Genomic DNA, 72,089 nt, shown 5'->3' with positions numbered 1-72,089 from the left:
GCTCAAGTTCAGAAGAATGAGAAGAGATCTTACAGAAACATATAGGATTTTGAAGGGTATGGATAGGATAGATGTAGGAAGGTTTTTTGAGCTGGCCGGGGAAACTAAAACGAGAGGACACAGTCTCAAGATTTGGGGGAGTAGATTTAGGACAGAGATGAGGAAAAATAGTTTTTCCCAGAGAGTAGTGAATGTTTGGAATTCTCTAACCAGGGAAGTGGTTGAGGCTGCCTCATTAAACATATTTAAAATTTGTTTAGATAACTTTTTACATGATAGAGGAATTAGGGGATATGGGGAGAAGGCAGGTAGGTGGAGTTAGGTAATAAATTAGATCAGCCTTGATCGTATTGAATGGCGGAGCAGGCTCGATGGGCCATTTTTGGCCGACTCCTGTTCCTACTTCCTATGTTCCTATGTTCCTATGTGACTTCCTTTCTAATTATTTCTGTCTGTGTCTTTCAGGGGGCTTAACTGGAGTTAGAATCAAAATTTATTGTCATGAACTCATCACAAAATTTGTTGTTTTGTGCAGACATTTATACCTTACCAAATAAATAAAAATAGTGCAAGAAATAGAAAAAGACAAAGTATTGTAATGTCTATGTTTCATTGTACATTCAGTAATCTGATGGCGGAGGGGAAGCATCTCCTTGTGCCACTGCGTGCTCATCTTCAGGCTCCTGTACCTTTTTCCCAATAGTAGCAGAGTGAAGATGAAATGGCTTGGGTGGGGCAGGTCCTTAAGGATAGAGGCTGCTTTCTTAAGACTCCGCCTCTTGCAGATGTCCTCAATGGAGTGAAGTCTGGTGCCCGTGATATCGCAGGACAAGTTGAAAAAAACCCTCAGGAGATTTTTCTTATCTTAACCATGAGCCCGACAGTGATGCAACCATCCAGAATAATCCCCACAGTACACCTGTAGAAGTTTCCAAGCATCTTTGTTGACATACTGAATCTCCTCAAACTCCTTCATATCACGAAATCGTGATATGTTTATGACAATAAATTCTGATTCTGGAGGTGTTATTTCCATGTGCCTGTTGGTGGTAGAACTGACAGGTTTGGGAGGCGCTTTCAGAGTTGCATGTACGAGTGACTACATGTACTCTCTGAGGTTACGGTGTGTCAGTGACAGAGGGAGTGAATCTTTAGGGTGACTGAGTTACAGTCAGGAAGTAGAGTGTCTGTCTTGTATTGTAAACAAGAAAGTGCCGGAAAAATCCCTGCTGAGTTTCTCCAGCAACTTCTTGTACGTTGTTGAGATTTTAGAGGGTTATTGGAGCAGCATTCAGAAAGGTAAATGAAGAGGGTTCCATCGCTCTTGAGCTTGTAGAATGGTACAAGGACTCTGGGCTATCAGGAGATCCATTACTCATACTAAAATACTCCTTCTCTGACCTGCAACTTTACTCCACATGAGGTTCTTGTTGATTTTGATCTCCAGGAAGTTGGTGTTTGGGTATTTGGCTACATAATGTTATTGAATGTAAAGAGTAGAGGGATAGATTCCCTTTTGTTCAAGATGGTCATTGCCTGGATCTCCTCCCTGATGTTGTATTCTTTGAGAGAAGTTGCTGGATAAGCTCAGTTGCAAACTCAGTTGCAAAACTGCACCATGCAGGGGATTCTGCTAATGGTTATCATTGAGGAGAATATTCACAGGCCCAGCCACAACCCTGAAGATTAATATGGGGACAGACCACACCCACGAGCATTGTCAAGTTGTCAAGATACTAAAACTGTTTCTGAATGCTTCAGTAATACTCAAAAACTTTTCAGAAACATAAAATAATTAAGCTAAGCGCTCAATGTCACCAAAACCAAGGAGCTGATTGTTGTCTTCAGAAGGTGAAAACTAGTGGGGTATGATCAAATGATCATTGAGGGATCAGAGGTGGAGAGGGTGAGCAAATTTTAGTTCATGGGAGTCACTATCTTGGAGAAGCTTTCCTTGCCCCAACACACTATTGGTATCATGAAGAAAGCACGTCAGTGCCTCTACTTCCTGGGGAGTTTGCAGAGGTTTGGTATGACATCAGAAACCCAGGCAAATTTCTACAGATGTGTATGATTTAAAGTGTGCTGACCAGCTGCATCATGGTCTGGAATGGGATCACTAATGCCCCTAAGCAGAAACCCCTGCAAAAGGTAGTGGACATACCCCAGGACATCACAGGCAAAACCCTCCCCACCATTGAGAACATCTACAGGGACCACTGCCGTCAGAGAGCAGCAGCGATCATGAGGGATCCACAACATCCCACACATGCTCTGTTCTCGCTGATACCGTCAGGAAAGAGGTGTAGGTGCCACAAGACTCGCACCACCAGGTTCAGGAACAGCTGCAAACCCTCCACCATTATTACTTTTGCACTTTATTGATTTTTTTTCTCTGCACAGTCAGTTTGTTTACATTTGTTATCAGTTTACATGCGTAGGTTGAGTACAATTTTTTTGTCCTGCCAATAAGTAATCATCCTTTCTGTCTTGTCTGTACTCTGCCAATAAATCTGAGATCTAAATCTAAATGAAAATACTTAAAACATATAAGGAGCATTTAAGAGTTTTAATCAGATCATAAAACAAGGCCTACCTCAATCCCTTGTACTAATTAAACAAATGAGAAGTCATTGAGCTGAGTCTCATCTGGAATAAATGCGTTTGGAAGGATTCCCAGTGTAGGTGCTGGGGATGCATGAAAACTCCAGTGGTGGGACACATTTGTGAAAATACTGATGAAAAGTTACTCGAAAGCTTGGGATTACTGCCTTTGTACTGGAATACTGAATTTAATTTTTTTTTAAAGTGCACTGAAATTCTAATAGTTCCATGTGGAATTGTACGCACCTCCCCAAAAAAGACTTGCTTTGATTTTTTAAACTCAAATCAGAGTGAAACATGGAAGACTGCAGACGATGTAATTGTAATAAAAGCACACCAAAGTGCTGTAGGATCTCAGCTGGTCTTTTCAGCGTCCATAGGAGACAAAGACATCGTACTGATGTTTTGGACCTGAGCCCTTCTTCAAGGAATAAGCAGAAAGTCTCAGAATTCAGGCAATGATGGCTAGCAGAGATATCTAGATCAACAAAAGGTGTTAATTGGATAAAAGGACAGAGTAAGAATTTTTCATGTTTGTTCAAAAGGAGAAGGAAGGGAGAGACAGAGCTGGGGGAGAAACAGAGCACCCCCCCCCCCTCACTTCTTCCTCAGTTGCCTTCTCCTAGCTCTGTCTTCCCATTCCGCCTCCTTTCGCACAAACGTCATCCCTTCTCATATACAATTAACATCTTTTGTTGGCCTGGATTTCTCCGCCAGCCAGCATTGTCTGATTTCTGAGATCTTCAGAGATTTCCTCCTCCATCTTTCTGGTGATATGACCACCAGCCTACCGCAGGGGGCGATCTTTGTACCTGCAGGAAGACCACCTAAGGGGCTGACTCCACCTGACTGGCTGTCAATCAGCTGACCTGAATAGACCCCATAGGGGGCTGACTCCACCTGGCCAGTTGTCAATCAGCCGACCTGAATATAGACCTGAGCCAGCCACACTGTAGCCACCAAGGCATGAACTGGTGTTCAGACTCTTACTGGAATAAAGCCTGTTGTATAGTCTTTTGAGTTTTGTGTTTGCTCTCTGCTATCTCAGTGCACCACAGGGTTATTCCTTGAAGAAGGGCTTAGGCCTGGAAAGTCGGCTGAAAAGACCAGCCGAGTGCCTGCATCATTTCAATGTGTCTTTCCTTTAAACTCTTGTTGAAATTTTTATGGGCGGCATGCCATCTGTAAGGAGTTTGTACATTCTCTGAGTGGGCTTTTTTCCTGGGACTCTGGTTTCCTCCCACCATACAAAACATACCGGGTGGGGTGTAGGTTAATTAGGTGTAAATTGGGTGGCACAGACTCATGGGCCAAAATGGCCTGTAACCGTGCTGTTTGTCCAAATTATTTTTAATTTTAAAAATTCAAATCTACTGTCTGAATAGTGGATCTTCTCAGTTCCTTTAGTGCATTTTGGTTTACATTCTTGTTTAGCTTCCCATGTTGACATTAACTAAATTAAATCAGTAGACGTGAAAACTTTACATAAGCATGTTGCCTCAGTTAATGAAGTTTGGAAATCACATCTACTTGCAATTGCTTATATTGACCTCAAGGTGGCAGGAAATGCATGTTTACAGACGCTACCTCCAACAAAATGGTTTGTAGTGTTCCCAATACTTTTGGGACCATGCCTTCCAGAACAACCTGGAGAGAGATTAAGAATATGCAATCACCCAAAAAAATTATTTTTTCAACTCAGGTTAATGTGTGACATGGAAAGGAAAGAACAGATGGTGGAGTTTTTCATTGTCGTTCTTAGTGATGGAGGTTGGAGGCGCTTTTGAAATAGGCAATACGGTGCCTTAATGCACCCTACAGCTACTGTGTTCTGGTGGTAGTGGGGGAGCGAACACTTTGAGTGGTGAATTGGATGGCAATCAGACTGCTTTGACCTTCAATGAAGCTGAACCACATAAGTGCTGTTCGTACTGTACTCATTCAACATTAAAGCACAGAAGCAGGCCCTTTGTCCCCACTGACCATCAATCACCCATCTGCCAATCCGACATTAATCCCATTTATTATTTTACCCACATTATCATCAACTCCCCTAAGACCTTAGGACTCACCTACACTTATGAGACAATTGGCAGTGGCCAATTTGCCTACCATTCACCACATCCTTGAGGTGTGAAGGGAAACTAGAGCACCTGGAGGAAACCCCCCCATGGTCACGGAGAAAATATGCAAACTTCCTAGCTGACCTCACCCATGGTCAGGATTGAAAATGAGTCACTCAGACTGCTAGCGAGAAGTTCGGCTTGTTGTACCACTGTGTCACCCTAATGCATTCCTGACATGCTTTGTGCAAGGTGGAAATACATGGGTGAATCACCGCAACACAGAGTTGCAGTTAAAGGTATGGTATTTACATGACTGGACAAATTATTTTCTGGTCCAAGGTGACTTCCTGCCTATTAGCGGGGAACTCATTAATAGAGCAGGCACTGAATGCCAAGGGAGATGGTCCTAATGCATTCCTGACATGCTTTGTGCAAGGTGGAAATACATGGGTGAATCACCGCAACACAGAGTTGTAGTTAAAGGCATGGTATTTACATGACTGGACAAATTAATTTCTGGTCCAAGGTGACTTCCTGCCTATTAGCGGGGAACTCATTAATAGAGCAGGCACTGAATGCCAAGGGAGATGGTCCTAATGCATTCCTGACATGCTTTGTGCAAGGTGGAAATACATGGGTGAATCACCGCAACACAGAGTTGTAGTTAAAGGCATGGTATTTACATGACTGGACAAATTAATTTCTGGTCCAAGGTGACTTCCTGCCTATTAGCAGGGAACTCATTAATAGTGCAGGCACTGAATGCCAAGGGAGATGGTCCTGCAGTGTTGAAGGTGATGAATGCATGCACATTTGGAATGAAAATTACATGTCACTTCCTAGTTCCTGCGCAAGTGTTGCCCAGACCTTGTGGCCACCAGATATTGAGCACATTGTGCTATCAGCAAATATAAGTGTGGTGGTACAACACCAGCCTACTGCAGGGGGCAACCTCTATACCTGCAGGTGTGTAAGGGGACAGGACAACACCTGGCTGTCTGCCAATCAGTCAGCCTGAATGGATCAAGCCCCACCCAGTCGGGTGTCAATCACCCTCCAGGATATTAGCTTGTGCCGGCCTCTCATGGCCTCACACTGAGTTGCTGGAGCCACAGCCAGCCTGGATCTGTGGAGGTTTCTGTTATTCAGTCTTTACCTTGTGCGTGTCTGATTCTGTCTAACAGCGCATCACAGTAAGGTTTCTCAATGTAAAGGAAATAACACTAACCAACCAAAGGGTCCACTGCATTGTGATATGAATGGAAATATACAGCAACTGCATCATTTGTGTTCCTGCACACAGCCACAGGAGAAAGAGTGAGCCAAAGCCTCACCAATGTGCCACCCAACAGATCAATTTCACATTCATGTGGTCAGTGTGTGCCCACAAATAAGGCATGTCCCTGTTTTGCAGTACTATCCAGAGGTATCTTTGATCACCTGAAGATCTGTGAGTTGGGAACTGAATCGCCACTGAGAGACAAGAAAATGGGTTTTTTTTGCCTTTTTGTGCGTGCCAAAAAGGCAGGTTGTGGCATGATTAGTGAGGGGAAAAAAAGAAAGCGTTGAGACAAAACAGTTTCATAAACTCAGATCATTTTAATCTCCAATCAAAAAATTTTAATATTTAGTAAATGCCGTTGCCACTTTGTGTCCATCAAGGCCTTTGGATGATAGGGTGATAAAAAACAGCTCATCGTATTTTTGGTGATGTTAATTGAGTGGTTCATTTGGGTCATGAAAACAAAGTTCCCTAAACTTCTTGGGAAAGAGTGATTCATTTATATCCGTTCAGAAAACTTTCTTCTCTCACAGGGACAGGGTCCATCAGCTTCTCCTTCGTCAGAGTACAGAGGTACATGAGGTTAAACACAGTCCGCTGGAGGAACTCAAGGGGGTCACACAGCATCAGTGGGGGGGGGATAGTTGGCATTTCAAGCCAGAATTCTTCATTAGGCCTGAGCTCAGTCCAGATGAAAAGATTCAGCTGGAAAAGTTGACTATTCTGTTTCTTCCATCGATGCTGAGTTCTTCCAGCAGATAGGCTTTTCTTGGCTCCAGGTGCCAGCATCTGCAATCCTCTGTGTATCTACAAAAAAATATGTGACCTAGTTATGTGGTTGTAATGAAATTCATAATGTACTAGTACATCGTGCTTTTCTGCCTGGAGAAGAATGGATGTGGCCAAGTGACCTAGATAGCATAGAATGTACATTCATTAGCTCAAATGGTTACTGCCAATGTTTAATCTCCACAAAACTCTATTTCAATTCACCCTTTCAGTATAACCTTCTGGACATTGATAATGCTGATCAAAAAAGGGGAAACAGTTGGGATTTTAATTGCAGCTGCTGAATCTAATGGTTTTATCGAGGCAGTCTTTCTGATGCATTGAAGAATCTGTTGCCCATTTGGTAGCACCTTGATTACCTCCTGATAATGGAAATAATGTTGACAATGCCCGCAAAAGGATTATGGTTCTTGAATTCTGAGGGTCATTGATTAACTTAAAAGAGGATATAGTTGCGGCTTGCAGGTCAGCACAGCAAACAGCCGTTGAACAAGACGATCGGGTGGACAGTGCGCGGGATAAGACACCCGCTCCCATAGGCTGCAGTCGGCCAATCACAGCCAGTGGGGTCCAATCCGGGCCCAAGCATCCGGGACAGCCAATCAGCAGCCAGCCTCGCTCAAGCCATGCCCCAGTGGTGACATGGCCGGCTGTCTATAAAAAGCAGAGCTGCAGCTGAATAAAGCCAGTGTCCACTACACTCACTTGGTGCACGAGTCTTCTTTCAACCTCAAGCTACAACCATAGCGAGGAGTCACGTGATGGAGTAGTGGCCGGACGGTGAACTCCAGCCCTCTCCAGAAAAGTCAGGAAAAACAAAGGAAAACACAAAGGCACAGAAATAAAAGTTACAGAAAAGTGAGTATAAAGGTGGAAAGAAGATGGCGACAAAAAAAGAAAAATCAAAATCAACGGTAAGAAGAGAGGAAGAGAAGACAACGGAGGAAAAAGGTGAAGGCCTTACCTGTCCGAAGAGGCCCGCTGCGGAAAGAGAAACCCGCTCCCTCAGGTCGGTAAATAATGGACTACAAAAATGGCTCGCAGAGCCGAGTAAAAGTGCGCAACCGCGCATGCGCATGCAAAAAAAACACACCGACGGGAGGGGTGACCAGCTGGGGAGTCGATCTCCACGGCCGGCAACGACAGCTGCAGAACACCTGCAGCAAGAGGAGAACATAGAAGACAACGAAAACAAGAAAGAAGAGAAGAAAAGGGCAACAAAGAAACAACAGATGGCCAACCCAGAGGAAGAAGAAGAGGAAGAGGAAGAGTACAGTGAAATAGAAGAAGAAAAGAAAGGCAAGATAAAGGATATACTTGCTCTTATTAAAGGATACATGGAGTCATTTAAAGAATGGCAAACACAGGAATTTAAGGATTTAAGAAAAAGAATAAACAACACAGAAGAGAAAATAAATAAAATGGAGATGGCCTTAACAGAAATGGGAAAGAAAATGGACAAGATGGAAGAGCGGGCAGTAGCAGCAGAAATGGAGGTAGAAGACTTAAAAAAGAAATTGGAGAAATCTAATAAAAAAACTAAAGAGACACAAGAACTACTAGCTCAAAAAATAGATACAATGGAAAACCATAACAGAAGAAATAACATAAAGATAGTGGGCCTTAAGGAAGATGAAGAAGGCAAGAATATGAGGGAGTTTATAAAAGAGTGGATCCCTAAGACCCTAGGATGTCCAGAACTACAGCAAGAAATGGAAATAGAAAGGGCACATAGAGTATTGGCCTCTAAACCACAACCACAACAAAAACCAAGATCTATTGTAGTAAAATTTCTAAGATATACTACAAGAGAAAAGGTACTGGAGAAGACAATGGAAAAAGTAAGAGAGGGCAACAAACCACTGGAGTATAAAGGGCAAAAAATCTTCATTTATCCAGATATAAGTTTTGAACTCCTAAAGAAGAGAAAAGAGTTCAATACAGCAAAGGCGATTTTATGGAAGAAAGGGTATAAATTTATACTAAAGCATCCAGCGGTATTGAAAATATTTATTCCAGGACAACAAAACAGACTATTCTCGGATCCAGAAGAAGCACGAAAATTTGCAGAACAATTACAAAAATAGACTGAGGGAGGAAGACGGGTAATGAGAGTTAAAATGATCACGATTGATATGGATGTGGGTAAAGACAAAAATAGACTGAGGGATGAAGACGGGTAATGAGAGTAAAAATGATCACGATTGATATGTATGCGGGTAAAGAGGTATAAGAGTGAATAGAGACAATGTGCATACGTGAATGTATCTGTACTTAGAGGAAAATATAGATAGTATAGACAAGAATTAATAAGGGAAGGTAATGGAATAGAGAGAATAAGGAGGGAATTAAAAGAGCGACCTTTGTGACATATGAAAAGTGAAATCTTTTCTGTGGGGGGCTGGGTGGGGGGAAATAGCGGTCACTGCAAAATCAGTTGACGCTTGCGAGTGGATTCGCAAATCCAAATGGAGAGGGGAGATGTGGTTGTCCGACAAGGGATAAAGGACAACTCAGGAGGGGAAGGGGAGATTGGGGATAAAGAAGATAGAAATAGGAGAATAAGGAAAATGTTGGATGTTGTAGGAATGTTGTCTTATAAAGAGTTGAAAATAAGAAAACAGAAATGGAAAAGGAGGAAAGGTAATGATGGAAAAACGGAAAGAGAAGATAAACAAAATATAAAAGGGCTACGCTGAACTATATGACTTTAAATATTAATGGAATACATAACCAAATTAAAAGGAAGAAACTACTAAATTTAAATGAATAAATGTATTCCATTAGAAAAAATAACCTAAAGGTTAAGAAATAATATTGAAATATTCGAACAAGTATGGGAGCCTTACATTAAATACAATAGCGAAAACCTACCGGGGACAAACATTACCTAAGTTGATGGAAGGAGAAGGAAAGAAAAGAATGGACTCAGTAGAATTTCTGGTGTATTTTTGTTGAATGACAACATTGTCTGACTGGCTTAATGCAACCTAGATTGTATACCTAAAATGGATGAGAGGGGGGGTGGGGGGGTGGCTTGGGAGGAGGGAGGGGGGGGAGAGAAAAAGTCACTGTATATGTGTGAAAAAGAAAAAGTGTATATCATGGCTAATGTGATTTATGGTGTGAAAAATAAAAAATTTTTTAAAAAAAAGCTACAACCATAGCGACCCTGCCACAATATAATATTTTTAAAGTTTGCAGCCAATATGGATGATATTCAGGCAAAAGTGGATGATGAAATTATCCACAAGGGCTGAAATGCCTTGTTACTGTTCTGTTTGTCAAAATGTAGAATTTATATCACACAAGTAAACGCCACCATAAGCTTCAGTCAAAAGGTATCTAGCCTCCTCTCCCTGACATCCCGTGGCTTTATTGTCACCAAAGTCCTCTCGCATCAGCATCTTAGACCAATGATATCTAGCTGGTCAAAGAAGAATACTGTGGAACACTGTAGCAAGTCTCTTAGTTACTGATGGCCAAAGCCTCTCTATGAAGTCACAAGCCTTTGGGATAGAAAGTTGTGGTAGATGAATGCGTGGCTGAAGGAGGCAGGGGCTCAGATTTGTGGATCATTGGGATCTCTTCTGGATAAGGTCTGACCTGCTCAAAATTGATGGGCTGGACCTGAACAGGGAGGGGGAATAATATCCTGACAGGCACTTTCCCAGAGCTATTGGGGTGGGTTTAAACTAGCTTGTCATGGGTGTGGGATGATGTTGAGATTAATGAAGGAAAAGTGTTGGATCTTTTCAAAAACATTAAGATTGCTAAGTCCCTGGTGCTGGATGCAATATACCCCAGGTTGCAGAAGGTGAAAAGCATGATGCAATGTGTTGTGAGTTTGTAAGGAAGGATAAGCAGGGAAGACAGCATAAATGTAGTCAGTTAGAAGGTTTGAAATGTGTCTATTTCAATGCAAAGTTTATTAGGGATAAAGGAAATGAACTTAGACCATGGACATGGACATGGAATTATGATGTTCTGGCTGTTATAATGATTTGGCTGAGGAAGGACAGGACTGACTGATGCATTACCAGAATTTAGGTGCTTTAAAAGGAATAGGGTGGGAAGTCAGAGAGAGGTGGTTGGGGGAGTAGCATTACTGGCCATGGGTGTAGAGGGAGTGTCTACTGAGTCAGGGTGTGTGGAAGTCAGAAATGGGAATGGAGCAATGACTGTACTGGGAGTAGTCTATAGGCCCCCAAAATAGGCCTCAAGACACCGAGGAACAGATAAATAGGCAGATTTTGGAATGGTGCAGAAATTACAAGGTTGTTATCATGAGATACTTCAACTTTCCTAATGTTGACTGGCACCTCCTGACTGCAAGAGGGATAGATGGGGCAGAACTAGTCAGCTGTGTCCAAGAAGAATTCCTGAAACAGTATATTGAACAGCCAACTAGAGCAGGGGTCATACAAAAGTAATATGGAGGATGTAAAGGGACCACCTGCACCAGATTCAGGATAGGAATTGTCTCACTGAGACAGGGAAAAAGATAGTAGCAAAAGGGAACCATGTTGGACCAAACAGGTGAGGCAGCTGGTTAAGAGGGAGAAAGAAGCAGACATTAGATTTAAGAACCAGGAATCAAGAAGGGCTCATAAGAATTACATGGTAGCAGGAAGGAACGCAAAGAAAGGACTTAGGAGAGCTTGAAGTGGGCATGAGAAGACCTTGACAAGTAGGATTAAGGAAACTCCAAGGTGTTCTATGCATATGTGAAGAACTAAAGAATATTGAGAATTAAGATGGGGGGCATTAAGGACAAAGGAGACAACGTGTGCCTGGAGGCAGAGGACATTGCGGAGGTCCTAAATGAATACTTTGCTTCAGTATTCACCAGAGTAAAGGACCTTGATCAGGGTGAGTCAGAATAGAACAAGGTTGTGTGTTGGATGATGTTGAGATTAATGAAGGATAAGTGTTGGATCTTTTCAAAAACATTAAGATTGCTAAATCCCCTGTGCTGGATGCAATATACCCCAGGTTGCTGTGGGCTGGGGGGAGTGGGGGGAGGTGGGGAGAGAGGTAGCTTGGGTATTGGCTATAATCTTTGAGTCCTCCTTGGCACTTGGGATGTGCTAGAGGATTGGAGAATAGAAAATGTGGTCTCCTTGTTTAAAAAAAGATAATAGGGAGAATCTGGTAATTATAGAACAATGTGTCTTATATCAGTGTGAGCAAACTATTGGAGAGGATTCTTAAGAATAGGATTCATGAGCATTTGGTGAAGTACACTCTACTCAGGGATGGTCAGCATGGCTTTGAGAAGGGAAGGTCATGCCTCTCAAAATTAAATGAGTTTTTTGAGGTGGTAACACAAGAAATTGATGAAGTTCAGGTGATAGACATAGTCTCTATGGATTTTAGTAAGGCATTTGACAAGGTCCCCCATGAGAGATTCGCTCAGAAAAAGTCTTGAGGCAAAGGATACATGGTATTTTGGCTGTGTGGATTTTTTTTTTTAATTAGCTTGTATGTAGAAACCAGAGAGTAGTAGTGGACAGAAAGTATTCTCCCTGGAGGTCAGTGACCAGTGGAGATCCGCAGGAATCTGGCCTTGAACCCCCACTCTTTGTGATTTTTATAATTGGCCTAGATGAAGAAGCAGAAGGATGGGTCAGTAAGTTTATGGATGATACCAAGGTTGGAGGAGTTCTGGTTAGTACTGAATGTTGTGGAAGGTCACAAAAGGATATAGACATGAAGCAGAGTTGGGTAGAAAGTGGCAGCGGGAGTTCAATAAGTATGAGGAGATGTATTTTGGAGGTCAGATCAGAAGGCTGAGTACAGGAATAATGATTGGATATTTAAGAATATGGAGGGACTTTGGGGTCCAAATCCATACATCTCTCAAGATTGCCATGTAGGTTGATAGGCTAGTTAAGAAGGCATAGGGGATGCTGAGCTTAACTAATAGAGGATTGTATTCAAAAGTTGAGAGCCCATGTCGCAAATTCACAAGTCTCTGTTGAGACCACATTTAGAGCTTTGTGTTCAGTTCTGGTCACCTCATTAGAGGAAGGATGTGGAAGCTACGGAGAGGGTGAAGGGGAGATTTACCAGGATTTTTCTTGGATTGGAAAATAAGTCTTTTGAGGCAAGGTTGGCAGAGTTGGGACTCTTTGGAGTGAAGAAGGAAGAGAGGAGATTCTAAAAGGAAGGTGGACAGCCAGTGCCTTTTTCCTGGGGCAGGAATAGCAAGCACCTAGGAAAATCTCTACAAAGTGAAGGGGCGAATTATAGTTATCAATAGAGCCTTTTAGTATGGATTTACTAGGCTAAAACAATCGACACATACAATTTCAGCAATTCCGGCTTATGTGGAAGGATAAACAAAGAAAGGCAACACTTGTAAAATAATGGGAGTAAGTTGGTAGTCAAATGTCACAGCGTGACAGCTTGGCATGTGCTCGTAATCATTTCAATGAATGCAACCCATTCTGCAAGCAATAAGGGAACCACCCTGCCTGTTTGAGCTTCAAGAAGTGAAGGAAGAAATAAATCTTCTTTTTGCTCTGAACATTATTTGCAAGAAAGTCTTAAACAGGGTCCCAAGTTGGGAATTAGCCTGCATGACACAGATTAATTGTTGAACAAATAACAATAGTATCACCAATCTCCAGAAAGCAGAAGCTCGCTCTAACATCAATATCAACGTCGCACGTACAACACCCTAACATCAATATCAATATCGCACGTACACCACCCTAACATCAATATCAACATCGCACGAACACCACCCTAACATCAATATCAACATCGCACGTACACCACCCTAACATCAATATCAACATCGCACGTACACCACCCTAACATCAATATCAATATCACACGTACAACACCCTAACATCAATATCAATATCGCACGTACACCACACTAACATCAATATCAATATCGCACGTACACCACCCTAACTTCAATATCAATATCACACGTACAACACCCTAACATCAATATCAACATCACACGTACACCACCCTAACATCAATATCAACATCGCACGTACAACACCCTAACATCAATATCCATATCGCACGTACACCACACTAACATCAATATCAATATCGCACGTACACCACCCTAACTTCAATATCAACATCGCACGTACACCACGCTAACTTCAATATCAACATCACACGTACAACACAGAAACAGGCCAATTTGGCACTTCTAGTCCGCACTGATCCAAATACCCACCTCTAATCCCACTTACCAGCACTCTTCCCATATCCCTCCATCCCCCTCCCATCCATATATTTATCCAGTTGGTGATTTGTGGTTGTTTTATGGCTTTCCCTTTAAGAAAGATGCTTGTTTTGTAGAGTTTCCATAGTTACTATGATGTCATATGTCGTAATATCCGAGCGTACAAGGATCTCATTCTTGAAAGAGTTGTGAGCTCTCAAGAAACTTTCCTTTCATCTCATAATTAATCATTTATTATCATTTTAATTTGTTTGAAGTTGAGTATGGTTATCAGTTACAACATGCTTTGATTTACTCATTGTTAAGAAGTGCGAAGCTATGAAAAGGTTTATTCGTTTTTATCAATGAAAATTTTAAGCTATTTACAGCTGCATTTATGAAGTTTGATTTATTTGGATGAATAAGATAGAATTTGGAATATCAAAGCTTATGTTTCTTGAGAATGGGAATTATTAGAAGCTGGGAAGTGTCATCTACAGGTATCACATGCGAGTTAAGTCATCAGCCACCAAAAAGATAGAATCCCTGCAACATGACTGCTGTGAACTGCAAGAACCAGTCTAGATTGCCCAAGGGTAAGTGACCAACTTAGAAATTAAAATCATGAAGGCAGCTTCCAAGCTGATTGAAACACACCAGCCTCAAGCAGCTCACGGGTCTGCCTCCCAGCCTGACTCAGGAAAAGTCCGAGCCATTGTCCAGTGCAGGGAGGGGATCGACACGTGTTTGGGGGATGGGTATGTGTGGATGGATGGTAATAACCATGAGGAAACTGAGTCCCATGACACACTACCTCCTCCCTGTGCACCCAAGCATTTACAAGCCCAACCAGTGACCACGCAGTACCAGGTCTGCCACGAGGGCACCCTGCCAACCTCCAAAAGGGGAAGGTAGCCAAAAATAGGGGGACCTCCGGTGGGCGCACATGTGGTCTCAGTGAGATAATGGAATCCTGGAACTACTCTGCTAAGAAGCTAACCGGGCAAGGGGACCAATACCACCAGCGGCCAGGCGAACACGAAGCCATTCCACTGCTTCAGTTGGGAGACAAGGGGGTCCCCAATTCCCTTCACTTTCATTGGGAAGCAAGCACTCTAGGCAGTCTGTCTGCCTAACAGATGACCTGCAATGCCTTGCAGACACCATCAGAAGGGGCCGATGATAGCACCACCCTTTGGGAACATGTGGTGACTGCGGTCCAGTCCAGGATCCCTGTGCTCCTAGAATGGGGCCAGCACGGACAGCTGCAGTGGCACACTGCTGGCATTGGTACATGGGTGGCTAGAGAATGGGCACTGATCATGGGCATCTACTCAGGTGCCCACGAGCACCACTTCACAGGGTGCACAAATGTCCCTGAAGCCTTGGTGGGTTATTTAGTCACTGCTGCATGCCTCGGCCTTGGAGGAGTGTTCACACCCCTCATGAGACTGGCAGCTGGGATGGTGGTCCAGGAAACCATTACTCTCCTGGAGGGATCATAGTACATGGAGCAGAGAGCTTCCGCTCGAGTTTTCAGAGCTGAGGGGGGAGTTTGGGGACATTACCCTGCTGGAGTCTCACAGAGACATGCATGCTGTCTGGAGTGAGCATGGCGGGGGAAGCCCCATGGGGGGGAGCTTCCCATACAGGGCCTATTCTGACCTGGTCCTCCCCCAACAGAGGTGGCTGCGGACTAATCCATCTTTTTCGTTTTTGAATATTTTATTTAAAATGCTTCCATCCATGGATTTCTGGGAGATAGGATATATAGATATTGGTCTGTTATCAGCTTATTAAGGACCGTCAGCATTGATTTATGCATGGTAAGTCATGTCAAATCTCGTAGAGAAGTTTTGAGGAAGTTACCAGGATGGTTGATGAGGGAAAGGCTGAGGATATTATCTACATGGACTTTAGTAAGGCTTTTGACAAGGTTCCACGTGAGAGGTTGACTCAGAAGGTGAGGACACTCGGTATACATAGAGATTGGCTTGGTGGAAGAAAACAGAGAGTGGTGATGGATGGTTGCTTCTCAGACTGGAGGTCTGTGTTGAGTAGTGTGCCTCAGGGATCTGTGTTGGGACCAATATTTTTTGTTATCTATTTAAATGATCTATATGCTAACGTGGAGAATTGGATCAGCAAATTTGCTGATGACACAAAGGTAGGAGGCGTCGTGAACTCTGAGGAAGATTTTCGAAGCATGCTGAGGGATCTGTACCAGCTGGAAAATTGGACCAGTAAATGGCTGATGGAATTTTATTTTATTTTATTTTTTTTTCTTTTTCTTTTTTTTTCGCTTTTTCTTTTTTTTTCTTTTTTTTCGCGCCCAACGCCTTCCCCCGCCCTCCCGCAGGGCGCGCCTGATGGAATTTAATGCCGATAAATGTGAGGTGTTGCACTTTGGAAGACCGAATCAAGGTAGGATGTACAGAGTAAATGGTAGGCCATTGAGGAGTGCGGAGGAGCAAAGATCTGAGAATACAGATACATGGGATCCCAGAAGGTGGTGATGCAGGTGGATAGGGTTGTAAAGAAAAAGTGTGACATCTTAGCCTTTATAAATCAAAGTATTGAGTATAGAAGTTGGGACGTTATGGTGAGGCCACACTTAGAATATTGTGTCCAGTTCTGGTTGCCCAGCATCAGGAAAGATATCAATAAGATTGAAAGAGTGCAAAGATTTACTAAGATGTTTCAATGTCTTCAGGAGTTGAGTTACCGGGAAAGATTAAACCAATTAGGACTATACTCCATGGAACGAAGAAGAACGAGGGGAGACTTGATAGAGGTTTATAAGATTATGAAGGGTACAGACAGAGTAGATGTGAGTAGAATGCTTCCACTTAAATTTGGAGGGATAAATATGAGAGGTCATAGATTTAGGATGAAAGGAGAGAGGTACAAGGGGAACATTAGGGGACGTTCTTCACTCAGAGAGAGGTGGAGGTATGGAATGAGCTGCCATCTGATGTAGTGAATGCAAATTCAGTCTTGAGTTTAAAAATAAATTGGATAAATTCATGGATAGGAGATATCTGGAGGGTTATGTAATGAGAGCAGGTCAGTGGGACTAGCTAGTTTTATTCACCACGTGTGTGTGTGTGTGTGTGTGTGTGTGTGTGTGTGTGTGTGTGTGTGTGTGTGTGTGTGTGTGTGTGTGTGTGTGTGTGTGTGTGTGTGTGTGTGTGTTCTTTCCACACTTCATGGTAGCGAGCAGCTACACTGGTGACCCCATCAGGTCCATCTGGTGGTTGGACCCGAAGATGATGAAGCAAGCTGCTCTTCACATGGTATAATTGAAGCGGCCAACTTTCTGGACGTCGCAGCTACATGTGTGGTTCGAACAGTCCGAGGTCCAGTTCTACCTTTGACAGATCAACGCCAACGACACATGTTACTACTACGTGGTGAGTTCACTCGACCTGGAGATGGCAGCAAGGATCATCGATTTCCTGTGGCAGCCTCCAGAGCAAGGCAAATATGATGCCCTCAAGGAGCTATTAACCCACACCTGTGGGCTCTCAGGCATGAGCCCAAACCCAATTGCTGGATAATCCCATTTTATTCTCCCAATTTCCACCACTCACCTACATACTAAGGACAAATTACAATAGACAGTTAGCCAAACAACCTGAAGATCTTTGGAATGCGGTAAGAAGCAGGAGGAACATGAGGAAATCCATGTGGTCACACGGAGAACATGCATACTCCACAGAGACAGCACAAGGGATTGGGGTTTAACCTGGATCTCTGGTGGTATGTGCAGCTGATCATACCGGTATGCTGTCCTCTAGGACCTGAGAGTCATAGAATTGTCATGGTACAGTTACAATCCATTCATCTTATTGAGTCATTGTCAATTTCTAATGGAGCATACAGGCAATCTCATTTCTCCATTTGCTCTATCGTCCCATGAATAACTTTGCCTTGAGTTTCTGTTTTCTATTCAGTTTCTTGATGGAAGTCTCAAATTGGTTCCATTTCTATCATCCTTATAAGACCAGATCAAGTTTAATTTCAAGTCAAGTTAAACTTTATTGCGAAGTATATCCATGAGATTCTTTTGCCTGTGGGCAAGGCAGATCATCAGGACCCAATGTGTGAAAGAATGTTTTCCTTGCAGCCTCCTTATATATTTTTTTGTCCAAAACTTTAAACTTGAGACCCCAGTGTTTTAAACATCCGATTTTTTTTTCCTAGTTAATCAAACATGAACTTGCACAGCTAAGTTAAATCTCCTTTGAGCTAGCTTCTTTAGTATGGTGACAGTCAAGTCAATTTTTCTGCAGGCTCTCCAGAATGTTTACAACCTTTGTGAAGTGTAGTGACTAATACTGAATGCAATATTGCAGTCGCAACTGACTGATTAGTGATTTGTTGAATTCAGTATCACCTCCTTGTCCTTGTGTTCCACCTAAAAACAAAAGTAGTTCAATTGCAATGTCCATGAAAGAGTTCACCTGATGTTTTATTTTACAGGAATATGGTAAATCAATGCTTAAATTGCCAGACTAGAATTCTCTGAACTGAATGATTGATGAGGAGAAATAAGTTCAAACCTCATTCTTGTAGCTGGGCAATTTAATCACAAATAAGCCTGGAATAAAATGCTAACATCAGACATGGTGACCATCACAAATCTTACCCGGCTCACCATTGTATCCCAAGGGAAAGAATCTGGACTAGATTGCCTGTTTTGAGACCATAAATTGAGGAGAATGAGGGGAATCCCACTGAAACATTTTGAATGTTGAAAGGCATGGACAGAGTAGATGTAGACTGGTTATTTCCCCTGGTGGGAGAGTTCAGGACGAGGACAGAGCTTCAGGATTGAAGGGCGTCCAATTAGAATCGAGATGCGGAGAAATTTCTTCAGACAGATTACTAGCAGTCATGAAAGTTTGACTTGCATTCTTATGCGCTTGTTTCTTTCTATTTCTACAAGCAGCTTACTCATAACATTTCTCAAGCCCAACATCAAATGTGCATTGCATAACAATTTGTGGCATTATTGTAACCAACAGCATGAAAATGTGCTACTCAAGGTCACACTATAAACAAGCCAAAATGTCCTCGCAAACTCAGAACCATTCACATCCTGCTTTCAACCTTCTTATCTATTTTCTGCATTAATTTTCTGACCCCCCCCACCCCCAACAAACTAGTTTAAATCCTCCCCATCAGCTCTAGCAAACCTGGCCACCAAGATATTGGTCCCTTTCCAATTCAGGTGCAGCCATCATTTTTGTATAGGTCAGGCTTTCCCCAGAAGAGATCCCAATGATCCACAAATCTGAATCCCTGCCCCAAATTTTCAGCCACGCATTTATCTGCCACAACTTCCCATTCCTACCCTCTCTGGTACATGGCACAGGCACCAGTACCGAGGTTACCACCTTTGAGGTGAGGTCCTGCTTTTTAATATATTTCTTAACTCCTCTTCAGGACTTCAATCGCTAATCTATTGCATTGGTCCCCACGAGGACCATGATGTCTGGCTGCTCACCCGTCCCTTCTAGAATACTGTGAACTCAGAGACATTGCTGACCCTTCACCTGGGAGGCAACATACCATCCTGGATTCTTGATCCCGTTCACAAAGCCTCCTATCTATTCGCCTAACCAACGTCCCCAATCACTATAGCTTTCCTCTTCTCACACCCCCCCTCCCCCCTGAGACAAGGGGCCAGCCTCTCCGCTGTGACCACCATGATTTGTTCTTGGTAGATTGTCCTCCCTAACAGTATGCTTATGGTTGACGGGAATAGTGAGAGGGATGCGCTGTACTGTCTGCCTGTCTTCCTTCCCTAACAGTCACCTAGCTCCCTGACATTTGGGGGTGACTGTCTCCCTGAAATTCTATCACTACCTTGGCTTCCTGAATGATCTGGACTTTATCCAGCTCCATTTCCTTAACTCTGTCTTCCAGGAGCTCCAGGTGTAGTCATCAGGGACTATTGTCCTGTCCCAGATTTCCCACATGCTGCACTTGGAGCCTAGCTTCCCTAGCTGCCGTCTTCATTAAGTCTTCCTAATTTAAATACAAATACCTTACTTGCTCTTACCTTGCTGGAACCAAGCTGGTCCTCAGGCTCTTCTCGCCAATGGCTCCAAGACCCACTCCCAACCTGAGCCATTCACACCTTGGCCACTCCACTTGAGCTATCCCACTTATTTGTCACTGCCCCTTATCCTTATTCCTCCTCCCAACAATCACCATTATGTTTAACCCTTAGCTTGCTCTCAGCTCCCTTTCTAAATGTATTCACCTCAAACTGGTTCCCAAAACTCACAGCTCTCCCGAGTCCCCTGTAGAGGGTAAATATCATCTGGTTTTGTGCCATTAAACATGATGAATAGCTGTGGTCCCAACATTTATACCTCGATCAGCATTTTTGCAATGGATTGGTATGAAACTACAATCCATCATCAAATGCTTTTTATATGCCATGTTCTTATGATGTAGAAAGCAACCCTTTGGCCCATTGATTGTATCTGAGTGATTGAATTGAGGTTGAAAACTGATACACCACCCTAACATCAATATCAATATTGCACGTACACCCCCCTAACATCAATATCAATATTGCACGTACACCACCCTAACATCAATATCAATATCGCACGTACACCACCCTAACATCAATATCAATATTGCACGTACACCACCCTAACATCAATATCAATATCGCACGTACACCACCCTAACATCAATATCAGTATCGCACGTACACCACCCTAACTTCAATATCAACATCGCACGTACACCACCCTAACATCAATATCAATATCGCACGTACACCACCCTAACATCAATATCAATATCGCACGTACACCACCCTAACATCAATATCAACATCGCACGTACATCACCCTAACATCAATATCAATATCGCACGTACACCACCCTAACATCAATATCAACATCGCACGTACACCACCCTAACTTCAATATCAACATCGCACGTACACCACCCTAACATCAATATCCATATCGCACGTATACCACCCTAACTTCAATATCAACATCGCACGTACATCACCCTAACTTCAATATCAACATCGCACGTACACCACGCTAACTTCAATATCAACATCACACGTACAACACAGAAACAGGCCAATTTGGCACTTCTAGTCCGCACTGATCCAAATACCCACCTCTAATCCCACTTACCAGCACTCTTCCCATTTAAGAATCTTAGACACATGAAATAAAGGAAAATATAGGGTTACACGGTAGGGAGGGTTTAGTACATTTTTTTAAGGAATATATGGGTGGGAAAAAACATCAAGGACTAACTGGCCTTTATTGTGCTATTGTGTTCTATGTTCTAAGTTGAGTTACCACCATTATCAAGGCCCATGCAGACCAAGTTGGCTAACTATATTGATGCTTTTTGCCTGCATTTGGTCCATATTCCCTCTCACCCTTTCCTCTCCATGTACCTTTTAAATGCCGTAAATTTGCCAAATCTACCACTTCTTCTGGCAGTTTTTTTTATTACGTTCTGCGCAGAAAAAGTTTCCCCTCAACCGCTTGAAAATTGTCCACCTTCTCTTTAAACCTGTGCCTTCAAGTTTTAGATTCCCCCTCTCCAGGGGAAAGGAGTGTGACTATTCACCTTATCTATGCCCTTAGTGATTTTTTTTTTAACATCTTTAAGGTCATTCCTCAATTTCACCTACTTCAAGCATGTCAGTGAACAAGATTTCCTGTAGTAGGAATCTGAATTTTCTAAATTCTTTCCATTATCCACAAGTAGTATAATAGAATATTCAACAGGTGTCACGGTACACAGAAGAAAGCAGCTTGTTTAATAGACATTTTTCCTCCACCCTAAATATTCACTGCTGTGTCATAAATGCAAGATGTTATCTCAGTGGGTTCAACCTTTTTCTTTCCACTCACATGCCACTTTAAGTAATCCCTGTGCCATCAGTGCTCTGTAAGGGATTGCTTAAGGTGGTTTGTGAGTGGGAAGGGAAGGTTGAGAATCACCGTTCTAGACCCAATTGTTACTGAAATATTTTGCTTGAGAAAAATTGTCATTGGCCCATTTCCTTTGGAGTTCTGAAACCCTGCACATAACGAGTCAATGAGGTACAATTAAAACAGTGGTTTTCAACCTTTTTCTTTGCAATCACATACCACCTTAAGCAATCCCTCACTAATCACATACTTAAAATGGGATGTGAGTGTAAAGAAAAAGGTTGAGAACCACTGTGCAATGACCCTCACCTTGAACCTGACTGAGGATACACTTTCCTTCAATAGCCTTACCCTGAAAAGAAAATTATTAGGACACTTCTAGTGAAGATATAAATATGTTTTGAGACACAAGAGATGGCAGATAGTGGGATCTATAGCCAGAACCTAAGCAATGCTGGTGGAACTGTGTGTGTGTGTGTGTGTCTGTGTGTGTGTGTGTGTGTGTGTGTGTGTGTGTGTGTGTGTGTGTGTGTGTGTGTGTGTGTGTGTGTGTGTGTGTGTGTGTGTGTGTGAGAGAGAGAGAGAGAAAGAGAGAGAGAAAAATGTCAATGTTTCAGGTGTAGATCCTGCATCAGACCTTCATGAAATATTAATATATGTTCCAAGTCAGGCTGGGTTTGTGTCTTGGTTATGATCCCATGTATTTTTCCTCCCTGTCCCATCATCTGATTCATAGAACCATAGAAGACTAGCATCGAACCAGGCCCTTCAGCCCTTCTAATCTCTGCTTAATTATTATTCTAACTGATCTTCACCCATTCCCTCATGCACCTGACCAAATTTTTACTGAATGTCAAAATTGAGACTGCATTTACCAATTCAGCTAGCAGCTTATTCCACGCACCCCCTCCTGCATGAAGGAGTTCCCCCTTGTATTCCCTTTAAACATTTCCCCTTTCACTCTCCACCCTCTTTTTTTAATCTTTCAAAACCTCCATGGAAAAAACTTGCTTGCATTTATTCTATCTATACCAGTGGTTCTTAACCTTTTTCTTTTCACTCACATGCCACTTTAAGTAATCCCTTTGCCATTGGCATTCTGTGATCAGTCAGGGATTGCTTAAGGTGGTAAGTGGGCGGAAAGAAAAAGTTTGAAAACCACTGTTTTAATCGTCCCTAATTGACTCGTTATGTGCACGGTTTCATAACTCCAAAGGAAATGGGCCAATGACAATTTTTTTCAAACAAAATATTTCAGTAACAATTGGGTCTAGAGCAGTGATTCTCAACCTTCCCTTCCCACTCACATATCACCTTAAAGAATCCCTTACTAATCACAGAGCACCGATGGCATTCCTCTGCGCATCAGGGAATAAAGTCCTACCTGTTTAACCTTTCCCTATCATGTTGCTGTTTTGGGAGGTGCCAGTGATGAAACTTTAGTGAATAGTGCCAATATAACTTGTAAACTGATGATAATGATACAACTGGAATATGCCCAAACCTAGAGGTTCATTAGGACTTGGAGAGGAGTGATAGTTAGTTGTTATATGTGGTGTGTTCTTTCAGTTTGTCTGTGATGACACTACTGATTAAAAACTTTGAGGAGCACGATTGTCATAGCAGTTGGCGCAATGCCTTTATAGTGCCAGCGATTGAGTCCGGGGTTTCAAAACCTGCACTGGCTGTGAGGAGTTTGTACATTCTCCCCATGTCTGTGTGGGTTTTCCCTGGGGGCTCCAATTTCCTTTGTAATAGATTTGTGTTAATCTTTAGTTATAAAATATATATTCCTTAGTAAGTTCATTTGTGGGCTGGATACCGGGTAAGACACAGGTCACAGCACATTTCCAGATAGACCATTGCATAAGAAAGTGGTTCATTTTTGGGTCGACATGTCTGGAAAAACATAAAGCTGAAGTAGTTTCTTAATTGAAAACTCAAGTACGATGTGCGGTTCTTGAAAGCATCTTTGTGTGCATTCAGCATTATGCTGGCAGCTGTTTCAAAACTTGAGAACCATTGGAATGATCTGCGTAGACTTTACGGAGTCATATAACCACTTAAACAAAGATGAGGTCAGAAGTTTGTGGATGTAAAGTGACCAGTTGTGTTTTGGACAGAAACGAAACTGAAACAGTGGTGATATGTCACATGATTCCAGAGAAACCTACATGAAGAGAGGGAGATATTTTGAAGCCAGTTGGAAGAAATCGACTCTCCTGTAAAGGACACGGGGTAAAAGAGAAGTCTCTGGAGAGGGGAGGTGCTGTTCTGTTTTGTACAATCAGTGGCCATAAAGAAGAAGGACAGTTTTGGAATGGAAGATACAGTAACCAGAAAAGGAACTGTGTTCCTCCTGCAAAAGGTGATGCAAAACTAAAGGTTGTAAAGTAAGTAAGAGCACTTCGCTCTTAATTAAGGAAAACAGACTCCATAACTTGGGCAAGATAAACGGGAGTTTGTGAAATTGCTCAGAGGAATAAATATCTTTCAAAGACAACTCCTCAAAGACTTGAGTTTAAAGAGATATTAAAAATTGCTTCTGAACTGAGATTTAAAACTCTTCAACCAAAACAAGATGTTTGATGCTAAAGTTTCAGACTCAAGATTAAACTGTAATGGTTTGAATTTTAACACTCACACATCTACGTTTATGCATAGTGGAAATTAAGTTAGAGTTAAGTAATAAATATTATGTTATTTATAGTTTAATAAAGTTTAACGTCGAAGTACTCGAGATGGCAGAGATCGACGGCATCGAGTCCACGCTGCTGAAGATCCAGCTGCGCTGGGTGGGTCACGTCTCCAGAATGGAGGACCATCGCCTTCCCAAGATCGTGTTATATGGCGAGCTCTCCACTGGCCACCGAGACAGAGGTGCACCAAAGAAGAGGTACAAGGACTGCCTAAAGAAATCTCTTGGTGCCTGCCACATTGACCACCGCCAGTGGGCTGATATCGCCTCAAACCGTGCATCTTGGCGCCTCACAGTTTGGCGGGCAGCAACCTCCTTTGAAGAAGACCGCAGAGCCCACCTCATTGACAAAAGGCAAAGGAGGAAAAACCCAACACCCAACCCCAACCCACCAATTTTCCCCTGCAACTGCTGCAACCGTGTCTGCCTGTCCCGCATCGGACTTGTCAGCCACAAACGAGCCTGCAGCTGACGTGGACATTTACCCCCTCCATAAATCTTCGTCCGCGAAGCCAAGCCAAAGAAAGAAAAGACTATTTTGTATTTGCCGTGGGTGAATTTTCCATTGTGGCTTCTTTGTTAGTACAAGTAAGATATTATTAGTTAGTAACACCTCCCACCGTACAAAGTGTACCTACCCCCCGTAGGTTAATTGGGTGTAAATTGGGCAGCATGGATTCTTGGTCTGAAATGGCCTGTCAACATGCAGTATGTCTAATTTTAATTTTTTAAAACTTTAAATTTAAACATTATCACCAGTTGTGTTTGGGTATGGTCTTTGGCTTGGCTTCGCGGACGAAGATTTATGGAGGGGGTATCAGGATGAAACATCAATAAGCCTTCCTGAGGCAAACAATACCAATGAAGTGAAGGTCAAGGTGTCCAGATCTAGGAGAGAGGCTCGGGGATTGGGAAAGAAGGTCTGGGGAGAGAGATGGCCACCTTACAACTGGCAATGAGGTACGGGGGCAGTTAACCAAATGGGTGGTAGCCATTCACAGATCACCAAATGGGAAAGAGGTGGAAGCTAGTATAGGAGTTGGCTCCTGCCTCTGGTTTTGTAGGGTTATAGTGGATTGAAGGGGTTGGTGGGTCTGTCATTGGGTTAGGTAGTCAGAGTTCCAGGTTGAAGGTAAGTGACCAAGGACTAGAGTTCAAGATGCAGGAGGTTGGGGCCCTAAACATTAGAGCCTGGGATCAGGAGATTAGAACCTGGAGTGAAGAGATCTGTTTTGCTTTGTTAATGACATCATGACCTGTGCTTATGACCTAGATCACCTGACATCTATGAAAGGATGTTTAATTACTAAAAGTACCAGGCTGAAGTTCCAGAGTGACTCCCTTTTACCCAAGAGCCATTGGAATTCCATTCCATTCTGTGGGTTTGTTGAGGGGGAGGAGAGGGAAGTGTGTTACTGAAATAAAACATGTGACATGGTTGAAATTTTCAGCCACAACTCCTTCTGCCTCCATTACCATGCCAGTGGGGAGCTACATCTTGAAATTCATCTCAAACTGTCATTGGAAGAAAAATCTGTAATTAAGTAAGGGTTGCTGTAAGAGTGATGGATGGCAAGCACCCAAACTGGTGACATTTGTTCATGGTACAATGGAAGGTGAGACATTTGTCATCAGATCTTGCGTTTACAGTGTGCGAATGGAATTGCTCAACGCTGGTATGCTATACATTTAAACCCCTTCTTTACTGGTCCTTTTCCAGCCCTGATATAATAACCCTGAAAAACCTTCACCCTCAAGTTGAAACCTCAGACAACACACTAATAATCCACCATCTAATTGTTTTGAAATCCCAATCATATCAAAGGATGCTCTTTGACACATTTGGACCCTGGTCCCTGCTCTCCCTTTGGCATCTCTGGGAAAGTTATTGTACTTCTGTATAATATCTAAGCAAAGTGCACTGAACTCACTTTAAAATAATGTCCGGTAGTCTAGAAAGTCTGCCAGTCCAGCAAAGATGTATGGGGTTAATTGGTCACATGGGTGTACTTGGGAGGTCAAGTCTCATGGGTCCTGTAATCATGCAGTATCTCTAAATTAAAATTAAAACCAAAGACCTGAGGGTACAAGATATACAGAGTTTTACAATGTTTGTGTCAACTGCACTAGTTGTTGCTGGCCAATGGGATGGCAAGAAAATAAATTTGTAACCTCTTCCTCAATCTATTACTGATTGCGATACATTCTCGTGGTAGAAAATGTCTTTTGATTCATATGACCTCTGTATACAACAGTTATTGATGCAACAACAGAGGGCGACATTTATGTTTTGATGACATGCATAGATCAACTGCACTGAGCCAATGCTTCAGTCCCATGTTAATGTGTGTGGCAAAAGCATTCTCAGATGCTTTTAGAATGCAGACCTAATAGTGACAGAGCTTTATTTTAAACTGAAGCAAAAGTTCCATTGATCCTAAGACACAAATAGAACATGCCAGAACCACTCAGCTGATTGAGCTGGAAACTAATAACCCAATCACAAACTAAATTCCAGAAGTCAGGTGAGAGTGTCTGCCCTTATGTCAAGGCACCATAGCAAAATGAAGGCAGACATCAAAGGACATGCCAGTCGTGGGATTCATAGCTGACATAAAGCTTTTGGTTGTTGGAAGTCAGTCACCTCATCCAAGGCAATCAGTGCAAGAAGTTCCTCAGGGCAGTCTCCTCATCCACGAACTCCTTCCTTCCATCATACGGTCAGAAATGGGGAGTTTTGTGGATGATTTCAACTCCTTAGCGCATGAACCAACCCACACTGCCAAGCAACGAGATCCAGGCAGAGGCTTCAAAGAGGCAAGTAACATTCCACAAGTACAAACAAAGACCATACTCATCAAGAAAGTGTGATCACCTACTCTTCACATTTAATGTTATGACAATTGTCCCCAAATATTAATATTCTGGATCACCCTTGATCAGGGTGAAGTTGTTCGGCTCCAGGTGTCAGAGGTAGCCCTCTGGTCCAGAGTCCTACCCATTCCTTCAGTTCCCCAATCATCCCCAGACCAGTTCAGGAATGCAGGTAAAAAAATTTCTCCTGGAGCCCTCATTTGCAAACTCACTAATATTAGATCAACAGGGATAAGCAATGGATGTTCCATGTATAGGCCAATATTGAGAAGAATTGCCCATTTAAAACAGGCTACTGCTAAGAAAAAGAAAGTATTTATAAGGTTCTTTTGTGACCTTGGGGTTGCCATGACATATTGCAGTCACTGAATTATTTTTTTTCCATAATTACCACTGCAGTTAGAAACCCAGCAGTTTACAGTAAGCACGGTCTCAGAAGCAGAAATGGGACAGAAATCAAATCATCATTTTCTGAAAACTGCATCAGGGACAAAAATGGGCAGGGCGCTCCAGGAAGAACTATTTTTGTCTTTGCCTGCCCTCCTACCTATTCATTGCTATGTTCCATAAATCATGACCTGCAGCTGTTCATGGTATTATTCTGCAGTTTGTGTTTCATTTCACTTACTTCCTTGTCTTTCTGAGACTCAGGCCTAAGACAGTTCTTGTATGAACTGATCACAAAGTTAGCAACTTGGACCAATGATGGGAAATTAACCTGCTGCAATTTTGAGGGTGCAAATTGAACTCCACCCCATTTGACATTTAAGTGGTTCTAAATTGCTGCTTCCAGGGCTAGAGGTTGTTCAGTTGGCTGGAAATATTTCTGGAGATTATCAGCTGATCTCCCTCTCCAAAGGCCACAAACAGCATGGCTTGGAAATTGCAGATCCATAGCATTTTCATAGCACAGAAGGAGGTCTTTCAGCCCATTGTATTTCTTCCAGAGCAATTTACTCATTCGACTCCCGTTGGCTACCATTCTCTGTCACCATGCAATTTTTTCCTTATCATTTATTTATCCATTTCCCCCAACAGGCCACAATGGCACGTCTCCACCACATCTGCAGACAGTTTCCAATAAATCTTCATTCCCTCCTCTTTACTGGGTCCAAATCCTAAACCCTTTTCAATAATACTGCAGCAGTTCTTTTACCACAGATTCTGAACGGTTCAAGATAATAGCTCACCAACATGTTCTACTTCATTCGGAGTGGCCAAAAGCATTGCCAGTGGTACCCATTTCAAAATAGTGATTTTTTTAAAAAAACAAATCCACCTTTGATCGTACCTTACCTGTTAGCCATCGCTCCTCCACCATTCTCCTCTTCTTTCTCCCACTTCCCCATTTTTTTTTATTCAGGCACCTGCCTGTTTCTTGCTCATACCCTTACAATACAAAGGGCTCAGGTCCAAAACATTGGTTTTCCTTTGACTTCCTATAGATGCTGCATGACCTGCTGAGTTTCCCAGTGCAGTTGTGTATTGTTTCCTATTTTGCTTAGAGTTGAGAAAGTTTGATTTTTATGTAGTACTCAATTTGTACCAAGATGCAGCGATGGAAGTTGTTTTGAAAGCAGTCCAGTTAGACATCTCATACATAGTACAAACAGATACATGGATAAGATGGGTTTAGGGGGATACGGGCGAAACATGCAGGTAGAACAAGTGATGGCGGGATATCTTGGTTAGTGTGGGCAAGTTGGGCCAAAGGATCGGTTTCCACATATGTCTGGAAATATGCTCAATCGAACTCAGAAGAATGAGAGATCATATAGAAACATATAAAATTATGAAAGGGAGAGATAAGATAGAGGCAGGAAAATTGTTTTCACTGGTAGGTGAGACCAGAACGAGGGGACACAGCCTCAAGATTCAGGGGAGTAGATTTATCACAGAGATGAGGAAAAACTGTTTTTTTCCCCAGAGAGTAGTGAATCTGTGGAACTCTCTGCTCAGGTAAGGAGGTGAGGCTACTTCATTAATCATATTCAAAGTTCAGTTAGATAGATTTTTACATAAAAACAAAATTGAGGGGATATGGGGAAAAGGCAGGTGGGTGGAGATCAGATCAGCTACGGTCTTATTGAATGGTGGAGCGGGCTCGACAGGCCGGACGGCCAACTCCTGCTCCTATTTCTTATGTTCTCATGACTCAATAGATAAAGATCAATTGGAACAGAACAAAGGCAGCATGAGATTAATTCGGGATTCCAATATTGGCAAGCAAGGAACTATCATGATCACCCTCTCCAAAGTTATGAATCATTTTCTTAATGGGATGGGATGCATAGAGTGCAGCTGGGATGGAATGAGGTTACAGAGGAAGAGGGTACCGAGTACCTGGAGGTGCATGAGTAGATAGGCCAAAAACAGCATAGTTTCCTTAAAGGAAAATCTTGCCTGACAAAAAACCTACTGCAATTTTTTGAGGCCACCACAAGAAGACCAGACAAAATAGATGCAGTGGATGTTGTATATTTGGACTTTTAAAAGGCCTTTGACATAGAGCTATACAAGAGGCTTCTTTACAAGATGAGAGCCCATGGGTTACCAGTGGTGTTCCACAGGGTCAATATTGGGGCCACTTCTTTTTACAATGTAGAACATAGAACATTACAGAATAGACCCTTCAGCCCTCAAACTTATGCCAACCTGTGTATCCCTAAAAAAATACTAAACCCATCCTACCCTGAAATACTCTATTCTTACTTCATCCATGTGCTTGTCTAAGAGTCTCTTAACTGCCCCTAATGTTTTAGCCTTCACCACCATCGCAGGTATGGCATTCCAGGCACCCACAACTCTCTGTGTAAAAAAATTACCCCTGATGTCTCCCCTAAACGTACTTCTCCTACCTTTGTGCACACATCCTCTGGTGTTTGCTATTCCTGCCCTGGGAAACAGGTACTGGCTGTCCAACCTATCTATGCCTCGCAAATCTTGTAGACCTCTATCGAGTCTCCTCTCATCCTTCTACCCTTCAAAGAGAAAAGTCCCAGCTCTGCTAACCTTGCCTCATAAAACTTGTTTTCCAATTGAGGCAACATCCTGGTAAATCTCCTCTGCACCCTCTCCATAGCTTCCATATCCTTCCTATAATAAAGTGACCAGATCTGAACACAATATTCCAAGTGTAATCTCACCAGAGATTTGGAAAGTTGCAACATGGCCTCTCTATGCCTAAACTCAATCCCCTTATTATTGAAGTCCAGCATTCTATAGGCCTTCTTAACTATCCTATCAACTAGAGCAGCGAACTTGAAGAATGTATGTATTTGAACCCCAAGGTTCCCTCTGTTCATCCACACTCCAAAGTAAATGACCATTTCTGTACTCAGCCTTCTGGTTTGTCCTTCCAAAATGCATAACCTTACACTTATCCATTGGCCAACTCCATTGGCCACATTTCTGCCCAACTCTGCATCCTGTCTATATCCTCTTGTAACTTTCAAAAAACTCCATCCACAACTCCTCTAAACTTCACGTCACCCACAAACTATCATACCCATCCTTCTGCCTCTTCATTCAGGTCATTTATAAAAATCACAAGCATTACTACAGATCATTCTGAGATAAATGACATATTCAGGAAAAGTTATTCCTGACACTATACTTTGGCATTCATAATGATAGCAGTTGGATGGAAAGTTTCCTGGAGCACTTAAATATTCCTACACTTTGGATGACCAAATGAGACTAGATGAGTCTATATCACAAAAGAAAATTGCTACTGCCATTTCTTCACTACATTCTGGTAGAGCTCCGGGCCCCAACAGGTTTCCTGTGGAGTTTTTCATATCTTTTTTCATCTGCTTTCACCCCAATTCAGTTCACTGCTATCGAATTCATTTAGGCAGGGTAATCTACTGGCAACATTCAACGAGGCATGTATATCACTCATTATAAAGAAAGTTAAAGATCCAATTGAGTTATCCTCCTACAAGGCCAATTTATTTATTAAATGTTGATGTAAAAAATTTGGCAAGGTTTTGGCTCGTACATTGGAGAATATTTTACCATCTATCATTTCTGAAGATCAGACCAGTTTTATTAAAAACTGATATTCTTATTTTAATGTACGTCACTTATTGGATTTTTTTTCACTTACCTTCCAGTGTGAATCCTAAATGTGTTCTTTCCTTTGATGCAGAGAAAGTGTTTGAGTGAGTTGAATGGGTGCATTTATTCACGATTTTAGAAAAATTCAATTTTGGATCAGGTTTTATTATATGGATTAAATTATTGTATTCAAGCCCTATGGCTTCAATTCTTTCTAATTTTCACAGCCACAACCTTTTAATCTCCAATAGGGAACCTGTCAAAGTTGCCCTCTAAGTTGATTACTTTTTGATTTGGCCATAGAGCCATTAGGAATTGCATTTCAAGAATATGGGGATATTCCAGAGATTCGTAGGAAGCAAATTGAACATAAAGTTTCCATTTATGCAGATCATTTTCATCTTTTCTTATCTGCTCCTGACAATTCTTTACTGTCCAAATTGTCAATACTTTCTCAATTTTGTAAGTTTTCAGGATTTAGATTAAATCTGCATAAAAGTGAACTTTTCCCTTTGAATACACCTGAATCAGTGTACACTAATCTTCCTTTTATATTTGTGGAAAATCAATTTAACTCTCAGTATTACAGTTACAAAGAATCATACTTTTTTAAAAGAAAATTTTCTTACATTGTTTAAGCATGTCAAACAGTCTTTAACCCAATGGCTGTCCATTTCTTTATCTCTGGTTCATTGTATTAATTCAAATAAAATGAATATCTTACCTAAATTTTTATATCTTTTCCAGTCTATCCCAATTTTCATTCCCAGATCGTTTTCTGATCACTTGATTTGATCTTAACAAATTTCATCTTCAAAATTATAAAAGGAATGGAGGCATGGCGCTACCTACTTTTAGATTTTATCACTGGGTGGTCAATATGTGCAACCTTATGTTTTGATAACACTTTCATAACCGTTCAGTATTGGCAGCAATGGTGCTGAATTCGAATTCTGCTTAAAAATAAAAATTCCATTCCAGCACTTTTTGGATGCTCACTTCCCTTCTCTTTAAATGAATCGGGTTGTTAGGCAGACTGTAAGAGTGTAGGTCCATCTTTCAAGCCCTATTTTATCCAATCATCTTTTCCAACCTTTGCAAGATTTTGTTTTTCATGAATGGTTTAGATTTCGTATTGAAGGTTTTAAGGATTTTTTTTTGAATACTTTATTTTAATTTTGTGGGCAGTCTTGTATTCCATTGGAAAAGATAACATATAATTTACATGATAATTATATTCTTTTATCATAAAAATTGGAGCCCATATTTGGATTATATGGGGTTGAATTATCAACTCCCCTCGCTGCACAGTAGTGGTGTTAATCCAAACCATGGTAATTAACTGACGAATTTTGTTGTTATAGATGATCTTTTCCTTCTTTCTTCTTTTAGGGTAGGTTAGAGGGGGGTGGATGAATTAGGGGGTGGAAGGTTGTAGGGGATTAGTTTCAAAATATCATGTATGTATTTTGTGAATTGTCCTTTAAGTTTTATTCATTAATTGTATGCTTCAACATATGCAATCATGATACAATAAATAAAGTTTTCAAAAAGAAGCAACAATTACTTAAATACATAAATTGAAATGAAAGAAAAAAAAGATCAATGGTACAAGTTGTCCATATCTTCAAACAGTTCCAGTCTCCCTTTCCTCCCAAACAAAGCCCCAAAGTAGGGAAAAGAACAAAAGAGAAGATAGATATATAAAAAAAAGAAAATTAAAAAAAAAAAGAACGAAGGAACGGCCGGGATCCAGGATCCATTTCCTAGGATCTAATTCCTTTTCTTCCCTAGATCTCTAGTAGGGTAAAGAACCAGGATGTAGAACTGAGGAACAGAATAGGTGCCCCTAAATATTCAACCCTATACTGTGCAAATATGGCTGCCATACCTGGAAAAACATGTTACACTTCTTCCTTAAGTTGTAAGAAATTTTATCCAGTGGAACAAAACTGTGCATTTCCACATTCCATCGGGCAATATCCAGAGGGGAATCAGACCTACAAGTAACTGCAATACGTGTCCTGGCCACCGCCAATGTAATTTTAAGAAATTCATTTTAGATTTTATATCCACATTATTTCCTAGGAGAAATAATTCTGGATTTTTTGGTAATTGTTTCCCAATAATTTGATCTAATAAGATTCATAAATTTTCCCAAAATGGTTTCACTTTAGAGCATGACCAGGTGGAATCTAAAAAGGTTCCGGTTTTTTCACTGCATTTAAAAGATATATTAGAATTTAATTTATGCAATTTCGGTGGGGTAAGATACAGTGGATGCAAAAAATTATATTGGATCAATCCATATCTTATATTAATTATATTGGTCATGTAATCCTGATATAAAACAAACCAGTTCTTAACTCCAATACTAATATTCAGGTCTGATTCCCATCTTTGTTCCCGCTTAGGACTGCTCGACTGAAGTAAGGACTACATTACAGATGTAAACTTCCTTGTGTTCCCCTTTTGAATCAAAATCTCTATTTCACTACACTCTGGTAACATCATGGTCAGTCCTAATTCATCTCTGAAAAAAAAGCTCAATCGAAAGTAGCAGAAGATTGTATTATTGAGAATATTATATTATTTTTAACTTTTCAAATGACATTAGTTGCCCTTGCAGATAACAATCTTTCACATACCTGATCCCTTTATGGGACCACATATGTAGAATTTTATTATTCATTGTTAAAGGAATTCATCTATTTTGAGTCAAGGGCATTTTTGGAGATATTTTTCCTTTTGACCCAGTTAAATTATTCAATTTATACCAAATAGTAAAAAATATGCTTCATTCAAGGTGCTTCCTTTCCACCAGAAATAGATTTAGATTCCCATTTATATATAAGATCTTCTGCTACTCTCTCTCCGATTTTCGACCCACGAAGGCTCGTCTCCTCCGTCAAAGAGGTAAGTTACAAATTTCATTTGGGCCACGCAATATTCATTTTTTTAATTTGGGAATTGCTCCTAATGTTTTAGTCTCCATCACCACCCCTGGCAAGGCATTCAAGGCACCCACAACTCTCTGTGTGAAACCAACCTCCTCTTGCTCCTCAATTCACTTTGTACCTGTCTTCTGCTGTTTGCTATTCCTGTCCTGGGAAAAGGCACTATCTGTCCACATTAACTATGACTCTCAGAATCTAGACCTCTCTCATGTTTCCTCTCATGCTTCTTTGCTCCAAAGAGAAAAGTCCCAGCTCTGCTAACCTTGCTTCATAAGACATATGTTCCAATCCAAGCAACATTCTGGTAAATATCCTCTGCATCTTCTCCATGGCTTCCACAACATTCCATAATAAGATGACCAGAACTGAACACAATACTCTAAGTGTGGACTCACCAGAGATTTGTAGAGTTGCAACATGACCTCTCTACTCTTCAAATCATTCCCCCTATTGACAAAGTCCAGCAGGACTTCTTAACTATCCGAATAACCTGTGTGGTAACCTTGAGAGATGTATGGATTTGGAATCCAAGGTCCCTCTGTTCTTCCACACTGTTAACCCTGTAAACAGCCTTCTAGTTTGGCCTTCCAAAATGTACCACATCAGACTTACCCAGATTGAACTTCATCTGCCACTTTTCCACTCAAAAATTTTGTCTCATCTGCAAACTTAATTACCCATCCTTCTGCTTCTTCATCTAAGTCATTTTTTTTTTAAATTACAAAGAGTAGGGGTCCCAGAACAGATTCCTGCAAACTCTACTTGTCAGTGACCTCCAGGCAGAATACTTTCCGTCCACTACAACTCTCTGGTTTCTACATGCAAGCCAATTTTTAATCCACATATGCAATACCTTACTGAAATCTATCACCCAACTTTCATCAATTTCTTTTGTTACTTCCTCAAAATAAAACTCAATTAGGCTTGTAAGGCATGACCTTCCCCTTATACTGACTATTTCTGAATAGACTGTACTCAAAATGCTCATCCATTCTATCCTTAAGAATCCTATCCAATAGTTTGCACACCACTGATATAAGACTTAACGGTTTATATTTCCCAGGATTCTCCCTATTACCTTTATTTAAATAAAGGGAACACATTTTGGCATTCTCCAATGTTTCAGCACCTTCCTGTGGCCAAAGAGGACTTAAAGATCATAGCCAATGTCCCAGGACTTGATGGGCCAAATGACATCCTTCTGCTCCTATATCTTATGGTTTTATGGAATGGGTCTATTAATACGATGGCTGCTTTTCCAAGGTAGTGAGATTCATAGTTGGAGTCAATGGATGAATGGAGGCAAGAAAAGTATGTGATGGCCTGAGCCACGTTCACAGCCTCGCACACGTTCTTGCCATTTCCATTTTTTTCCCAACCAAAGAAGTTTTTTTCCCCCACATATTGCCACTGGCAAGCGAGGAATTGCTGTTGGGGGCCGTTGTGCACAGTGAGATCCCAGAATAACAAAGGGACACCCCCCCCCCTCTGACCCTCTCATTGCAATGTTGAATGCCAGTCCAATAGTGGATCGAGAATAGAACACATCCAGAAATGTGCAGTGGGACACATCCGCCTCTGAGGCGAGTAGCCCATTTTTACGCAGAACCTGAAACCCGGGCTTTGTCCGCCTTCTGAGCGCTGTGTGAAAGGATCGCAAGGTGGATTGGGGGGGGGGGGTGGAAAAGGCCTGGACTCACCTGCCCTGATCCACCAAGGTAGGTCACCTCAGCGGTGGACTGTCTTTCACTCACAGAGCCGGCTTATGTGCGAACACGCAAGCCGGCTTCCCAAGACAGGTTGTGGCGGGGCATGTCTATGGGAATACCTCTGCTTTGCAGTGTAAAATAGGGCGAGAGGCACTCCCACTGTGCAGAAATGCCTTGATGGATTTCTGTGGTCAAATCTCAATTGAGAACAGCAGAGACCAGTTTTGTCACCTGAGTCACAGCTGGTGCAGAAACATACAAAAGGCAAAGTTTATTTTTGACCCTGACGGTGCTTATTTACTGGAATATCTCAGTGATTGCTCAACACACCTTCCAAACGTGACATTTGATGGTGTATCAGAGAAATGAAATGCATCGAATGGGAAGGAAAGCTGGCTTTCCTTGCAAGATTCCGGCTGATGTCGAATCGTTTTGGTCTGCAGAGAAGAAGGAAGTTAATTTCGAGGTGGGGAGAGGTTGTTCCTCGTCTGTAGAACTTTATGTTGTTTCCTGGCAACATAATAAAGTTGTGACCTCACTGGGTGGGAGGGAATGAATGAAGGTCAGCGCTACATATAACCTGCCACTGCCGGGCTGCCGCCTGCTGATCGCGGAGACGCGGGGTGGAGTTGGAATGCACCTCCCGGGACGGGACGATGGGGAGCAGGACCAAGGCAGCCCGGTAAGTGGGGCAGAGAAGTTCTCTCCTCGTCTGGGTCACAAGGCGACCCCTTTCTTAATTCCAGTACTGCTTGCCTTCTCTGCGGCTTGGTTTCGCCCTGAGTCCCAGACAGACGAGAGCAAACAAAAAACACATCCAGTTGTTGGAGGAACTCCGCTGAACGCTGAGATCCTCCAGTATTGGACTTTCTTGTACCAGTCATGACTCTCTTAAGCCCACAGAGCGGGGGTCCCCAAACTTTTGAGACCCCTTCAGGGACTATGTGGTCCCTCATCAACCCCCCCAGGCATGGACTCCCGGCTCTTGGGGGGGGGGGGATGCTGGATGGTAGGGGGATCTCAAGACAGAGGAGGGGGTGCTGGATGGAAGGGGGCCAGGTGTGAGGGGGAGTAGTCTGGACAGGAGGGCTTTGGGTAGGGTGGCCAGGTGTCCGGTGCCACCTCAAGCCAGATTTTAATTTACCCTCCATTTGCGGATGTAGGCCCTACGCCCCCCCCCCTCCCCCAATGGGGGACAAATTAGGGGGCAGAAAGGGCAGTTACCTGTTAAATGCAGCGTCCCGGGGTCCTCAGGGCATGCGTGGCCGGCTGGCACATGAGCGACGAGGGGTAAATGTGACGGCGATGCTCAAAGTGCCGGCTGGCGCACGCATGATGGGATGGGGGGGTAGTGTCATGACTCTGTGCATAGGTTCATGGGAGGTAAGCCATGCTCGTGCTTGACGGGGGGGGGGGGGGTGGGGGTGTAGGGGGTTGGTGTGGAGGCACTATTTTAAATCGACCACCCCCATATTATTGACCCCACCCCCAGTGTTATTGATCACCCCCCCCCCACCAGATGATCCCATTGACCCCCATGTTTCAATATCAACCACTAACTTAGAGATTGACACTAAACCTTGTCAAAAGCCTTGCAGATGGGAAAACAGTTTGTCATTTTAAAGACCGTGCTTTAAAGATTAGTGTCCATTTCTGACATTATCTTGGTTAACATAACCAAAGATTATGATTACAGGGGTCAATTCTGACCTCATATTGGGGGGAAACTTGTGAAATGGCCAGGTTACTGGGCAGTTAAAGCACATTCAGGTTGAAGGGAAGAAAACTTGAGTGTTGTTATTTTCCTTTCTTTGGATGTTACCCACTTTGCTCACTGATCTTTAGGTTAATAACTCTGAAATGAGTGTCATGTTGTGTCTTCCTACAGTGCGAGTATATTACAGAAAAGTGGGTTTCGAGCGTTATGCAATGGTAACCTTTAAGAATAAAACAAAAATGAGGGATTGGAACATATTTATCATGACAGGATATCATGAGTGTTCAAATTGAGGAAATTACCTACCCACATTCAGTATAAGCTTGAGAACTAATGTTTGGGTGGTTCTAAGTTTGAATATTATTTTTATCTGCCATTCAAGTCCTAACAAAGTCAGAGATTGCCTGTTCAGTTCCTGGATTTCGTCAGATCTTTACCCAGCTAGTTGAATTTGGATCTCATTGTCAGGAAGATTGGCTGTGGCAGTCAACAGAGCAACATGTACAGGAAGAAGGAGGGAAAAGAAGGGTTGGGATTAGATGGGGGAATCTGAGGAGTGGCTCGTGTTGGTCATATGTGGGCAGGTTGGGTGTGACGGGCTGTCTTTAGAAGGTTACCTGCAGAGAGATTCCTTTGTGCATGCCTGTGTGTTTGTAGGGGGAGATGGGGGATGGTGGGTCAGGTGGGATTGATGCTTCTCTGCCACTATATGAAGGTATGGATTAGGAAGAGATTGAGTCTTCTCGAGATCTACCACCCCCAAATTGGGGAAAGGTAAAGCTGACAGGTTGCAATGGGGGTCAGCAGGAGAATGTGAGAGGCCAGGGCAACAGCAAGGGTGATAGAGAGGTGGAGTTTAAAGGGGAACATCAGAGGGTCATGCAGTGGCAATCCTGAGATTGGAAGACATTGGGGAGTAGATGAAGAAATAAGGATTTGGGTGAGTTGTAAGTGTACCCCCATAACAGTTTGGCACTGTACAACTAAGAATATGTTATCTCAGCGATGTTCAAGGACACGCACCCAGAATGTGGTGTAGGTTTCCCCTACCCAAAGGCTGCAGTCATCCCATGTGGCTCTGGTATGGGCATTATAATGATGACTCAGGACAAGAGTGCCTGGTCAAATTTCCAGAGGGGATGTTAAATGGCCCTGAAATGGTCACTTGAAGATGCTTGAGGGTACCTTGATGAAGGGCTCAGGCCTGAAACGTCAGTTTTATGTTTTTCCTCCTACAGACCTGCTGAGTGCTTCCAGCATTTCTGTGCCTTTACTACAATCGCAACATGTGCAGACTTTTGTGTTTTACTGAAACAGTCACTTCTGTGCTTAATTTTGGAAAAGGTGCATTGGATAAAATTGCATAACACTGCAATGATCTTGTACATATAAATTCCCAGTGCTAAACCAACTGATCCAAGCAATGCTGTCTGAATGTTGACTGTTTTGTCAATTTTTTGAAAGTATTACACTTGATCCTTCAGAATTCCTATTTCAGCTTGATCAGAATTGCCAGTATTTCCTTTTATTTTATTTCCAACTCTTCTTGAAGAAGCTGAGACAAAACTGGCATTGGTCCACAATTATTCCAGTTATGGGAAGAGTTGCGATCAGGGAGGGAAGGGGTGGTGTGGGGTGAAGATCACACAGGAGAGGTGCACTGTAATCCCTATGCTATTGACCTAAACAGAGATGTGCACTTTAGCGGGAAGAGACCCTATAAATATAATGCAAGCAATAGTTAAGCTACACCTAATGCATTTGTTCCTTCACAAACTCTTTTCTTGCTGTGTCTTTAAATATTTGGATCTGATGCCTGATCTTCAACTATTTTGCTTCAGAAATAATTAGTAAAATGTAATGTTGACCTTCACAATGTAAATTATTTATGATATACAATCAGTTTAATTTTTGATATATTAACACTTGAATTATTTGGAGCCTTTAAGGAGAAATTATGATTTCTATATGTATTTAAGAAAATTTTCTGTTGCAAAAGAGCTATTAAAGTAGAACAAAGGACAGAACATTTTTCTTTCCTGATCTATCCAACCAGCCCCACTCACATTCACCCTGTTGATCTTTCCTTTTCAGGTATGATTCCAATTTCCTTTCTAGGGCTTTCTTTTAACTCTCTTTCCATCATACTTTCAGGTGCATTCCAAATCATTCAAAGTGGCTGTGTAAAATAAATTTCCTTCATCTCCACACTTTTTATTTTGCTAGTCATCTGTATTCTGTATTTATTGACCCTTCCCTGCCTCCCTTTCTGTAAAGACAGTTTTCACATAATCAAACGCCTCATCATTTTAATCATTATGTTCAAATAAATCACCCCTTTATTTTTTTTCTGGGTGGACCATTGTGCAGTTTCTCCATTTCCAGTGGATAACTGGAGTTCCTCAATTGAAAGTTACAGAGAGCTTGTATTCATGATGAAAATGGATTGGTGACTTTCACTGATAGCCAAATTGTTATCCTGTTGTGACTAGCTAGATTTTCAACCAGTAAAATTTTATTAAAAGAGTAAATGTTTTCACTTCTGTAAAAAGGAAAATATCTCGGAGTTGTTTTCTTGAGAGCCCCAGATGGAAAGTTTCAATTTGTTTCCAACTTCTGAACAGGAATTTAATGACTGTTCAACAACTAGTGATTTCATTTCCTGAAAATATATTCAACAAATGGGAAATGTAAATGACATTCTTCATCATTTAAAGCAAATTATTTAACTCTCAATTTTCACTTCCTTCTTTCAGACACCATGTTTTTTACTTTTTAATTTTTTTTATTTTTCACACTATGAACCATGTTGACCAAAATACACACAAACATTTCCCTCTTGAATATACACAGTATCATTTTCTCCCCTTTTCCCCCCCTCCCTCCTTCCCATCCCCCTCCCCACCCACTCAACGTTCAACATATGCAAGACAATAAACCCATTAAACAATGTCATCACACAATGAAAATAAACAAGAAAATGGTGTCATCCACTTTTACACAATGGGTCAGTTCATTTTGTCTTCTTCTCATTCTATCGTTTTAGGGGGTGGAGGTCCACGGTAGGCCCTCTCTGATGTGTTCTATGTACGGTTCCCAAATTTGTTCGAATACCATGATTTTATTTTTTAAATTATATGTTATTTTTTCCAATGGAATACATTTATTCATTTCTATGTACCATTGCTGTATTCTCAGGCTCTCTTCTGATTTCCAGGTTGACATTATACACTTTTTTTGCTACAGCTAAGGCTATCATATTGATGGTTTACCTTGCCTTTTGTCTTATGACAAGTAAACATTTAACTTTGATTGAACTGAAGCTCCCCCATAGATGACTAATACTTATTTAAGACTTAAGGGACTTTAGTTTTTTGTCTTAATTAAGTACCTGTTGAACTGTGGCATGTAAGAATCTCGTTGCTAAATCATTATTATTATTTTTATTGGAAAACATTAACTACAATTTATATTAATATAAAATGATTCCTGTGCATTGTTTTAACTGTACCCAGTATTTAATCTTAGTAACACTATACTCTTTCACTGAGATCCACACTACCAGATATATTTTGTGTTATTGTGACAGTGCCTGCTGTCCTTAAGTATGGGTTGACTTGCTTGGATAGCACATAAAACAAAGTTTTTGACTGTATCTCAGTAGATGTGACAATTAATAATTCAACTACATAAGGTGTTTAAAGTAGCAAAGCAGCAAAAAGAAATGAACATAGATCAAATAAATGCATACAAAAAAAAAGCAGTGTGTACAGAAAGTGTGGTTAAAAAAGGTAGGTTTCTGAAGGGTGTCAAAGAAAATAGTGTTGAAAAATTAAAGCAAGATACTAATAATTGAGCTTGGTAATTGAACACACTTTCAACAATGGAGCAAAGGTGGCAGGAATCTGTAGAACACGAAGGTTGGAAAAACACACAGGGTAGGTGGGTGGGGGGGAGGCTGGAGGAAATTACAAAGAAATGGAGAGGAAAGATCAAGGAGAGGCTAGGATGTTAAATTCGAGGCACCAGTGGATTGAAAGCTGGTGAGACTTAGCCATTTTCCTGTATTTAAAAACCCTAATCTTGGATGGGTTTAAAAAAAACAGTGAAACGTGGAGTTTTTTTTGAAAAAGGCTCTCCTGCAAGGTTACATCTGCTTACAAGATTGTAAATGTTCAACTGCCAGGCAATTTGCCAATAGACTTTGTGATCCGAAGGTGAATTTGAATGTTTTTCCATTTATTTTTTTCCCCGTTTCTTGGATCACACTGGATTTTCAGTCTTCATATTGCTCTCAGGAAATGTAATTTTTTTCTGTGAATGTACATACAGACAGATAGGTCTGTCTTTATTTCTCGTTTTTACTGGAGCATAGAACAGTGCAGCAGAGGAGCAGCTTCTTCAGACCCTGATATCAGTTCTTGGGCGATTATCCCTCCCGGAGGAGGGTTAGAAAGTGCGCCTCGGAGGCGCCTCCTGTTCTTTCAGGCGGGTACCCCCAGAGCCGCATGGGAGTAGAATACGTGGCTTTACATCAGGATATTCTGGCCACCTGAAAGAGCCTAAAAATGTCCTGCCAGTTGACCTAAGTGCTGTACATATCGTAAATTACTTCTTAACTTTAGCAGCTATTTAAAGTGCAGAATAAAACAGGTTTCCAGGTTTAGAACTGTACATACAAGTTGACAATCAACAATCCCCTCAAAACATTTGCGAGTAAAACTACAACTTCAGCCTGGATTTAAGAGTTAAAGGAAGGGGCTGATTGGATGGAGGGAGGAAAATTGTTCCACAGTTTGGGGGCTGCTATCGCTAAGGCGCAATCTCCCCTGAGTTTGCGATTTGACCGCGGAACAAACAAGTGATCTAAATTGGCAGATCTGAGAGAGTCTTGAAGTGGAGCAGGGTGTTAGGAGATCAGTGATGTAAAAGAGGGCTAGTCCATTAATGGCTTTCTAATCAAACTGGACAACTTTCCTGAGCTGTACTGGTAACCAGTGAAGGGAAGTGAGAATGGGGGTGATATGGAACCTTTCTGCCGCATTCTGAACAGTTGCAGATGGGATAACGATGACTTACTATTTCCTGTGTAAAGAGAGTTAGAGTAGTCTAAATAGGAGAAAATGAATAACTTTCTCGAAGTCTTTCAGTGACAGGAATGATTTGATTTTGACAATAGTATGGAGCTGGAAAAAGCCAGCTTTTATACTACTGCATTGGAACTTGAAAGTGGAATCGAATATCACGCCAAGGGATTTGACTTGTGGTTTCATGAGGGTGGCTAAGTTGCCCAGGGTACTAGATAATTTTGGTGGAGTTGGGGGTGGCCAAATAGGATGATCTCAGATTTGTCTTCGATTAGTTGCAGGGTTTTGAGCCATCCAGCCCTTTATGTCCTCCAGACAGTCGATAAGGCTGGTTCTCTTTGCTCGATCGTTAGGCTTCAGGGGGAGATAAAGTTGAGTGTCATCAGCATAACAGTGGAAGGAGATGCCATGTTTTTGGATGATATGGCCGAAGGGAAGCATATATAACTAGAAGAGAATGGGGCCCAGAATAGACCCTTGTGGGACCCCGCAGGAAAGGGTAGCAGACGGGGATGAAAATTTGCCCACGTTGACTGAGAAAGTCCTCTCGCTGAGATAAGATGTAAACCAATTCAGGGCCGGACCATTGACACTGACCGTCTGCTGGAGGCGATCTATTAAAATAGCGTGATCCGCAGTATCGAACGCTGCGCTAAGGTCCAGGAGAATTAGAATGGCGGAGCTTCCGGAGTCAGTAGCAAGGAACAGGTTATTGTATTCTCTTTGTACGGCTAACTCAGAAAACAGGAAATTAATTCAGTGAAAATACTAAGCTGAGAATTTATTGTTAGCATATAAATAGAAGTAAAAAGGTCACAGGCTTCTCAAATATAATCAAGCAGAGATCTCAAGTATATACAGAGATTTAACAAGATTAACAGAGGTTCAATCCTTTAGCTCCAGTTGTGCTATTAAATCATTAGGATGTTTTTAAAAAAAAAACAAGGTGCTTTTCCACTGTCCCAAGCAGCACATCAACATGTTTGAGCTCATCGGGAAGGATAAGCTATTTGTTTATTACTCTGTTCTTAGGACAGGTTTATTTTGTTTTAAAACCATAATACATAGGAGCATAAATAGACTATTCAGCCCGTCGAGTCTGCCTTGACTCTATCATGAGCTGATCCATTTCCCCACTCAGCCCCTCTGCCCGGCCTTGTCTCCCCATAAACTTTAATATCCTGGCTAATCAAGAACCTATCAATCTCTGCCTTAAATGCACCCAAATGACTTGCTATCAGTCACTGCGTTGAAAATAAAAGTATTTGAAGTACTTTGAGACATTTCAACATGATATGGTTGCCTTTATTATCATATCCAGTAATGGGTAAAGGCCACATTTGTAAATACATTTTGTGACTTGGGAAAATAAGCAAGATAATATCACAAGCCAATAGCGTCTCACCTCATATTCATGTTATCAATTACTCAAACTGTAGATCTTTAACCAGATGATGGAAAGATTCCCAGATCTTTTAAACTTTACAGGAGGTCCTACATGTATTGATTTTCATTAGACCATGATTTAAGATGAAACTTACAGGTTGAGAGAGAACAATATTTTAATAATGTTAGGATAGGAAGATAATCTGGCCAATATGAAAGTTAATTGGCCTAATTACTATACATAGAATTTGAAGCAGTGTGTTATGATTAATACATTGCATTGTGTAAACATGTGTTCAGACATAATGGGTGTTGAACTAATTAAATTTCCTTGTTCCTGGCAATGAAAGTCTTTTTGGAACTATGTGGGAGATAAATGCAAGTGAACTTGGCAGCAGTCCTAAGTACCCAGCAGACTCTGTGCCTCTCATGTTGTGTTCTTTAACTGTAAAGGTCTCAGGTGAATTACACTTATCAACATGTTTTAGAAGAAAATTTGATTGCTTCTAGTGCCCAGATATGTTTTGATCATTTGCTGTATAGTATAAATAGCAAAAACCTTGCATCGAAAGCCACAAGACATTCCAAAGTGCTTTTCAGCCAATGAAGTTCTTATTAGATGTCATGACGGTAGTAATGCAGGAAATGCGGCAACCAACTTGTAGAAGTTGAGGTCCTACAGATGGCATTATTAACTTGTAACCAAGTAATATGTACAACTAGAGAAGCTGATTTTGATGCTATCAGTTTTTTAAAATCTAGTGCAGCACTGGCAGTAGGTACAGCGTGAGTCGCCAAACCCAATTCTTTCTTCTGGCTGATGTCAATGGGCCTGCAGATTAAGCATTGCTCTGATCAACTGAGAACATCTGGAGTACTGCTGTGAACCACCATTTAACTATAATCTCCTTTGTTAACCATTAGGGACCAAATCTGTATTGAAGGAAAGTCCTTCAAACAGCAATCTTGGTGCCATGAATACTAGCATGCAATGTCAACAGTTTGTCATGCAGCTAAGATAAAAAGGACCTTTTGGGTATTTTATTGAAATGTATATTTGTGATCATTGGAATAGTTTCAAATGAGTAAAACAGACATATTTGTTTAAACTTTGTAAACCAGGACATTGAATGGACTAAGGACTAATATTCTCAGTAAATAATTAACTTTTTGAAAGCAGTCTAGACACAGAATAAGGCAAAACTGGAGTTGTTCTGTATCCTTGCATCTGTGGTTATTCCACTTGTTGAACTGAACCTCAGTTTCATATTAACAGACCAGGTAAAGGTTTAACTATTTGATAAGTTGCACAATTTTGAGTCATTTTCTGAGGCAAATTTCTATCGAACTGACCTGTTCAGCACAGGTTAGTAATTTGAACTCAATATCCCTGTTCCTGTATACATATCAGCATTTGTGAGCTTTCATTTGTAATCAGGACAACGAATTTCTATGACAACCGTGGCTTTGCACATTTCACAAATACAAATGTATGCCTCTATTGCTTTTCAGAGCGTAGCTTTAAAGGAACGTGGAATTTATCGACCAGAGAAGATGAGCTTGACACAGTACAGCCTTAATTCCTCCTTGGACTTCTCTTCCTGCAGCATCCCAGCTGATTCCTCAAACGGAACAAGGACTTGTCCTACCAACCCAAGACTGAATTCTAATGAGGTCTATTCAACTAATGGTTGGAAAAGTAACAGTCCAAAAGAATCCAAAGTGACTGCTGAATCAGGAGAAGAGGATGGTTCCAGTGAAGACCATGAGAACTCTACACAAAGATTCACTGACACTTCTGAATTGCAAATGAAAATGGAATTCTTTCGTAAGTTGGGTTACACTTCAGCACAGATCCAAGCAGTGTTTCAGAAGGTGGACAGCAGTGCCGACACCAATACCATACTTGGGGAGCTAGTGAAGGCTGAAGGCCCCGTAGAAAAGGATAACATGGTGGAAGAGGGTCCATTGCCTGCCCTGGTATCTCGTGGAGGCTCTTCAATCAAAGCACCCACTGGTTCCCCAGCGAGGGAAGAGGTGCAGGAGCAGGAGGCCAATTTACGGACTATTGTTATAGATGGCAGCAATGTTGCCATGAGGTAAGTTGCTGTCGCGTGTTTTTTCTTTTGCATACGTGGGAGTGTGCTTTAGGCAATTGCCAACCCATCCTGTCACCAGGTGTCTTGGTGCAGAGTTTTTTTTTTCAGTTCTGCAGGTTTCAATTTCAAGAGGGTTTTTTTTAATGGGAATTTTCTGGAACCTGCTGTCTTCAAAAGCTGATGGGTGGCTTTCTTTTAATTGTGACCTTTCACTCATCTAAATCAAGTAGGGGAGGTGTTCCACTGAACTCCAGGGAATTTGAGGTCCTCTCTCTTGGCTTGCTCACTCTCTGCACAGCACAGCGCCATTCCCTCACAGAACACAGGCCACCTCGCTTATCTGAGCAGGCAACAGCGATTTGGGCGTGAGAGGCAGATTTCCGCAGGACCACAGCTCCGATTTTCCAGACAATGAGATGGCAGGAGAGTTCAGGAGGAAAACTGAGAATGAAAAATTGGAAGCCGAGTGAAGAGCCTTCCATACATAACTGCCAACTACCTAAGTTAGAATTCTGCTTTTCTCTGATTAAGGACTCTTACGGGCTGGCATGAGGGATGAATTATTTTTAACTATGATTAGTTAATTACTATCAGTGTAAGTTAAAATAATATGAGCTTTAACTTTTATGAAAGTTATAAAATAATAAATATATTCCAGGAACACATTGACATTACAGGAACATATGACTTCCTACTACCTGTACCTTTGACCCCTCCTCCTTTCACGATTGACTCACAAATGATATGTAGCTTTATCTATAAACCCTTTAATGACTGTTACGCAAATAGACTTGTATTTCCTCCTGAGGGAGAATTTGTAGCTCTGGCACACACCACCTAAGGCAATCAGTAAATGGAGAAGTTCCAAGGATGAGTGACAGGCAAGTAATTGAAACCTTATTTTAAGGATCATATTTCAGAGTTGAGTTCGTTGGGTGGGGGTGCGGGGTGAGAGCGGGAGTGAGCTGTTTGAATGGAAGGGGTGAAGAATTTATTTTTAAAAAAAAGAAAAGATCTGCAGATGCTGCGGTCGAGTGCAATGTGCTGGAGAAGCTTAGCAGTTCATGCCGCATGTATTAAAGTAAAGGGTAACCAATGTTTCAGGCCTGGGCCCTTCATCAGGCATAGACAAAAAGAGGCAGGGCCTGGATAATAAGTTGGGAGGGAGGTGGGGGGGGGGGATAAAGGGACAGGGGGAGGAGGCAGGCTAACGGGTAAGAAGGCATACAGATAGGAGGATAGAAGAGTATGATGCTGAGAAGTGACAGGGGAAGAAGGTAGCTGTCTGATAGGAGAGAGAAGAGAAGAGGCTGGGGAGTAGGAGGAAAGAAGTCAGATGAATAGGGAAAGAGGGAGCCACGGTGGGGTGGGGTTAATGGAAAGTGAGTAGTTCGGCAAAGATGTTACTATATATTTCCAAATATAACAACTGCAAGTGCTTTGTAGCTACTCCCAAAGGCTCCTCGACATCCCTCCCAAACCTGAAAACTCGACTGTCTGGAAGGACAGGCTCCATTGGCTGCGTCACCATCACCAGATTCCACAGCTGGCCTATGTACCATCATTCCTTCCTTATCACAGCACCAAATTCTGGTATTCCCCACCCTGTGAAACTACAGGAGTACTTTCCCTGCAGCAAGTTTGATGTGCACCTCATCATTTTCTCAAGGTCAAGGAAGTCCCGTACGGTGTGGATAAATTTCTAAATAGAAGCAAAACTCAAAGTAAAGCATCCCATTTCCACTCTGGTGGATTTGCAGTCGTCATCCCATTATCAGCAAGTTCTCTGCCTTGATCAGTCATGAAATGAACAACATTTTTATAACATTAAGCACGTTTGGTAGCTGGAAGATGACATCCTGCCAAGCAATTAAGATTGTGTGCCTCTTGAGAGATGTCAATAGAACATGTCATGACCTGAAAGAATTCTGCTTTGATCTTCCCCTTCCAGTCCAGATACACATCTGAAGTCTCAACTTCTCCCAATATTTTCCTTGGCTCCATCCTTTCTGTTATCTATAGTGTTTTGTTTTCATGAAAAGCAGCCAGCATTAGTCCACCCCCATGTGACCCATTCTTCAAAATGCCAACCAGTCTTCTTCTGTGTTCCTGTATTCATTTTTCAGAGATGCGACATTCATGGCAAAGACTCACGATCAAAGTGGCTTCCTGGGCCACTTAAGAATCAACCATATGTGGCAGGTTAGAAGTCATATTCAGGCCACAATGGCTATGGTTGACCTCTGATGGAACAACTAGCTGTTCATTGCAAATTCCAGAGGATTGGCTGAATATAGTTTTCAAGTCTGGGATGTTAATTCAGGTCCCTTGATTTTTAGCCAAGCGCCTATAATTTAACTGGTGCTCTGACGAAGGGCATTGTTGTGAGTGTTCATGACCCAAAGTGATGAAGGGCAATTCATAAACTGATGTGGACCTGTTGCGCTGGATAAGAAATAGCAGTAAAATTAATCACTTCCTTTTTCTGTCTTGGGCACGGTGTTAGGTCTGCTTTGTTCATGAATGAGTGAGACAAACACCAGACTGAGTCGAAATCAGGGTTCTTTGTTCTTTATTACCGGATTGTAACACTTGCGACTAACAAAGTTAGTCGGAGAATGCATTCTGCCGTTATCAGCAAAATGGTGATTTTTTATACCCTTGGATACATGCTTAGAACATCATCATATCATTACTTGTCCAATGACTAAAACTGTTGCTATCCTTTCCCTGCTAGCTTCCTGCCTCTCAATCCATCAATGTCTCTCTTATCTTGTAAGTACAAGGATGCATTTACATCTTGTTACAGCCCTGTACATTCCCATCTCATGATGTTTTACCTAACAGGAGTACAAGGACACCTCCCCTTCTTGTTACTGCCCTGTACAGGGTAACTCCCTACACATTCCCATCTCATGATGTTTTACCTTACAACGGAGACCCTGAGCCCAAGAGAAAATATCCCTCTGCCACATCAAACCTTTCCTCCACATTAGGCTCTTGGACTAAGTGAGCAAAGAATGAAGCCAGCACACACCCATTAGTGTTAGCTGATTGACCAAGTCAACAGTGGGTACATGGCTGCTTGGAGGCAAATGAAAAAGCAAAGAGAAAAGTTTCAAGGGGAAAAGGAAAGAGGATTTTCAGTTCGCTGAATTTGCAAATCACTGGTCGTGAATGGAGGAAAATGGGCTTTGGTGGTGAGGAGAGTGAACTGCCCAGTGATCACAGTGGGTGGGAAAGAAGAGGAATGGGATGCTGTGGGAAATCCATCACCACAAAATGTCATATTGCAACTCTATAATTCTCTGGTGAGACCACACTTAAAGTATTGTGTTTAGTTCTGGTCACCTTATTTTTGGAAGGATGTGGAAGCTACAGAGAGGTTGCAGAGGAGATTTACCAGGATGCTACCTGCAATGGAAAATGTCTTATGAAGCAAGGTTAGCAGAGTTGAGACTTTTCTCTTTGGAGCGTAGAAAGATGAGAGGAGACTTAATAGAGGTCTACAAGATTATGAGAGTCATAGATGAGGTGGACGGCCACCTGTTTTCCAGGGCAGGAATAGCAAACACCAGAGGACATAGCGAAGGGTGGGAAGTTTAGGGGAGACATTAGTGATAAGTTTATTTGCACAGAGAGTTGTGGGTGCTCGGAAGGCCTTGCCAGGGAAAGCTAAAACATTAGGGCCATTTAAGAGACTCTTTGACAGGCACATGGATGGAAGAAAAATAGAGAGTTAAGGGGTAGAGAGGATTTAGTACACTTTTTTAAGGAATACATGGGTCAGAACAACAATGAGGGCTGAAGGGCCTGTACTGTCCTATAGTGTATACCTGGATGAGCACACCTGAACAAGGTGACCTGGGGGAAGCCCATAACTCTACTGCCGAAACTCTAATTTGCCAATATTCTATTATCTCTCACCTTTGACACTATATGCATGACTGCACATTGAAATGACCTCAGGATCTTTATTTTACGTGATCTTTCGATATTTGTGATTGGCTTGTTAGCAGGGTGGGAGCTCACATTGACTCACCTTTAAAATGGGCAAAAATGTGGCAGTGACAATTGGCATTTTAGTTTAATCAAAGGTTTGTCCAAAGTCAATGCCTCAGAATCTTTGAGTTATTACATCATTGACTAAGACTGAGCAGGGTACTTTCCCAGGTGGAAATGTATGCATTGTACTTCAGTATGAATGGATATTTCCTTTAATAAGGAAGCATTTGTTCTTATCAGGAATCTTGGTGATAGTTCCTGTTGTTGACTTGGAAACCATATTAATCATGTTTTCTTGTTGCTGTATTGCCAATATCAAAAGATTATGGCCGATATATTTCTGTATGGCAAAATAGATACTCTACTTTGAGTTCCAAAAACAATATTCTGGAATTATTGAGTCAAAATAGGGCCATCTGTAGGCTCACACGGAGTCTTCCCTGAGATATTAGGCACTTGCTCTAAATCATTATTCACCTCGCTCCATTTTTTCCATTTTTACTCTTACCCCCCCCCCAACCCTCCACTTATTACCATTAACTCTCCCACCCCCTGATTCTACCATTCACCTACCACACAAAGGACAATTTTACAGTGGCCCATTAACCTGCCGATCCACACACCTTTGGAATGTGAAAGGAAAATGGAGGTATCCAGACAAAGCTCTCATTCATAGGAAGAATTTGCAGCCTTCATACAGAGTTCGGAATTGATGTGGCGTCAGTGGAGAAGTGAGGCAGTGAACTTTGCTGGCTGCTCTGTGTGGCATCCTTAATAATTACACAAACTCCCATTAAAATTTACAAAGATAATAATCTCCTAATAAACTCTGGCTTAAACAGATTCATTGAAACATCACGTCCTATAGCACTCAAACTCTTCTTCGCTCCTACTTGTCCATGTCGACCAAGCTCATCTATTTACCAGTCTTTGACTCCTATCTCTGTAAACCTTTCATATCCATGTGCTGTCTAAATGTCTTTTAAATGCTACATTACACCACTTCCTTTGACAGCTTGTCCCATCTACCTCTGTGATAGAGGTGCCACTCAGGTCTGTTCTAAATGTTTCCTCTCTCGCCTTGGGGGCACATCTGTTATATGAGTCCCTTCCTCAGAGTGCCTGACTTCCAGCCATTTGACAGGACCCAGTGCAATGCAGGGACTATATTAGCCCTGGCTGCCCTGACAGAATGGCTTTCACCACAAGTGATGCTAAGCCCTTTAAACTGATGGGTGTCAAATCTGTCAACGGGTTCGGGTCCATTGAATCCTTTGACGTTTGAGAGTATGAGAGTTTATTGTCATAATTCAAATGCAACAAAATTCTACCCATGCGTCACAGACCAAAGTTCAGAATTGTTAGCATTATTTTTTTTCTCTGCGATGATAAAGCTGAGAGCACAACCACAGAATAAAAAATCTATTAAAACTAATCATGAAAATGTATCTAGGTAGTTTTCCACTGGAATCATTGAGTCCCATTGATTGAGTGGGGAATAGGGTAACCAATGTAGGTTCAGCAACAGATTTTGCAGCCTATGAACTGATAACTCTGCAGAAGATCATTTACTTCTCAGATGTTCATGGGGATCCTCCCAGAGCAGCATGTCTTCGGGCAGAAGGTGCGACTGTTGATTCAGACCAACGGCAGTGCAAAACAACTGAATTTTCACCATAATATTCCATCCAATCTCTGCATTAGTGATGGATTTGGGATGAGATACCTGTGTATAAAGTCATTACCTTGCATTCAGGAATTGCAGGTGAACTGCAATATCTGGAGGTTAGGAAACAGTTAAGCATCAGTGACGGAGGTTGGCTCAACTTCCTGTCGTGGGTGTGATGTAGAGTGACATAGAAGCTCAGGGGAAGCAGTTCTGTGGTGTCATGTTATTTTCAACTGGGAATCTATTGATAGCATTTCTGGGTCAGAAAAGAATGGATTCGGGCCCATGCTGGTGACTGGAGTACAAAGTAATTTAATCCGGGCAGAGGCTCTTCATTGTTTTCAGAAAATAAACAATAGGTCTCCATCTGGGCACCTTTTAAAGAAGACCAACAGAGTTTCTCCTCATTGTTGATGTATTTTCCCAAACCAATCACCGAGAATACGTCAGCCTATTCGTGGAAAGTTGTGTGAAAATGTATCATCAGGTTATCCACATTAACACACTGAGTGCAAAGGCCAGTGGGATGTTCTACAATTATGGAAACTGACCTCTGTAGATCATTGTGGACTTCGAATTTAATAGGAGCTCACGTTGCTGGGTATTATGATATTCTGCTCACTTGACGATCATTCATTCTTTTTCTTCTTTCATTAATTACATGGTGTGTGAAAGAGACATCTACTGTGCCAAAAGAGCATACGGATCAATGAATCATGGCGACTCTTTCAAGTCAAGGTTATATCATTCTATTCCTCACCAGCGGGAGAGAAATTTCACCAAAAAATTTAATCTTGTTTTTATTGAATTGCTTTTGAATCCTTAAAACTGAAGGTGTTAAGAAGACTGTGCAGGTCTACCTGCATCTGAAATGAGAGAAACAGAGTTAACTTTTCAGATTGAAGACCTGCATCAGATTGCTGCCAAAGTAAATCCCGAAGTTCCAGTTTTTATTTCAGATTTGCAGCATCTGCAATTTTTGTTTTTGTTTTCAGGTGGCATCACATGCTATTCTAATTAAACCTCGCTTTATGATATCATGGCAGAGGTATTCCAGGCTGGCTCCTGATCCAAAATTCTTGCTTATCTTTGGATAGCACCTGTTGTGGCATGCGATCAGGTTTTTCCTCATTTGTTTGAGGATGCTTTAGGTTGATTTTCCTCAGGTCGAAGCAGATGAGTGTAAGTGATACCTTACCTTTGCCTACCTTTCCAGTTACTGAAACTGGTCATGCTGTAATGATCGCAAAATATCTTGGCAACTAGTTCGTTCATCAGCACGTGACCTCATCAGGACCTGGATTGGTTCATATTTAATCAGAAAGGAAAAAAAATAAGGTTGTTACCTTTGTTAGTTTCCACACACAAATCTGTTTAAAGCAACATAAAGAATATCAATTAATTTATAAAAACATATTTTCACATTCACAAAGAAATCTCTGTTCATGTAATGATGTATTCTTTTGCCATTTGGAAAGTAAAACTTTCAAGTGAGCAAAGAAACTACATTGGGTAAACACAAATGTCCAATTACTGGAAGCATCATCCATAAAAACTTATTGGAGTTCGAGGACTGAGTTACATTATCTCTAAACTTAAAATCCAAAGTCTATCTTTATCTGCCACTTTATCACATTCTGTGTCTTTTCAGTGGTACCGAAATGGTGGCTGCGAAATATATTGGCACAGCAGGTGTCACGGCCGAAATGATTATTATTTTGGTCATGAGCCTGTTGCAACAATATTCAACAGTGTTATGAGTCCAAAGGACCCATAAACCCAGCAGCAACAGATATTCACCAAGACAAATGTTGCTTTAATTATCTTTAAACATGAAAACAGAATCACACTTTAACTTAACTAACCTAACTTAACCCCCTTCTAATTCCAAGCGCACATGGATGTAATGTGTGTGTAAGTTCAGAAAAGATTCACAATCCAATTTCACTTTTCATTCCTCCGAGTTCTCTGGCTGCAGGCAATTCTTATACTGTGCACAGAATTCAACATGTATAAAGTTCACCAGGTTTAGAAGGTTCTTGTCAGTTTTCAGAGGGAGATTTGTTGTTCCAGGACATCCACAACTGATGTACTTCAATCAACCACTTCAGTGTCTTGGTAATAAAACTTGCCCCTTCATGGTTCTCCAGATGATAACCTCTTTCTTTCAGGGCACCACAGAGTTCATTTTTGTTTCACTTATTTCAAGTGAAATATTAGTCAGGCAGTCCTCTCCTCTTGCATGAACCACAAGGGCTTTGACCAGGCCGTCATCCAAATTGGGCTTTCCACAAGCTTGGTAGCTTGTACTGCTCCAGTCCCAGCTACTGTTATTGGCTGTAACACTGTAGAAGTGATCTGTGTCTCTCTCTCTCTCTCTCTCTCTCTCTCTGCTTGCAAATCCATGTGACCTTCTTAGAACAACAAGTTCTCTTCCAGACCTTCTCTGGCTCCAGCAAGATCTTTCATCTGTTGCCTTTTGTAAACAACAATCCATCGGTGAAATCTCTTGAGCACTCTTCAAAACTCTTGCAAAAGCTGTGGAGCCGATATGTCTAGAATGGGGCAGAGCTCCAGAATTTTAAATAAGATCTATTTTAAAATGTTTTAATGTGACCTACTCTAACAATCCTTTCTCAGTATATCTCCCAAAAACATCTCTATATACTCTGTCACAACAGAGACTGAAAAATAAGGTGCTGAATGCAGTTGAACAGTCCTTATGTAGCTTAACCTTGTCTGTTGTGCCACTGCAGAGCATAGAAAGTTAAGATTGGTTCTTTGGAGTCCATATTTAAGCTGAGAGAAGAGCAGGCAGGCTTGGGTATTTAGAAGCACACATTATTCATGAACTGAGTCAAAGCTCAGATCAGGAAGTCTAGCACTTCAGAAAAGCATGATAACCAAGTCATTCACGCAGATTTGATTCATCAAAAGACATCCCTGATCAAATTTCTGGAGTGGCAAAATTTGACCCAACCCCCTCCACTCCCATCCTCCTATCCACAAATCCACACATTGCCATTCCATCCTGAAAATGATTGATTTTCATATACGTAGGTAGCACGTGAATTTCTAGACAACCAACTAAGTAACACATTTGCAGTGATATGATGAGCCATTTTACTTTTGGAACTTGAACCATGATCACTCCCCATGTGTCTGAAGTTATTAAATTCAGCTGCAGAAGTAGCCCCACTTGAAGTCTCCATTCTCCTTATGAGCTGTGTAACTTGATGGAATAGGTGCATTGGTGCCCAGAGCCATCAGCTTGTTGGACTCACGACCCGCAGGATGTGATTCCAAATCTCAAACCAAGTATCTGAATGAGACAGTGAAAAATAAGAGAGTAAAGCCAAGAACCATGCCAGTGCTTAATGCTCTCCTCTCTCATTGACAAACTTTATCAAGAGACTGAAAGTGTATTCCAAAAAAAAAGCACGAACAGCTGCAATATGAAATTAAATAAAAGGTGATGCACCATCAATAACTCCAAAAGACTGCAAGTTATGTCAAACTGATAGGCTTTTATTAGCAATAGAATGGAGCCAGGTCCGTGCTGGTCGACTGTCTTGAACTGGGGAGGGGGTTGTGGAACAGTCACCTTTATTCAGGAGTCTGTGGGAGGGGCCACAGGTACAGTCGGCCAATGGGCAGTTTTATATGGTTTTGGACGATCAGTTCACCTATAAGATTGGACAGTCTTATAGCACAAGGAAAGCTACAGCCCACCAATTGAAATAATTGATTAGGAAAAGAACTAAAATATGCTCAGAAATTTCATTAAAAATGGACACAAATTGCTGCGTAAAAATTATTTTGAATTTCATGCTCAGTGATTCTGATCTTCAAAAAATGTTTGAATTGTCAATAATAAACCAGCTCATTTACATGGATGGAGGCTGTAAAGCCATTAAATCCCTGTAATCTATAAAAGAACAGTTTGCCAGACTTTTATAAGCTTATCAGTTGTTATTCTATGGCCTCTGAGCCCACACATTTTGCATAACAAGTAACTGCCAAATTATTTGCGGAATAACACACGGCAAAATCTGGCAAAATTTAGCAGGCTTGTTTATTGTCTAACTCACGGTGAATCTGGTTTTGTTTTGCAGTCATGGGAATAAAGAAGTCTTTTCTTGCCTTGGAATTCAACTGTCTGTGAATTGGTTCCTTGAAAGGGGTCACACAGATATTACTGTCTTCGTCCCATCTTGGAGAAAGGAGCAATCAAGACCAGATGTGCCAATCACAGGTATGCAGTATCGCAATGAAGCATTTTGTTACGGCTTCATGTCTGTGCACTTCCTTTGTACTCCTGACGTTGTAGTAGAATCTCCAAAAGAGGGTTTATTATCCCGTTGGAGATCTCTTCAAAAAGGAGCAAGGAAACACAACAAGTTCCCTGTTAGGATATACTTTACAAATATAACCATATAACCGTTTACAGCACGGAACAAATGGGAGATAAAATTCAGAAAGCTCTGTTACTGAGTTCATGGTCAAATATATATGAAATACATATCACATTAATCTGATATTCATCAGTCCACTGAGCTGCATTTAAAAATATGATGGGAAATTACAGTAATTCACAAAAGTGCTGGGAGAAACTCGGCAGCATCTGTAGAATAAGTCTAATAATTTCACATCATAGATTTTGCACTTCTGGTTATTTAGGCAACCACATTTTCATCATTACAGCTGTGGATACATTCCAAATACACTGGTGTAAAACGATGATGTATGAACACTTTCTCTCCAAGTTCCCGCAACAGTGAGTGGATTCCTCACTGGCATGTGTTATCAGAAAATAATTTGTGTAGTTGTCCAAGGTACACATTAGAAGTAAAGGTCTTTGTACATTCAACATGGAGCCTGTTTCAGGTCCCCTTTTCAAACTGTGTTAGCAAATGAGCGCAATTTCTTCCAGGTATACTGCAATCTGGCATTCCCCAGAGGTGGCAGCTTTTTGCATCCATTCCAATCTCAGGGTTTTATTTTTCATTGTAACTTATCGTCATCTATCCATTGGTCCATCTTTCCGGTCTCCCACACCGTTCATGACACTGCCAATCATCTCCGTCAGTGTCTAAATCTTTGTTTTCCTGAGGATTTTCAATTTTCGTTTTCAGACAATGGTTCTATCATCTAATCGCAGCCATGACCTTGAGGGAAGTCAGCATTCCTCTTCATTGCCCTTCTGAAGTTTGTGGAGATTGGACAATGTCTTTGACTCAATTCTGAAAGAAAATTATATTGCACATAAAGTTGCTTTCGCTGTTTAACCTGCACATAGCTAAGTTGATGTTATCTTCCATTCCCAACCGAGAATACAACCTTGGCTTGGAGAATGAATGAAACTATGAAAACATTGTCACCATTATGTTTGTAGCGGTGGGATAGCATGGAACATATAAAACATGAAGATCAATTCCCTGCATGACAACAGACATCCCTGCGAAAGGAAAACTAAATCAATTTTTTCTCAGTATAAATATAGAAGCAACAAACATCTATGCCTATCTACCAGTTATATTTTGGGCATACAACTTAAAATAGAATTTGGAAAGAACTGCAAAATCAGAGAATAGAGCCTTAGTTTGCTGAAATTCTTTTTCATTGTAATTTCAAACACTGTTGATTGGAGAATCAGATGGATGTCAAATAGCTGATCTCTCACTAATTCCCTTCAGACCAGCATTACCTTCGAGAGCTTGAAAGGAAAAAAATACTTGTCTTCACCCCATCTCGGCGAGTTGGTGGAAAGAGGATCGTCTGTTACGATGATCGCTTCATAGTCAAGCTGGCATTTGAAACCAATGGGATCATCGTTTCAAACGACACGTATCGGGATCTGCAGAATGAAAAAGCTGAATGGAAGAAATTCATTGAAGAGCGTTTGCTGATGTATTCGTTTGTGAATGACAAGTAAGTAGAACCTTAACAGAAATCATCAGGGAAGCATCTCCTATGTAAATAAAAACACTAGAACTTGCATTGTGCAAGTCACTTAGGAGCTCGAGTATCGATCAATATAAAAATTGGATGGACAGAATAGGATGGAACAAAAGGTTATCGGAAGGCAAATTTAATACTATCTAAACAATTGCTAATCATATTATAATTGGGCATAAGTGTGTCATATTTATTACTCCTAAAGATGTCAAGTTTCAGGATGAGAATTTCATTTTAGATGACAACATTTTGGTTGACAATCTAAGTTTCTCCACACCTGAGATTCTATAGGAGTTGAATGAATTCCAAGACCACCCCCCTTCCCCCCTCCCTCTCTCCCCCACCCCCCCCCAGTATCTAATCTTTGGTTTGCTGCAGGCAAATGTCCTATTGATAACTGATAAAATTTGCAAGAAACCAAGGAACACCCCACCAGCCTCTATGTCCAACATATCCTCCTCCGCCATTTCTGCCACATACTATGTGATCCCACCACCAGACGCATATTCCCCTCCTCCCCTCTCCACCTTTCATAGGGGCTGCTGCCTCCGTGACTCCCTTATCCAGTCCTCCCTCCCCACCAATCGTCCCCTTGACTTGTGACCGCAGGAGATGCGCCACTTGTGCCCACACCTCCTACCTCAGCACCATTTGGGGCCTTAAACGGCCCTCGCAAGTGAAGCAACGCTTCACTTGTGAATATGCAAGGATCATCTACTTCATCTGATGCTCCCGCTGGGGTCTACTCTACCTCGGAGAGGCTGGGCCCATTCTGGGAGTTAGCTTTGTCGAGCCCCTCAGCTCTGTCCACTGCAATAGTGTGGATTTCCCAGAGGCCAGCCATTTAAATTCCCCTTTCCATTCCTTTGCTGACATGTCTGCCTTTGTTCTCATGGACTGCCAGACTGAGGCCACCCGCAAATTGGAGGATCAACACCTCATCTTCTGACTGGGCACCCTCCAATCGAATGGCTTTATTCTGCTCCCTTCCTGTTCTTTGCTTAAATGTTGAAAAAGGGCTCAGAGCCAAATCAACAGTAATATATCTTTACCTCCTATGGACGCTGTGAGACCAGCTGAGTTCCTCCAGCATTTCTGTGTGTTTTCACTACAATCAAAGTGTCTGCAGACTTTCATGTTTTACTCAAATATTTTTTTTAGCTGCATCAGGTTAGCTGTTGAAAGGAAAGCTGAGTACAACAGAAAAATGAGCAGTGAAGAAACAACCCCCTGATAGCAGCAGTTTTGAACTTCAGCCTCTATATATCCTCTTTGTATTTTTCTGAATGTCTTAGTGAAACTAATGAAAAGAACTTGACTATTGACATGACCTGTGAATTTGACTCTTTAATCACCATTTTGCCCGCTCTGTTATATACCAACTTCAAATATGACAACAAACGAACTATTGGCACAAACAAAGCTTGAAGGAGCAAAAAAATAGCAAATATCGATATTTGGCTTGTCAAATCAATCATTTCTTTCTTTCATTGATAGTGAATTATTAATAAACCCACATTAAATGGCACTGAATTAAGAGTGAGTGAAACTGAAGTATCTCAATTTTTTTTTTAAATTGTAGGGTGAAATTTAATTTGAGATTAATCACAAACAGTTTGGAAAATATCCAATGAGTAAATATTATTTTGAATATTGTAAATTTGTACAGGTCAAACATGAGAAGAGAACAAGATAATTATTTAAAAATATGGTACATGTTCTGCTGTGACTAGGGCATGATGCAAACCCCAGAGTAGTTTGAAATTATTCGGTCTATGTCGCATCCCGAACAACAGTCTTTGATAATGAGAGATCCAGGTTCAATGTGTCTTCTACACAATATCTGTAATCTATCTTAACCAAAACAGCATGCATGTTGATTTCATGAAGGCTCTTTGGTGTCCCATGATGCCATTTCATGAGCAGGATTCTCAATCTGTGACAAATTTAATTTTTTTCCAAAAAAATTTAGACGTAGGCAATTATATTCAAAGGCCTCAAAATCTATTGAAAACTAGATGCAAACTATCTAATTGACTTAATTCACGATCCTCAGATTGCGCAGAAAGTGACTTTTCCCATACAGTCAGCCTGAAGACAGAAACATACATTGGATTATTGTTAAAGATCATCTTAATTTCTGATTCCCCTCTGATTACACAACCCTTTCAACTGGCCTAAGCTATAATTCAATGAAAACACAGCAGCCTCCCTATCCTAAAGCTTGTATGTTGATCTCATTGTGACCTTGTTCTGTGAAGCTTTTCCTTTCTCATCAGGTTCCAATGATCACTTGCCTGATGTTGCTTCTCTCTTTAATGGATTGGTTCTCTGTGTTGTATAGGTTTATGCCTCCCGATGATCCTCTTGGACGTCATGGACCCAGTCTCGATAACTTTCTTCGAATAAAACCTGTAATTCCAGAGCATAAACGGCAGCATTGCCCCTATGGTGAGTATCCTGTGGCATATTCCAGACATTGATGGATATGGGATAAACTTGGGTAAATGCAACTAGCTTAGATGGACATGGACATATTGTCCTAAAGGGCTTGTCTCCAAGCTCTGGCACTTCCTGAAGTAATTTGGCTCAATGTTTCCTTTCTGGTGAGAGGAGCGAGATCTATTTATGATTTAGTTTACACCAGGATTACGGCATGGATTTCAGATCTAATTCAAGCCTCTGTAGACTCTAACCAGCAGCTCACCCAGCTGAGCAGCCATACAAACTGTGGAGCCAACCTAACTTTCTGACGGAACATGGGGAGACAGACAGAGTGTGGATGTTCCTCACTCTGTTCCACTGAGACGTTAAAGCTGATGTTTCTTCAGCGTGTTTGAGTTTTGCATTGTACGGTATAACCTTGTTGAACTTTTGCCGTAGGTTTGTGTGCATGCTTACCTCTTCATTATTTTAAGCATGGTCCAATAGCAAGAGTGTACCTCTTAATCAGAGGCTGCCAAAAATTAGGGGTGTACCATGAAGGATTGGAAGAGCAACAACCTTTCATCATACAATTGCCTCTCATGGCTGGTTATCCAACAAGCATGGCTTACATATAATGGTTAGCGCAATGCAATTACAATGCCTGTGACCCAGGGTCGGATCAGGCACTGTATGTAAGTAGTCTGTACATTCTCCCTGTGTCTTCATGGGTTTCCTCCGGGTGTTCTGGTTTCCTCCCACCCTTCAAAATGCATGGGGGTTGTAGGTTAATTGGCATATTTGGGTAGCACTGGCTCACGTGCTCTATCTCTAAAATTTAAAAAAATATATATTTAACTAATCTTTCCATTTCATTGACTATTTTCTTTAGAAAATACAATTCACAGTGTAGCGTAGAATTTCAGAATCTTACTGAAAGTCTGATGGAGTTATCTCCTTAGTCTAGTGCAGTAAGTTTCCCCAAATAATTGGGACTCCAATGGTCAGAGGTTGAAATTTGGCTGGATTGACCAAAATTTGTCCCTGTCATCCCAAAAGAAAGCACAGAAGATAACCATCTGGGAGTTATTGTTCAGAGCTTACGTTCAATGATGATCCTGCAAATTGTGCGATCGGCAAAATGTTTGAGGTTGGTTTGGCTTTTCAGAGTCTAATGTAGCCTTAGTTAAGTCATTGAAAGGGTAGTCCTAACCCAAGGTTGCTCCATAAAAGGTTACGCGTTGAATGGCTAATCAAAAGCAATAGGCACCTGTAAAGTTGCCTATGGATGAAGATGGCAAGGAAGAGGAACCAAAAATCAGAAAATGGGTAACCTGCAAAATTTAATTTTAGCATGATTCAAATAGCTCAACAATAATAGCAAAACTTCTGCTGATGTTAAACCTCGTTGCAGAAATGTTCTCAAAATTAATAGATATTAAAAGAGTGGCCATGAGCTTGGTCAAAAGGCAAGATGTAAAGAGAGATTGGTCGAGAGCGAGTAATGCTCAAGGAGGGAAATTGGTCTGTATGTTAATCTTCATTTCTTTTGTTAAAGGTAAAAAATGTACTTATGGAATCAAATGTAAATTCTACCACCCTGAGCGAATTAACCAGCCCCAGCGGTCAGTGGCAGATGAGCTTCGTGCTACTGCCAGATCTTCTCCAACCACGAGCCTCAACTCCAGAAGCCCAAGCCGAGAGGAGAAGAAGGCCGGTGTGCACAAACGGTCACCATATTCTGACAATAGCCCAGCCATATTTAGCCATAGTGAGAATGGTTTGTCACAGGGACATCGTTTAGAGAGGCCATACCCAAAGCAGAACAAAATCCCTGCAGAGAGCAATGGAATTGCATTAAACAAAGACGCATCTATTAACATGAACACAGAGTGGTTTCCACATATGGCTTTTGATAACAGCATACCTAATTCAACATGTTCGAGCTTGCATAAAAGTTATGACGAAGGCTTTGTCTCTTTTGAGAAAAAGATCTCTGATATGTGGCCTAGATCTCACAGTCACAATGATGTATACCCTGTCAGTAATGAACAATATTATTTACCCACCCATAGCTTAGACCATCACCAGTACAGCTACCATTCCCATGAGTCTATGCCATCATTGGAATTCTATAATTACCCTCCACAAGACCTATCTACCAGCTCAAGTAGCTGTATGCCTATGAGCAGAATGGCAATCCAGACACATTTCAGTTCACAGGGTTCCCAAAGATCTCACGGCTGCTGGCCCGACTCTCATCTCCCTCCAATCAACAGTAGGTCACAAAGTCTCCCAGACCCTCATGGCTGGTCAGCGAAAAGATGTGAACAACAACCTATGGATCACTACTGGAAAAACAACCAGTGGACATCACATGACCCCCTTGCAGAGGAACGGGAAACAGCGCGCATGAAACTGTGTGCAATCTTCCAACCCCAGCTAGTAGATACTGTTATGAAGCAATATCCACAGCTTCTAGACCCCCAGGAGTTGGCTGCCAATATCCTGGCTTATAAAAGCCGAAACCCAATATCTAATGTAATACAGTAATAAGGATGTCAAAACAAAGGAATCAAACCAGATAGCTAGCTACTAATCCAAAAAGAGTAATTTAAATCAAATGGATTCTAGAGTGAAAATGCTGCTGGTTACAAATATAATTGGAAAAATTCCTGAAATCAGATTGTTTTGGAATGAATTTTATTGCACTGTTCATGAGCAAGAATTCATTCAAAATAGCTCCTATATAGAAGTTTGAACCATTTGCTTCAAACTTTACAGCACAACTATGTTTTGATAAATGATAAAAACAACCAGATTATTTTCAAAACATCTTTGATTTTTATAATTTGGTGAAGCAAATCATTTAAATGGATTCTGACGATTTTCTGAGATGTGTGTTGTAGATTTAAGCCATGTAATTCATATGATTAACTTGTATATACTGTATATACCATAATTTGTTCTGCATATTATTGGTATTGCACCTCTCTTATTTGGTAAGATGCACATGAAACTTCAGTGCACGTTGGTGTGTGTATACACTTATCAGTATGTACTTAAAATGTACATAAGTAGATAATGTTACTGGTATACACTGTGTGGGTGAGGTGATAACTTCAATTTGCTTAAACTGTATGTAAACTAATAAATACTGTAATCTGTATATACTGTACATATTGGAATCCATAGTGTTGTAAACTCCTGTATTATGTAATTCAGGGCAGTTTCACACCTTTGACATTTTTTTGGTGTATTTTGTACTTCTTGAAAGCAAAACATGTTGCTCATTCCATGTGAGGATGTGCAGAACTTGTACTGTTTGAACACAATGTAAATTGTTTGTAACCAACGTTTGAAAAGTCATTGACTTATGGGTTTTAGTGTTCAATTGTGTAAAGTTGCAGCTTAAGTTGTCAATGAGAAACAATTGGCCCATGAGCTGCATAATGTTGGTGCATATTGTATCTTTACTGATTCCAGTTAACTGTACCTGATGAGTTGAGAGTTCTTCTTGAAGTCATTTCTGCAGTCACACTGACAAGTAATTGAAATTGGCCGCATTGGCACCATGTGTCACTTTGACTGTTGTAAGAGTTATTGACTTGGCAATCTAAAATATTCCGAACTTCAAAATCATATGTAATGGTTTTGTTCCAGTTAAGCAAACTGCTTACATTAAAGAAATTATAATGTGAGAAGAATTTTTATTTCTGTCTTTTTTTGCATGTGTGATTAAATCGCCTGGCTTTTATTACACAAAAGCTTTAAGCCACAATTGGTCAGGTTAAAAGGAACAAAGGTGCTTGGTGAATGATACTAAATGATGATTAGATTTTGAAAGCAGAGGACATAGTGAGGTGTGGACAGATTTTTATCAACATGCATGGCAAAAGCACTCTTAAGTCATTGTGCACTATCTAATGACATTTTGAGGTCCAAGCAGAATTGTGCTCATTTGTTTATCTGCCATAAGCTATAATCTTCAAATCAAGTTCATTGTCATCTAAGTTTATTGCACAAGTACAACCCGACTAAGCAACGTTTTCCGGCCCTTAGTGCAAAACACACAACGTTCTTTGGCTTGGCTTCGCGGACGAAGATTTATGGAGGGGTACGTCCACGTCTGCTGCAGGCTCGTTGGTGACTGACGAGTCCGATGCGGGACAGGCAGGCACGGTTGCAAGGGAAAATGGGTGGGTTGGGTGTTGGGTTTTTCCTCCTTTGTCTTTTGTCAGTGAGGTGGGCTCTGCGGTCTTCTTCAAAGGAGGTTGCTGCCCGCCGAACTGTGAGGCGCCAAGATGCACGGTCGGAGGCGATATCAGCCCACTGGCGGTGGTCAATGTGGCAGGCACCAAGAAATTTCTTTAAGCAGTCCAAGCAATATATATGCTGGACAGGTATTCATATATACAAATAAATAAATATTGATTTATCAATATGAGAGTCTTGGATGGTTAGTGCGAGCAGTTCCTTTGGTCGTTCAGCATTCTCACTGACTGTAGGAAGAAGCTGGTGGTGCTGGGTCTTGATACTCCTGTAACTCTTTCCCACCAGGAGCAGCTGAAAGGAATCCTCTATGATTTTGCAATCCCTCTTTAGACAACAATCTTACTAGATCACATCGATGGAGAGGGAGACTCCAGTGATCCGCACTGCCACTCTTACTGTCCTGTGGATTGACCTTCGATCCATTTCTTTGCAGCAATCGTACCACACTGTGACGCACCCGGCCAGGACACTCTCGATAGAGCTCCTGGAGAAGGTTGACATAATGGTAGCCAATAGCCTTGCCTACTTCAAACTGCTCAGGAAGCACATTCCCCATTGTTGCCTTCCTGTCAAGTGAGCAGATGATGTGTGCAATAGTTAAGCAAACTCCAAGGAACTTGGTGCTCTCTCTCGCTCGACCACAGAGTTGTTAATGTGGAGTGGAGAGTGGTCATTCCTGGTCCTCCTGAAATCCCCTTTCTTTTGTTTGTCAGCTTCTCACGTTGGAGAAATATTTTCCACATACTGAGATCCTTTAACGGTTAGTCAACAGTTTAGTGCTTGAAAGTCATCCTCTTTGCTCTGGAAAATGACTGGGTTATGAAAGTCACAGGAAACATCTGGTTTTGTTTCCTTTTACGTTTAACCATATTTTCAGGCTTCCTTCCATGTAAATCATCATGGAAGTTAAAATCTGAGACCAGAACAGAAAGTTCCGAAAAGCGAAGGATCAACAAATTCGGGAGAAACTCAGCAGTTCACGCAGCATCCACAGAAAGTGTTTAGCAGTGGATGTTTCAGGCCTGAGCCCTTCGGGCAGATTTTAAAAGAAGAAATCAGAAGTGGGGGGGTGGGGGGAGGGGAAGGGAAGGAAGAGAGGAGGAGGAATACAAGTTGACGGGTGATCAGTGGATACAGGTTGGGGGGGAAGAAAAGAAAGGTGACAGGGGGAGGAGGCATAAAGCTGAGAAAGATGCTCGCTGATAGAAGGAAGGTAAAGGGCTAGGGAACTGGAGGAAGGAAGACAGAGGGATAAGGAAAGTGAGAGAACACAGGGAGGGAGGTTAACTTAAATTGGAGAGGATACTGAGGCTGTCTGGTTGCAGACTGCCAGGAAAGAATATAAGATGTTCCTCTAATTTATGGGTGGCCTCAACCTGGCGGTTCAGAAGGCCATGGGCAGACATGGCAAGGTGGTGATGTGTTGTGCAATTGAAGTGGTTGGCTACTGGGAGGCCCTTGCTGGCACAGCGAACAGAGCGAAAATGCTCATCTTCTTGATCTCCTATTTTGCGTCCGGTCTCCCCAATGTAGAAGAGGCTTCACCAGGTACACCAGATGCAGGTAAAATATTGAAAGGACTGGTTGGAGTCATGAATAGTGGGAGTAGACTGGTGGGATATCTCAGTAGGATGCCGGGAATGCTGGGCTCAGGCTTGCAATAGAATACACATGGAAGACAGATTTATATTTTGCACCAGTATTTCTCTGCCTGTAGTCAATAAACCATTGATGGTCCATGGCTTTGTTACAGATGATCTACTGTACTGCAATGAAGACAAATATCACTGATATCATGAACAAGTAATATATAAACAAGATTATGAATTTGTTGACAAAAAAATATAGAAAATTCTGAAAAAAAGTTCCCTCCCAAACCATTCCATCGGAGGTTGTACATACTAGACTGGGTGGAAGGTTCAATGCATGAAGGCAAGAGATACCCTCTGCTCCCATTCCCTGCTCAGTGGATGGACAACATCCAAACCAGGAGAGAAAGGGGTGTATCTTATCAGCAGAAATCAGGCCTCTGTGAGGTGAGTGAGGTGTCGGGGCAAGAGTAGGGCTTCTCCCAGTCACAATAGGCTTTTTCAGGTGCATTCTACGCTAATTTCCGTTCAGGTGGCAGCGTTTAAAGCACAACGCTGGCCACCTGAAGGACACAGCTGCACAGGATATGGCTCTGAGCGCACTCTGGCTCCTGCCCAGTGTCAGCTGTGATCAGCAGCCTGACTCTTTAACATCCGCTTTCGGCCAGCTGCATTAAGGTGGCTGGGGGAGCCACTGAGCTGAACTGATTATCCCTCTTGGAGGAGGGTTATGTAGCTCGTCTCAAGAGCACCTCCTGCACATTCAGGTGGCCTCAAAATAGCCGCATATTGCCTAAACATGCAGCTTTACATGTGGGGAAATTGGTCACCTGAAAGTGTCTAATTCTGAAATGTTTGGAAGAGAACATTTTGGGTGGGTGACCAGAAATATACCAGTCCTTTTTGAATAGTTCGCTACCATCCCCCACTCCATTCCCACCCAACCCCATTCTTCCCAATGAAAAATTACAAGTTGCTGGATTCTCCAGGGTGCACCCTGAACTGTCTTGCGAATACACACATCATCCATCTTTCAACGTCACTGGGTCTGAAATGAATTGTGAACGCAGCTCAGGCCATAACACAAGTCCCACCTGATCTACAGACATCATTTGGCTGAAAGAATTTCTCATTTTAAGACCATTCAAACCATCTTTTGTCATTTTGGGTTTCCTTATTTTTAAATGGGTTGTTTTGTTCAAGTCTGAATGTCACTTGACCTGATTCCAAACTGCCTCCGACAAATGGTCCTGAACCATCTTTTTGAACTCCCACTGTGATGTTGGGGAAGTTCCAAGGTTTGTTGTGGTTCAGGTTTATTATGTACAAAACTACAGTGATAACATTCATTTTGCAGGCAATCAAGCTTGTCAATCCATGCATAATGCTGCAAGAAAAGAATTGTGCAGATTCACAGCGTCACAAGGACAGACGGATTGATACAGAGAAAAGACATTATTTTTCTGATGTGAGGTTCATTCTGAAGTCTGATAATGATGGGAAAGAAAAATTGCTTGAATCTCGTGGTTTGTGATCTCATGCTCTTGAATCTTTTTTCCCCTAATTCATGGAAGGAGAAGTGTGTGGCCGGAGTGGGGTGAAGCTTTATATGTTGGCTGCTTTTCCAAGGCAGAGGGAAGCATAGAGTGAGTTGATGGAGGGGAGGGGGTGGGGGGTGTTGTGTTATGGCCTGAGCTGCGTTCACAATTCATTTCAGACCCAGTGACGTTGAAAGATGGATGATGTGTGTATTCGCAAGACAGTTCAGGGTGCACCCTGGAGAATCCAGCAACTTGTAATTTTTCATTGGGAAGAATGGGGTTGGGTGGGAATGGAGTGGGGGATGGTAGCGAACTATTCAAAAAGGACTGGTATATTTCTGGTCACCCACCCAAAATGTTCTCTTCCAAACATTTCAGAATTAGACACTTTCAGGTGACCAATTTCCCCACATGTAAAGCTGCATGTTTAGGCAATATGCGGCTATTTTGAGGCCACCTGAATGTGCAGGAGGTGCTCTTGAGACGAGCTACATAACCCTCCTCCAAGAGGGATAATCAGTTCAGCTCAGTGGCTCCCCCAGCCACCTTAATGCAGCTGGCCGAAAGCGGATGTTAAAGAGTCAGGCTGCTGATCACAGCTGACACTGGGCAGGAGCCAGAGTGCGCTCAGAGCCATATCCTGTGCAGCTGTGTCCTTCAGGTGGCCAGCGTTGTGCTTTAAACGCTGCCACCTGAACGGAAATTAGCGTAGAATGCACCTGAAAAAGCCTATTGTGACTGGGAGAAGCCCTACTCTTGCCCCGACACCTCACTCACCTCACAGAGGCCTGATTTCTGCTGATAAGATACACCCCTTTCTCTCCTGGTTTGGACGTTGTCCATCCACTGGGAAGGGAATGGGAGCAGAGGGTATCTCTTGCCTTCATGCATTGAACCTTCCACCCACTCTAGTGTGAACAGCCTCCAAGGGAATGGTTTGGGAGGGAACTTTTTTCAGAATTTTCTATTTTTCTTGTCATCAAATTCATAAATATAAATATATATTACTTGTTCATGATATCAGTGATACTTGTCTTCATTGCAGTACAGTAGATCACCTGTAACAAAGCCATGGACCATCAATGGTTTTTGATGACAGGCCGAGAAAAACTGGTGCAAAATATAAATCTGGCTTCCATGGGTATTCTATTGCAAGTCTGAGCCCAGCATTCCCAGCATCCTACTGAGATATCCCACCAGTCTACAAGGCTCATTGGATCCTAGATCCAGCAGTGGCCATCCACTAACGCAAGGGCTGAGAGGTCAATCCCAGCAGTACAGCTGGGGACCAGCAAGGGACAACTGGAATATCATGGGATTGCTGAGGAGTGGACAATTGAAAAAAGAGGGAAATTGCAGACCATGTGTCGGACAATTATCACTGGCCGTGATAAATGGAAGATCTGCCTTGATCAATGGGTAATAAATGGTAAAATAACCATCGAGCAATCATCTTGGAAAGTGCCACATGGCCTGGTCATTCCAGTTGAACAGAAGCACTCCTTTCCCCCAGCATGTTTGGGTTAAGAATCCAAAGGTGTTAGGTAGTTAGCAACTCATGATGACTTTGACAAATAGTAAGATGTGCCAGTCTGACTTCAATGTGTTTCCATCCTCTCTCCAATAAATGATTAGAAACAAAGAGAATGGTGATGGGGTAAAAAAAAAATATTCACCTGTCCAAAAAAAACTTATTTGGGTTCACAAGAATCAGAACAATAAACTAATGGAAACAACCCAGAGATTACGTGCCCCAGCTTGCAAAATGTCGTGCGGATATATTTCCATCAACATCAACCAATCAAGAAAGCTGAATCTAGTCACAAGCTACTTCATTCTATTTTAGTCAAGACAGGAGATAAGGTCATAATGGAAAAAAACATGCAGAACTTAAAGAAGAGCTTGTTTTTACATGCCCTGGGATATCTCAATGCATGTTGCAAACAAGAAAAATTTAGTAGTATTTTGAATTGTATAATTTAAATAGTAACTTAATAACATTCACAGGGCAAGTGGGTTTCTTCCAACTGCTGGAGGTAGTTCACTCAGATTCTTTGCAAGCCTGTTTTCTACAAGTGAAGTTACAGTTTTGTTTCCAAACAGAATGCAATGCTGGGGAAATCCCCTTTGCAGTCCCTTACACAATGTTCAGCAGGAAGTTAAAAAAAATAAACCAAGCAATGCCGACAGCTGACATGAGATTAGAAAATGAAGCAGAAGAAGTGAAGTAAGGGTAGTGTTTGCATGATGGTCCCCTCAAATGGCAGAGTCAGCGTGTTAAAGTAGCCAGGCACACACATATGATTACTTCACAGATCAAACTCGGGGTTCAAAACCCCTGGGGAATGAAAATTGGGCGATGTAGTACCAATCTCTGGTGATCAATGGAAGCTATTTTTGCAAATTAAATTCTGGCGTGAACAGTAGCACTGCTAGTGATGCTATGGCCACATAGTTCGCCAACATAGGTTCAAATCTGGCCTCGGATGCTATCTGAGTGGAGTTTGCAAGTTCTCACTGTGACAGTGTGGGTTTTCCCTTTCCTGTCACATGACAAATACATGAGGGTTGGTAGGTTACTTGACCATCATAAATTTCCCCAATATGTAGGCGATTGGTAGATAGGTCAGTTGGGAGAATGGTTTACAAGGAAACTTAGAGGGAATAGGATTACTTTAAGAGCTAGATTGACAAAATGGCCTTATTCTCTGTGATAAAGATGTTTGGAAATACGGTAAATAGGGGAAACCATGTCAACTGAGCTTTGCTGTCAGAAGTACAGTGAAAGGCAATTGTTGGTGTTAGTTCTCAAGACACCCACCAGGCCTGACCACATGGATCTACCTAATATGAATGTGGGAGAGGATCTTATAGAAAGATATGTATTTATTAAAGGGATAGACAAGATAGAGACAGAAATGTTGTATCCCCTGATAGGTGTGATGCATGGCCTCATGATTTTGGGGAGTAGATATAGATGGGAGATGAGGAGGAACTGCTATTCCCAGAGAGCAGTGAATCTGTGGAATTCTCAGCCCAATGAAGCAGTAATTTCTCATTAAATATATTTAAGACAAAATTAGATAGATTTTTTCACAGTGGGGGAAATTCAGGGCTATGGAGAAATAGCAGGTAGTTGGAGCTGAATCCAGGGCCAGATCAGCCATGATCCTATTAAATGTTAACCAGATGGCTGACTCCTGCTGTCACTTTTTTGTTCTTACGTACACCAAACACATGAGAGCTGACCTTATTACCAGGAGGAAAGACAAACAAACTCCACTCCCTAATTATTATCCCCATCTCCTTCACCATTCTTTGTTAAGGTTCACTTATGGGTGTTACTGACAATAACCACACCAGCAGTGCGAGTCTAAGACAGCTTTAATAAACTAAGAGGTCTTCCAAGATGAACCTGGAAGGCTCCACTGTAGCTCTGGACTGCTTTATAGACCAGGTCACTGGGATGACCCCTGGTGGCCTAGTGGTGCAATTACAGATCACTACGTTGGGACTGGTCATTTCTAGGGAAACCGTTCTGCGAATGGGAGTTGCACTTGATATTTGCTGAAGTTGCCTGGAATGCGTGGGAAGCCAATAAATTAAAGGCCACTCTAACTTTAAATGTTGCAGGTGTAGCTGCACCTACTTGCATTCAAGAGAGGGAGATCTCGGTGACAAGCTTATCGTCATCCTTCATCTCGTACGTCAAACGTGAAGCGAGCCAATAGCCACATGGATCATGAGGCTCCTGCTGCAGATGCTGATTGTCCTTCACTTTATTCTCTCTCTGGAGGAGGGAGGGAGGTGTATTGATGTGTACACTGGCTGGATGTCATGTATGTCAGATTGAATTTAAGGCAGAGATTGATAGCCAGGGCATCAAAGGTTATTGGGAGAAGGCCAGCCAGTGGGACTGAGTGGGAAAATGGTTCACTCCTGATTAAAATGTGAGGCAGACTCGATGGGCTGAATAGCCTATTTCTGCTCCCATGTCTTACGGTCTTAAGAGTCAGGTTCATTGAGATTTGGAGTAATGGCAAAGGGTGGAGTGATACATAAAAAGTTATATTAAAATCATGGCAGGTAGGGATTACTATAAAGGGGTAAAAACAGGGGTGTGGCCTGGGCAAGTGCTTGAGCTCAACTTGAAAATGACATT

At 41.7% G+C, this 72,089-nt stretch overlaps 1 protein-coding gene across 1 annotated transcript; it reads left to right on the top strand.

Moving 5' to 3' along the window:
- Window positions 1-36,718: 36,718 nt before the first annotated feature.
- On the top strand, window positions 36,719-64,229 carry LOC138741565 (ribonuclease ZC3H12A). The gene is made up of 6 exons (XM_069895822.1): window positions 36,719-36,859; window positions 45,880-46,466; window positions 56,256-56,395; window positions 57,837-58,071; window positions 60,443-60,549; window positions 62,081-64,229. The coding sequence occupies exons 1-6, from the start codon at window positions 36,734-36,736 to the stop codon at window positions 63,073-63,075; spliced, it is 2,190 nt and encodes a 729-aa protein (XP_069751923.1). The 5' UTR covers window positions 36,719-36,733; the 3' UTR covers window positions 63,076-64,229.
- Window positions 64,230-72,089: the final 7,860 nt, after the last annotated feature.

The sequence above is a fragment of the Narcine bancroftii genome, chromosome 8 (assembly GCF_036971445.1).
Source record: "Narcine bancroftii isolate sNarBan1 chromosome 8, sNarBan1.hap1, whole genome shotgun sequence".
In the NCBI taxonomy this organism is placed as follows: Eukaryota; Metazoa; Chordata; class Chondrichthyes; order Torpediniformes; family Narcinidae; genus Narcine; species Narcine bancroftii.
Note: the sequence above shows the minus strand (reverse complement) of the source record. Positions and strands in the feature narration are given on the sequence as shown.

Excerpts from the sequence above, each read along its gene's own strand:
- LOC138741565 (XM_069895822.1), top strand. The coding sequence starts at position 36,734 with ATGAAGGTCAGCGCTACATATAACCTGCCACTGCCGGGCTGCCGCCTG. Across the intron at positions 56,396-57,836 it reads ACCAGATGTGCCAATCACAG|ACCAGCATTACCTTCGAGAG; the intron begins GTATGCAGTATC and ends AATTCCCTTCAG. Across the intron at positions 60,550-62,080 it reads ACGGCAGCATTGCCCCTATG|GTAAAAAATGTACTTATGGA; the intron begins GTGAGTATCCTG and ends CTTTTGTTAAAG.